General features: G+C 39.6%; 2 protein-coding genes across 3 annotated transcripts; both read left to right on the forward strand.

The window, feature by feature from the left end:
- Window positions 1-6,649: 6,649 nt before the first annotated feature.
- Window positions 6,650-21,207, forward strand: adamts8a (ADAM metallopeptidase with thrombospondin type 1 motif, 8a). Its single transcript, XM_066658366.1, has 9 exons — window positions 6,650-7,327; window positions 10,611-10,850; window positions 11,915-12,047; window positions 13,208-13,375; window positions 15,020-15,318; window positions 17,336-17,522; window positions 17,677-17,849; window positions 18,341-18,516; window positions 18,622-21,207. Exons 1-9 carry the CDS (start codon window positions 6,650-6,652, stop codon window positions 19,355-19,357), a joined length of 2,790 nt encoding a protein of 929 aa, XP_066514463.1. The 3' UTR covers window positions 19,358-21,207.
- Window positions 21,208-22,717: 1,510 nt separating this feature from the next.
- Window positions 22,718-49,160, forward strand: zbtb44 (zinc finger and BTB domain containing 44). Of its 2 annotated transcripts, none has more exons than XM_066659101.1 (6): window positions 22,718-24,897; window positions 28,788-29,886; window positions 31,811-31,895; window positions 33,296-33,447; window positions 34,452-34,752; window positions 43,084-49,160. In XM_066659101.1, exons 2-6 carry the CDS (start codon window positions 28,815-28,817, stop codon window positions 43,460-43,462), a joined length of 1,989 nt encoding a protein of 662 aa, XP_066515198.1. In that variant the 5' UTR covers window positions 22,718-24,897; window positions 28,788-28,814; the 3' UTR covers window positions 43,463-49,160. The 2 variants fall into 2 exon arrangements, with proteins under 2 accessions (XP_066515198.1, XP_066515199.1); XM_066659102.1 differs by having other exon boundaries at window positions 34,452-34,535; window positions 43,084-43,259.
- Window positions 49,161-72,089: the final 22,929 nt, after the last annotated feature.

Raw genomic sequence — 72,089 nt, forward strand, 5'->3', positions numbered from 1 at the left:
CCAAAAAGGGGATCTAACAACTGGAATGATTAGCATTATGCTATTACTCACCATGGGGAGCTTACAGTCTCATGAAAGGAAGCATGCCCTGACATCATCAAAAATGAGGAAAGATAGTAACAAATCTAGAAGTGTTCTGCATGTAGAGAAGTGTTGTATGACACTGAGGTAAGAGCTGTACATTTACACAACATAACCTTAAAAGGCTGAAAGCTGTAAAGAGGGATTATCTGTGCTTCTGCAATAGTTCTCTGGGGTTGTGTGTAGTGTGAGTAGACAGTTCAGCTGAAATAATGTCAGTAGTATTTAAAGTGTTTAGGAAATTTTGATACTTGGAACTCAAATGCATTACATTTATAACAACAAAAAGCCAATGGTAGAGTGATGTCCATTGTGAATCTGCCATTAAGGCAAAAAATATATATTTTTTTTATAAAATTCTAAGGATGTTTCCTCCCCATGTGCTTGATCTTCACACTGTTTGCGAGCTCAAACTGGTCTAATGTGTTTATGAAGAAGAAGAAGAACAAGATTATCCTATATTGAAGCCCTTAGGGAAATTACTTCTCTGCATTGGACCCATCCGTGGTAGTGACACACACTAGTGAACAATTCTTCACAAACACTAGGGGCAGTGGACACACACACAACCAGAGCAGGGGGCTGCCAACCACCTTGGTGCCCGGGGAGCAGTTTGGGGGTTAGGTGTCTTGCTCAAGGGCACTTCAGCCGTGAATTAATTTTCCTTGCCAGTCCCGGAATTGAACCAGCGACCCTCCGGCCTCAAGCTCGCTTCTCTAAGCTGCCCCAGTGTCAAGTAAGGCATCTGGAGTTTTTCGACATTGAATAGATCTCCAAACGCTGAAAAGCACAAACTGTGATGAGGATATTGCTATATTCCTGCTCCACATGTAGATAATATTGACTTAATTTTGCTATTTTTAAAATGTGCTACAAAACTAAACAACTCAATTTACAAATGAGTTTCTGCGATAATTCAAACACAATCACAAGTTAACACAATTGTAGAAGTCCCCTTTAAATAACACAGTATATTCCCAAAAAGCTGTGAAGTAACAATAATTTATATAAATAAAATTACCCACATTAGGTTTGAAGTATAGGGGACACATTTGACACATTTGTAATGGTATGTAAGTGCTGATAAACTATTTTTAAACACTTGGAATGATGAACCAACAAGTTAGAGCTTAGGTTTAGTGGACAATCTTAGATAAACCCAAGCAAATCTCAAGTTTCGGGATGGCTGCTAACACTGAGTTAAGTAGTTTAAGTTTGTGGTGATTTTACCGTACAGGTTACACAATGCGTATTCATATCCGTTAGGGTACACTGCCAGTTACATTAGCCAACACTAGTTAGTACAACACGCAAAATAAGCACTGAAAGTATGTGACAAAAAAAAAACTAGCATCCGATTACCAGATGCTATTAAGTGAGAAATAGATATTATATGGTGAGCACTTGATAGCATCCACTGAACACCAGGAAATATAAAGTGAGCACCAGATACTACAACATGAGCCATAGATATTAATAACATCTTGTGCTCAATTTACAGTATCTGGTGGTAATTTTTCATTATATATATATATATATATATGCACCATGTCCTTTCAGAGGTTCCATACTTGGTTATATTATTTATATTTGGCATGAGGGGAAAGCTATATTTGCATAATTATAATAATAACACAAACATAGAATTCAACAAACTTTTTGTACAAACAATTAAATGTCACAATAAGAGTTTAAACATTGTTTTTACATGGTTTACACACCCTACGAACACAAACAAACATATGTGCTCCTGGATGCACACTCACACACACACGCACACACACCCACACTCTCTGACACACAGTGTTCTCCCTGTCATATGGTGTCACTTGTTTTTCATTAAAACATCCACATGCTCTCAGAGCCAGCTATCCAAATAGTGAGTGTTATCAACACTGGTCAGATGAAGGAAACAGGCTCCTAGTGTTACATAACCCTGTTGCAACATATGTGGACATTTCAACCATATACTAGACCTGGCAGAAATTATGCAGTCACCACATTGGATTATTACCCAGGATTTTTAGCCGATAAAATATCGCAGATATAGCACAAACCAAAGCATGTTTAATAGCTAAGCAGCCTGGCTTCATGAAACAGATCTCTTACATATACAATTAAATTGTTAATTGTTAATTGTTAAAATCAATTGCATTTGTTCTTTTCCCAACAAAGTTGAAAGAAAAAATGGAATCACTCAACTCTGAGGGGAAAACAACATGGATTTACCTTCTAATTAGCATTTTTTAAAACAAAGACTGGCATAAGTCTACAAATACAAATTAGTGGGGCAGTTAAAATGTGATACTTAAAAACTTTAACAAGCTAATTGTTGGAAAACATGGGGCAGCAAGAGGGTTGTCAACTGAAATAATGATGGGACTATAAAAGTCCTTTGTGAAGGAAATCCAACAAAGTGCCAAGATTAAAAAATAAATAAATAAACAAAAACAACACAAAGCTATATGTCCTGAATAAAACGTAGGAGAAAATAAAGGAGAAACAAATGAGCAGAAACAGAAGTCACTGTTTGTGACAAAATTGTCAGAACACATTAATTCACTCATTCATTCGTCTTTTGTAACTTTAACTCTGATAAGGGTCGCAAAAATCATTGGGGTCAAACAAGACACATCCTGGACAAGGTGCCAGTCCATCACAGGGCATCACCTGTGTGTATGTGTGTGTACATATATGTCTAGTCCAGTCCACTGTCTTTTATCCAGGTCCAGGTCATGGGGGTAGCAGTCTGAGTAAAGAAACCCAGACCTCCCTCACCTTAGCCACTCCTTCCAGCGCTTCCAGAGGGATACCGTGGTGTTCCTAAGCCAGTCTAGATGTATACCTCTCTGATTTGTTCTGGGTTCTCAGATCTGGAGGTGCTGATTCTCATCCCCGCCGCTTCACACTTGGCTGCAAACATAGCAAGACATAGCAAAAGCTGGAGGTCCCGGCTTGATGAAGCCAACAGGACCACAAAAAACAGAAATAGAATCCTGAGACCACCAAACCAGACATATATGTCCAAAAGTATTCGGTTACTTTAAGGTCACTTGTTGTGAACATGGGTGTTCAGCTGTGTACGTACATAAACAGTCTCTATATCTCTTGGAGACTGCCTGCCTGCCTGATTGATTGATTGATTAATTGATTGATTGATTTACAAAGTCAGTACTCAGTTCAGAGTCGTGATGGGTCCGGAGCCTACCTGGACTCACTGGGCTCAAGGCAGGAACACACCTTGGAGAGGGCGCCAGCCCTTTGCAGGGTCGCAAAGCCACCTACCAATGTCTGTTTTGGGCTGTGGGAGGAAACCGGAGCGGACACGGGGAGAACATACCAAACTCCTCACAAACAGTCACCCGGAGCGGGAATTGAACCCACAACCTCCAGGTCCCTGGAGCTGTGTGACTTCGACATTAAATGTCGGGCCACCGTGCCGCCCTATGAGTCATATATGTAATAATAATAATAATAATAATAATATATGTGTTATATATGTAATATTAAGATATAAATCACTATACTATGCATATTTTATATTATATATTGCACCATAACATTGTGACCACCTACTTATTTATACACTCAAGCTCCATTCTCTTAACTCCACTGACGATATAGTAGGACTTTGTAGATCTACAGAAAGTTGTCAATTTGTTGCCCTGCGCACTTTATTTTCCCACTTTCACCCCGTTATCCAACGATCAGGGCCCCCACAGAGCAGGTCTGAATTGGGAAGTAGATCATTCTCAGAGCTGCAGTGATACTAACATGATGGTGTGTTATCTTATGCTGTGATGTATGTGTGGATCAGACACAGCAGGGCTGTGCAAACAGCAAACAGCATCCTGGGTGACTCTTGCCACAACAGATGTAACAGATATGTAAACATAGGTAAGGGTTAGTATTTAATCTCCTGAGCTCCTACTACAGTTTCAAAGTGCAATTCACGTTTCCAGCACTGTCCTGAATTAAGAGGAAGAGAGGGTTGTTTCCTGCCCACCTCCAAAAGTTACATAGTGCAGTTTCTGCAATACTCAGCCCAGAATAGCAATGGCAGATGCTCTTTTGTCCACATTACAGGGGAGTGAATAGTCAAAATTATATTGAAGCTGTAATTTAAAAAAATACTACCTAGTTTTGCTTTAAGACTAGATAACGTAACAGTTCTGTGAGGATTTAATTGTATTCTGCCACAATGGAATTAACAAGGTCTTATACAGATGTTACACACCCATCTATCCAACGTTTGGCACTGAGCATGCTGACGTTTAGCTAAATGTTTTGTTAAATTTTATACCTGCCATAAAAATTACTGCTTTGTTTTAGTTTTGAGTTAGGGATTTTAAATTAATATTTTCCATTATGCCACCATTAAAAAGATGAACTTGCCCAAATAAGGACGCAAATAATCGAGTCAGTCAACACAGAAGCTAATGGTGTAATTACACAAGGTGCAGGATGCAGCAGAGATATAAAACCCAAGAGTGCCACCAGGTGGTAACAAATGGTTTTATGAGGCAAAAAAAGTATATCTGATCCCCTTCCCACACAGATAAAATAAACTATTACGTTATGTGTACAGTGTATTTGAATGTAACTGTGTTGCAGAACTCCACAAAGCGGAAACATATAACCGTTTTGAATTTCCCTGCAGATTTATTTAACTACTTTACTTTACACAAAAAGATGAGAAGATGTACTGAAGGCAAAGGAGGAAGGGGCTGTCAAAGTATGCAGAGCAACAGATTAACTACAGTATGTAATTTTAGAACAAATAAGTACACGTATATGGTGATTTGTAGAGATTAAATTGACATATTTGGAGTGTAGAAACGAGGAGGTAATTTTAATGTTTATTTCGTGGCAATAATTTTCCAGGCACAAGCAAAGACGATAAACGGTGGAGTAGCGCCGCTCACTGTATGACATAGGAATTGCAAGAAAATCCTCCGTAATAATTCTGTAAAACTGGTGTGTCCTACTTACAGAGTGACTCCATTGTAATAGAACTAATGCACATCTAATATTTACACTCAGACCAGATCTGGTTTAGTGTATTACCATGCTTCTTATCAGAAGTGGTGTAAACAACCTAACTGTAAATGTAAAGTGGGACAAGGATAGATTACTCCTACCGAAGTTCACTCCTGTTAGGGTCATACATGACTGCTGCTGAGGGTCAAATTCAGTTTTAATTATTGTAGACCACAAAACATAACCTGATACAATAACTATTTATTTGCCGAGGTGAGTTTACAGGGTGTGGCACACAGCTCAAGGGTCCAAGGATCCTGGGTTTGACCCTCATCTTTGGTCACTGTCTGTGAGGGGCCTTATGTGTTTTCTCTGTGTCTGTGTAGATTTCCTCCAGCTGCTGGTTGATGGTTTGCTCCCACAATCCATAAACAGGTGTTAGTAGGTGGATTAGCTGTATGACATTGTCCACGGGCATGAGTGTGTGTGGAATTTTCCACAGATCGTGATAAATGGTTACAGAATATATATGAATGAATGTATGAATGAAGGAACACTGTGGTGAAACAGGTAGTGTCACAGGGTCCTGGGGTTGTAGGTTTGAGCCCAACACTAGTGACTGTGTGTGTGTGGTATTTGGTGTGTTCTCCCTGTGTCTGTGTGGGTTTCTTCCTTGAATTTGCAGCTGGAAAAATAATGTGCAATCATTTTAGCTAGTTGTAGCAGTTAGGATTTCTTATATTTATTGTAGTGTGTTTAGAAGACACTGTCTTCCCTAGGTCTGATTAGCCCACCATGACTCCCTTTGAGTTCTTTGTGTCTCTGTCAAAATGTTAGTGCATACTTTGTCAGTAAAACATTGACTATTTACACGTTTCTTCACTTGGCGAAATCCACCTGCTCCAACTTACTGATGCTGGTTTGCCCAAGCTCCACCTCTAGACCACAGCCATTTCGTGTATCAGCGCCTAATATTTTGCCCAGGCTACAGTGATTATAATAATGACAATTCCGCAGCTAAATAGTGATTGTGCATTCAGAATGTTCCCCTCCCCCAGCAAAGGTATTGGCTAACTCCTCGAACCCCTTGTGAGGATATGAAGTGCTTGCCAACTCCACTGTAGGGCTACTGGACCCAGTCCCGGCCAATCTCAACGCGAGGGGGTGTGGTCGGAGGCGCCTGTGACGTCAGACCCGTGCTGCTCGTGCAGGGAGGCGTATCGGGGTCGTTGGCGTCCTGGTGCACGAGGAGGGGAGTGGACATCATCAAAAATACAAAACCTAGCGCGCACGTTCAAGTGCATTCAAGAGCGTATAAATAGTGGCGCCGAGCACGCTCGCGCTCTCACAGCCCGGTAGCGCACGGGTCACTCAGCTGTTCCTCGCTCGTGCCCCCGCGCCTTCTCACTGTGGGTCCTCAGCAGCTATTTTGAATGGATAACGGACTGTCCATTTCTTACAAAAAATAAAGAAAGAAACCGAACAAACAAACATAAAAGAGTTCAGTTCTAGCGGACATTCAGCGCCTTCACCTGCTGAAGAGTAACGGTTGACTTTGCCTACTGTCGCCTTTTTAAATCATTTCCAGATGGGTTGCCATATATATTTACTCCTAGCCGCGCTCTTGTGGGCTGAAGCGGTGAGGTGTGAGTTTGTAGAGACAGTAGAGACGGTGCCCATAAAATTAACGCCGGGACGCGGCGGTCAGTGGAGGAGCGAACTTATGGAAAGGCAACTCTTTAAAATCCCCGCGTTTGACCAGGTTTTCACGCTCGACCTGAGGCCGGACAGCAGCTTCGTCTCTACGAACTTACACATTCAGCGCGTCAAAGCCAAACTTCTCCCAGCCGCCCTCAACGGCTCCGAAGACACGGAGCGCGTTGCCGACCATGGGTCCGAGAGCGCGGAGTCGTTGAGGGACTGTTTCTACTCGGGCACGGTGAACGGGGACACGGACTCAGTGGTCGCGGTCAGCCTCTGCCACGGCATCCGAGGAACTTTCGTCACGCGCGGGGACGAGTACTTCATCCAGCCGGCTGCCCACGGCGGAACATTCTCTCAGCTGCACGTCGTCAAAAGACGGGTTTTCGCCGCTAGCAGAGAGAGGCGGAGAAGCGAATTTGATCAAGTGACAGACGAAGAACATCTGACTGACGAAGCTGACAGGAGAAGGCGGGAAAAAAGATTCGTGTCGTCCGCGAGGTACATCGAGACGCTGGTGGTGGCGGACTATTCTATGACTCGTTTCTATGGAGACGAGATAAAGGTAGGTGTAAAATGTAGCCTGATACATGGAGGAGGTCCTGCCAACTGCTTAAGAATTCAATTTGAACACGTTAAATAAACCTAATTGCTTTTGTAGGCAGTTTTTCTGAAGCAGCCACCTGTCTTGAAACCTCCACTCTTTTTATGCCAGTAGCTCACACAAAAGTATGGGCTACCTCTGTTTAGCCCAGCTAACACACTCATGTGGGGCCCAGATGGGCAGCCCAGCTGTTTACCAGCATGTTTTGTCCATGAGTTAAATGTTGGCCCCACATACTAATGCCCTCCAGGGTCCATCATGAGATCAGGTAGGTTAAACATACAGTCTATCAGGGCTACAACCTACTTTGAGCCCTTATGGGTTAATTGTCAAGAGTTAGTGGGGTGCCCGATTTTTTTTTTAAATATAGGACACCCACCCGAGTCCTTCTAAAAGCCTATTTACCAAACCACAGAGAGCCCATGCCTATCCTGAACCCATCTAGCTCATGTTCAACCCGTGTGTGCCTCACTAAGATGCGGTGCCTCTGAGGGTCAATTTCAGTGAAGGGGATTAATGCCTACTTAGGATACTTGTATAAATCATCTCAAGTAGGCTACTTTCCGTAAGGTCAAATCAAAAGGGCGAAATGTGTTTTTCTAACTGCCCATCTGTGTTCTATTATGCACAAAATGTTGAAAACTACATGTAGAATTTTATTTACAATAATGGACTATTTTAAATAATATATTTCAGGGACAATTTAAGGCCAAAATTCATTTGAAATATTTTATGCAAGTGACCACAGCATCCCGAATAGAGATTCTCCTTCGAAAGGAAATTCTATTTCAAGAATAGGGAACCCCTGTGTTTAGACTATGGGTTTTGGGGCCACTGTTAAAGGCAACTTTTGTGTGTTTACAGAGGCCTGTGAAACAAAAATATATGGGTTGCATTTGGTCCTTAGTATTTACTAGATTTTATTCTCCTTTCCCTATCTCTCACTAACAAGCAGTGCTCTCCCTTTTGTTGACTGAAAGGGGTTTTTGACAATCGGTGCGTGTGGGCAGCATGAGGTGAATGTGGATCGATCAGCAGTTCCATAATCCCACACCAGCATTCCTAGGTCATGTGTAATTACTCAAGTTGTACTGCCTGCTGTGTTGTTGGGTTGCTCTTGTGTAAGTACAGGGTTAACAGAGAAATGTAATCTAAAGTAGGACCAGGAATAACACACGGCAGACACTTTATCTCTTTTGAAAAAGCATAGTTGGCCATTAGTGGGCATTGGACATAAACATATGCTCCTCATACAGTTTAGCACAGTTAAACTCACTATACCTGTGCCAGCTCAGTTTATGGGGTTTATGCTGGAATGGCTCACAAGCAAACTAAACTGAGAAGATGCTCCATATATTTTGGACATTTTTTTTGTTACATAAACGTTTGCTTACTAAGTGCACGGGATTGTATTTAGAGCTGTCCTCCAAATGAATGAAACCACAGTCAAGCCATCTTGGCTCCTTGAGTACAAAGTCTGTAGCCACAAATATTTACAGCTTTCCATGTTTTGTTGATCGTGATTTCCCATTGGCATGTCCCTCCATAAACAGAGGATGTTGGGAGCTCTTTAAAATGATCCTGTTGATACTTTTCACTGGTGTATAATGAACTGAAGGTGACAGCTGTCTGACCTGTTTGACTGCTTCATTTAATCAGATAGTGAACATGTGTGCTTTTAAACAACTGAATTTCAGGGGAGAACGATGATTCAGGAAACTCTATGTGTCATATGATATTTCCATTATATTAGCTGTTTTTCTTCTTGTCTGAATCGCAGCAGTGCTTCTAAACACTTCAGGCGTGGGCCAAAAAATGGTTACGGAGTTATATGTTTCCAACATAAGCACCCAGCGGAGCATGTTAGCCTCAGAGAAACAGTAAATATCATCATCGGTATCAACCTCTGTAACAGATGAAAAGCATCAACCACACAGACCACTGGTATTTAACAGATGATAGATGGATGGCCTTCTCACAAAACCTGTGGTTTTTAGCTTTCCAAGACATTGTAAATGAAGTTGTACTTCAATTATGTGAGAAATCCGACTCTCTTACAATGTATTTCCTGTGTCTGCAACGTGACACCATGTTAAAACATAAACTTTCTCATTCTAGAAACCTGTGAAGATAAATGCAGTTAAAGGGCAAGAGACAAAGAGTAGGAGAGAGAGATGGATGAAATAAAACTGCTGGCATGAGGGGCTTGAGTTTGAGCACCATCTGGAAGAGACTGGAAGCCAAGAGGAGTTTGTTTTTGAGCTCCTTCCACCCATTTTATTGATGGAAAGAAAAACAAATGTTTAAATATTTGAGTCCCAGAGGCTTATAGATTTGAGTCGCACCGCAACCCTTCCTCCTCCTGTTCTGAGGGGGGATGATCTGGTTTTATGAAAAGAGTAGTTAATCATAATTTAAATGAACTTCTGATCGACCCAATCTTGCCTATATCCATTAAATATCTTTTTTTCTTTTAAATTCTGTTAATTCTTTTTATTATTATTATTATTATTACTGGGATCATACTATGACACATGTAGTCACCGAGCAATTCAAGCAGGCTGTACCAAAGAAAAATGCAGTGCCTGTCGTTTAGACATGTTTTGACTTTAAATAGTGACAGAAAAGAGTTTCAGTTAATACCATCTGTCGGTGTCAACACTTGAAACATAATCACATCACCAAATATGAAAAGTGCATGGCTCTAAAAAAGGAAACTGACAATCTCCCAGCAAAATTAGAGCAAAATATCCCAGCTTTGATACTTACAGCGTATTTACAGTACAAACCTTGTCAGAGAATTATGGCGGCTAAATAATAATAATAAAATAATCACTAATTGAGGTAAAATGTTGAATTAATTGTGATATTGATTTGCGGTCATATCATCCAGCACTAGACGGAAGTCATCTCAAATATGCAACCAGCTTTTTCATGTTGTGCTGGACATTGTCCAGTTGCAGTCCAGGGCGATTCTAAAATGACTAAATCAACTCAATATGACAGCTCTTAAAATACGTTTCCTTGTATTTAAAAGTTGCCCATGATTCATTGTTTTAGGGAAAAAAAACCAATATAGTCTGAAATTTAGAGGCAGCTTTTATCCCCATGGACTAGATTTTGTTTCTAATGTCTTGAGCTACACACATTGTCCAGTGCAAAGACCAGTCACATGCCCCTGAACAGCTGTGCAGATTAATAATTTATAACAAATCTCTTTCTGTGTCCTTTTTGTCTTCTGCAGCACTACCTCCTGACCTTGATGGGCATAGCTGCGCAGCTCTATGCCCATCCCAGCCTGAAGAACGCAGTCAACCTTGTGGTGGTCAAAATGCTGGTGATAGAGGATGAGGAGCTGGGCCCTGAGTTGTCAAGCAATGGAGGAATGGCCCTGCGCAACTTCTGTGCCTGGCAGCAACTCTTCAACCCTACGAGTCAGCGCCATCCTGAGCATTATGATACCGCTATCTTATTCACCAGAGAGGTGAGCCAGGCTACAATCACTCTCTGTTTCAAACTATGTGTTTCATTAAATTCACAGGCTCTCTGCTGAAATTCCCTTTCAGTTCTGGGTTTGGTTTTAACAGTACACACATTGCTTGGATTTGCTGGTTTTTATGATCCAATTCTGTAATTGCAGCAGGACTCAAATTTTGTCAAGTCTTGCTTTAGTTTGGACCTTTCAAATGTCTTGGTAACATGAAGAGTGAGAAACCCCATCCCATTAAAAGAAAGAGGGTCCTCTGATTAATTAAACTGGTGGTAGGAAAACTGCAGGCAACTCTTAGCAACAGCTCCCTGTGCACAAACACAAAAACACATTTATTAGACGCAGTGAACAGATATGACCACCTCATCATTTGATTAATTTGACCTGGCTTTTTGTGTGATGCCTAAGATGATTTAAAACAGGAAATGATTTGGCAGAATTGTGACCACGTGGCTCATAAGGGAGCCCCCTGTCCAGGTGCAAAGACAGCGACTGCAAGACTGCCAAGTACAGAAGGTTAGGGCAGTACATGATCGAAACATGAGGCCCAAGGAGTATTTTGGCAGGCCTTTTTTGAATCGAGTAACACAAAAGAACTCGTGGTGGTCTCGGTCCTGCCGAGGCCGGATGGAGACGCAGGTGGTTTTCTTTAGCGGAGACTGGGGCGTCTCTGTTTGTCTGCGAGAGCCTCCGCGGAACACATCCTCCCTAGTCAGGGTCGGCACATGCTCAAGAAAGCACTCTCAGAGACTCTAGAAGTGTACCATGTGGTCCAGCCATCACACAGTTAAATTTCCTCCCTTGCTCTTTCTAGCACACAATCTGCCATGTATTTGCTTCGTTTTACGATGGAAACACTGACAAATATGTTTTGCTGGCAAGAGCCTACGTAGGGAAAAAAGGTCTGTCTGGAACTAATGGAGCGATGTCTGGATATCAGTGTCTGAAATGTGTCCCCCCTCTCCTCTCTAACCCTTTCCATCCCTTATTCCTCTCCTTCTCTGCTTGCTCCTTCAATCTATCCATACCTCCCTAATCTCTTTCTTTTCCACCTCCAGGATATTTGTGGCCATCAGCATTGTGACACTCTTGGCGTAGCTGATGTGGGCACCATGTGTGACCCCAAAAGGAGCTGTTCAGTCATTGAGGACAACGGCCTCCAAGGGGCCTTCACTGTGTCACATGAGCTCGGTATGGGTCACAGACGCATGTGTGCAAACACACACACACACATACACACAGACCCACATATTTGCATACCACCAGACTCCACTCGATGTTTCTGGCTGACATCTCACCCCCACTGAGTGTCTGGACCACAGTGGATGCCCCAAATTTAGACCAAGTCATTCATTAATGTGTGTCAAACCTTCTCAGCTTCACTTGAACAGTTTCCATGGTCATATTTGCACCATTATGGAATGACTGATACGTAATGACTTAAGGGAATATTTTTATTCCATTAGATCATCTTAATTGTACAGCATTTGGAATTAAGCTCCCACTTAAATGTGTCATAGGAGATTTAGTCACATGAAGTGCGCATTAATATAATAACAATAATCAGCAACAGTGCAGTTTTAGTAGCAGCTGTGCCAAGCTGGTGTGCTTGGATATTTCACCGTTATATGACACGTGTGTGTGTGTGTGTGTGTGTGTGTGTGTGAGTGTGTGTGTGTGTGTGTACATACACTCACTTGTTTCTGCACTCACTGTCCATTCTCTCAGCTCCAGGAGCACTTTGTATTTCTAAAATTACATACTGTAATCCATCTGTTGCAGTGGTGTGGTAGTGAGTGTTTTGCTGCTATGAATTTAACAGACACAGCAGTGCTGCTGGAGTTTTTATACACAGTGTCCACTCACTGTGCTCTCAACTACATTTACGTACATTGTTTGTCCACCTTGTAGATGTAAAGTCAGAGACAGTAGCTCTTTTTGCTGCACAGTTTGTGTTGGTTGTTCTTTAGTCCTTCATCGGTGGACACAGGATGCTGTCGGCTGGGTTTTTTTGGTTGGTGGTTAATTCTCAGTCTATCAGTGACACTGGGGTGTTTAAAAACTCAAGCAGAACTGCTGTGTCTGATCCGCTGCTCACAATGCAACACACACCAAAAACTTTATTTATAGTCTGACCATTTTTTTCTGCTTTCCACACATCACTGTTAAGAACTGTCTGTTCTTTTGTAGCCTGACATGTCCCTCCCTTTGACAGGTGCAATTTATTACGATAAAGAATGTTAATCACTTCACCTGTCAGTGGTTTTAATTTTGTGGCTGATCGTCAAAGAGCAGTTCAGCACACAGTGCCATTGTCACCCTGACACTGGTTTTTCTCTCTCTCTTCTCAGGCCATGTACTTAGCATGCCCCACGACGACTCCAGAAACTGTGAGAATTTGTTTGGGTATATCGATGGGCACCACATGATGGCTCCCTTCTTTGTCCATCTCAACAAAACATTTCCCTGGTCACCATGCAGTGCCCTTTACATTACTGAGTTCTTCGACAATGGACACGGTATGGGTTAAGTATCTCTGGTCATTACAGCATAGATTCAGGCATGTCTTCCTAAAACTCTAAGACAGTTAATCTCCAGTACATGTTTTTCACTGGTCAGTGTGGACATCTTGGCTGGCAGTTGGTTTCTTCTCCATTAACTCATGGTTTTGAGTTTTCATGTGGTTTTGGCTTGAAAGAAGGCCTAATACCCTCAGGAACCAAACCAAAAAGTAATATTATTCAACAGCTTTGGGGGACAGTTGTTCTAAATCATCAAGTGGTCGTTATATTGTTAATAGAAACTTGCCACAGAAGACAGACTGTGCAATTATTAACTTAGAGTGCGGCGAAGAGTAATATGGTCGCCTTAAGTTCAGGTTTATTTTCTTTCACCCTATCATACTTTTTTTTTTTTTGCAAAACACTTCTGCATTTACTCGCTCCCTCACCACTAATAACAGACCTGCAAATCCACACTGTATAATTTTGCTGAGAATGTCAAAACTGACAACCTATGTAAAGCATGCTCTATCATTCTACCTCTCTCTCTTTCTCTTGGGTGGTTTGCTGCCTTAGCCTGGGTGTAATGTTCTCAGGTGAAGGGAACACACAAGGCGTGTCTGAGGTTGTTGTAGGAATCTGTCCAATGTTTCCTATGACTGCTCTCTCTAGTGTCCCTCAGAGGGCTACCTTAAAAAAAAGTGACATTGCAAAAATATCACCACTGAAAAATAGCAGACATATTTTTCGCCAGGGTTTGATTTATCTTGGTCAATATTTCAGTCTACGCTTTCCTGCTTCTGCTCTTCTTCTGAGTCATCCTCAGTGACTAACACATTCCAGCTTTAACAACTGTTTTCCCTCACTCAGACGCTATGCGTTGCCAAGCACATGCTGTGTGTTGCTACAGGTAGACATGAGCACTGATACGAACGTGAGGCTCAGTTATTTTCCGCTGGTGCGAACTCGTAAAACGGTTTTGAGTCTTCAAACTGTAAAAGGATTGCCTCACACTGCTGAAAGTGTTCCGAAGAATACCAAAGGACTGAAGCTGGGCTCTGCCCACATTTTAATGTAGATTTCATCAAATATAGGGAGCTTCCTCCAAATTTCATATTATATGGAAAGAAAAAGGGACATTGAGTCAAGAGGATATTCAGTAGACATTGTAGTTCGCACGTGTTATGGTTTCAAATATTTAAGCTGAAGTGACTTGGACTGGAGCTGGAGTATAATAGGTTGCATAATGGAAATCTCCAGATGGGAGACTATTCTGACTTACGTACATGAGGGTGAAAAGGAGGGAGGGGGTAAATGTTTCTGGCTGGTGAAATCGCTCCACAGTGAAAAGAGTTCCCTCAAGCTACAGATGTGCACACCTGTTTACTCAAAATAAGAGGCTGCTTCAGCAAACTCCAACGTCAGCATTACTGGCATCCATAACAGTTCATGGACAGAAGACAACAACTGTACAGAAAACTAACTGCAATTTAAGGGGCAGGTTTCTTTCAACGTTTGTGGTACATTATGTATACTGAAAACAATAAGAAGCATCTTTATTACATGTGTCTGTTATCCTCAGTATCTGCAGACACATTTTCCAGCTATTAAACATTATGCATTCACTTTCTCAAAGTGCGCATGTACTGTCTTCTCCTTAAGGTGACTGTTTGCTGGACGCTCCTGAGCAGGCCATCCCTTTAAAGTCTGAACCTCCGGGCCACACGTATGGTCTGGACCGACAATGCCAGCAAGCCTTTGGTGAAGAGTTCACCCGCTGCCCCAATGCCCCAGAGGATCAGGCATGTGTACAGTTGTGGTGCCGTGAAGAGGGCAAGCAACAATGCACCACCCGAAACGGAAGTCTTCCTTGGGCTGACGGCACACCCTGCGGGCAAAACAAAACTTGCCGTATAGGCATATGTGTGTCAAGTGCTCTGGAGGAAGTGGGACAAGAGGAGGTACGTGCACATGAGCAATGTGACCAGGCATGCATGATTCACCTCAGTTTGATTTAATGAAACGTTATACCCTGCAGACTGTAAACACGCTTTGCGAGGACAGAAATGCCAGTAAATGTCTCTTGGAGGATTTATGGCCAATTTTGAAAATGCAAATTATATATTTGTTGCAACATGGCTTTGGCTTCTTTGTGTTATCCACTTTCATAGGTCTGTGATCAATAAGAGTAGCTCCCTGTTGGCCCTTTGGTTTAAAAAGAAGTGGTTGTCTAAGTAGCTCCAACCTTTTCCAAATTTCTTTGTCCACTTAAAATCTCTCTTTGCTCCTTTGGACACATTCTTCTCTGCACATTGTTTAGGTGTCTGGATGAGCCTGCTTTACTGTCAGACAGTCCATTTTTTTTCAGCTTTTGAAACCCAACCAGCTCCTCCTCTTGGACCCTGAGCAGGCCCCCCCTCCCAGAGGTGCTTAAAATAATCAATCTGCTTCAAATCCCTCTCCTAAATGCCAGACCGACTGCTTCTCCTGCAGCCAGAGAGAGCGGGAGGGAGAGGAGGAAAAAAGAGGCAACAGTCAGAGAGATATTTGGTGTTCATTTGCAGAGAGTCTTTAAAAAGTGGGATTATTTTTAGATCTTCCATTTAAGAAGCAGTCATATTGTGTTCAGTAAAGTATTCTAAAACAGCAGGATTATATTTGGGACTGGCCTGTTGGAAATGCCAAACTACTATGCCAGAGAACCTGGCTGTGAGCAGGTATCCCTTTGCCAACTCATAAAAGGAGTAAATGAAATGTGGTATTTTTGCACATGCCCCGAGCACTATGCATAGACAGCAGGCAGTGTCTACATGGCCTTTACATGTCTGGTTAGAGCACAGGTCATGAAGTGCCAGCCAGAAGCAGCAGTGCAAACAAACAATGCACATTCATAGGTTAATATATTGTTAAATTAATAACTTAATCAGGGGTGGGTTTATCAAACATTCGTAACTGCAAGTACTTTGTAACTTTGTACCTAAGAACATTCTTAAAATTTGGAAAGTTTCCAGAAACTAACATTGTACCTAAACAAATTCGTAGCTTACTAAGAACTTGTCTGGAAGTTCATGTGCAGTGCTGCCACAAAAATGATAGAGGCCGCTAATATCCTATTAAAAATGTGCTGATTCTATGCATAGCAACAGCGCCTTTGTTTGGATAAAAACACAAATTCAAAACGGATATTTATTTTTGAAAGTGTGATTGTGTTACATATACTACATTCAATAACAACAAAAATCTATTCTACATATTTCTGTTCCTAACATTAGAGATTAGCTGTGTGTATCATTGTGTAGCGGGTAGCATTATAGTCCGAAGGTCCTTACTTCCATTCTGAGCATAAACTCATATGTTTAATTTTACTCCAGTGTTTAAATCATTTCATTCATGTGAAACAAATAATTGAACTTGATTAAAGTACAGGAGATTTTTTTTGTTGATATACACATTTAAATGAAATAAATTCAATCAAATGTTTTTTTTTTCCAGTGTAGTAGTAGCAGTAAATTAATAAATGTGTTCTTTGCTAAGAAATATTGGTTAACTATGTTCCTATTTATAGGCTTGATGTGTGACAATAGGAATAGCAAGTGTAAAGTGATTCATCTTTTTATTTTAATACCAGTAATGTAAATACTTTTTGGTCATAATTTTTTTAAATTATTTGCCTAATGATACTTTTGTGTTATAATCATATGATCATGTAAACCAGCTTTAGTAATGCCACTGCCATTCAAGCGCAAATGTGGAGGCGCAGTCAAAAAGGACTACTTAAAATTTGTTCGTAATTTTGAAGACTCAGAATGCCTTTGGGAAAAACTCCTAAGTTATGTCTTTCTTAAAATTGTATGTAAATTGCTAAGAATAATCATTATTGTGAAACACACCCTAGGTCTTTTGAGAGATTGCACCTGATTGCTTCACAATAGCTTTATACTTTGAAGAAAGATCAGTCTTTTATTGATTGTGTTCCAGCTTCCAGTGGACGGTGGATGGAGTGCTTGGGGCCCCTGGGGCTCATGCTCTCGAAGTTGTGGTGGTGGGGTTGAGTTCTCCCACCGCGAGTGCACAGACCCAGTGCCACAAAATGGAGGATCCTACTGTGTAGGCCAGAGGGTCAAATACCAGTCCTGCAACATCCAGACCTGTCCAGGAGACCATGGTAACACATTATATTTGTGCTTTGGGAGGCACAGGTCACGTTGTTTGTTTTAAATCAAAGTTTACATTTTTCTTGTAGTTATAGCACAAGTGCACAATACATTTTCTATGCTTATTTCTGGAGGTTCACTTGCTAACTGCTTGCTATTTCACAGAAAAGAGCTTCAGAGAGGAACAATGTGAGAAATACAACAGTGACCGTTATTTGGACATGAATGGGAACATAAAGCAGTGGATCCCGAAGTATGCCGGAGTTTCACCCAGGGACCGGTGCAAACTCTTTTGCAGAGCCAAGCACAGCAACGAATTTAAAGTTTTTGAAGCCAAGGTGCTTGACTATTGCAAGTCTTTCCCAGTAATCTGCTATAATCAAGTGTGATGATAATGTGAAATGCATTGTCCACTGTTTCCTCTCTCTGTCTGCCATGGTCTTAAGCTTAACATCTGAACCCCTCATGAGATCATTCTCCTTCCACAGTCCTGATTATAGCTTTGCTCTGCCACTAAATTCTCAAGCATGAAATATTCTCTGTAGTAAATGGAGAAATCTGAGCTCCCTTAACCCTAGGGCCTGACTATTACCTTAAGCTCCTAAATGCACTTTTCTGCAATTGATATTTCTTACACTGTCTAAATGTAGTTGGTTTTACGTCACTGGTCTAATGGTTTTGCTAGTATTTCTTTTTTCATTTGGCCACTGTGAAACCATACCACTTTTAGCTGTAAATGATTTCCAAACCTAGAATCTTCTGGACGATTAAATGACATTATCTCATGTTCCTGTGTGCCAAAAGTCTTTCTTCTTTTTTGCTTGAGCAGGTTGTGGATGGTACAACCTGTGGCCCAGATACCACATCTATCTGTGTGCAAGGTCAGTGCATCAAAGCTGGCTGTGACCAGGTCATAGGCTCGAACCTGAAACTTGACAAATGTGGAGTTTGTGGAGGAGATGGGACAAGCTGCAGAAAAATAAGTGGCTCTCTGAACAAAGCCATGTGAGTGATAAGTAAATAAATATATTAATTTTAAAAAATTAGAATGAATACACAGTATTAGTAAGAACTTCACAACAAGATGCTCATAGATGTCCATTTCCACAGGTTTGGATACAATGACATTGTTACTATCCCTGCTGGAGCTACCAACATTGATGTCAAACAGCGCAGCCACCGGGGAATCAAACACGATGGCAATTACCTGGCAGTGAAGGCTGATGATGGAATGTATATCCTGAATGGGAACTTCTCGGTATCGACATCTGAGCAGGACATTCCAGTGCATGGTGCTGTCCTTCGGTACAGTGGCTCATCCACCACCCTAGAAAGGCTCCTCAGCTTCCAGGAGCTTAGGCAGACCATCACCATCCAGCTCCTTTCCACAGCTGGGGATGCCTCACCACCCAGGGTCAAATACAGCTTCTTCCTGCCCAAGGACGTGCCATTCAGCAAACCTAGCACAGAGAGTGGTGTCTCCCCTCATGTCATCCTGCCTTTCGGGGGAGCCGACTGGGTCCTAGGTGAGTGGTCAGAGTGTTCCAAGAGCTGTGGCGCTGGCTGGTCCAGGAGAAGTGTCGAGTGTCTGGATAGGGCAGGATCACCATCTTACTTCTGTGACGTGGACTTGCGGCCAGCTGACATCCGACCATGTGGAGATCTGCCCTGTCCCGTGTGGCAGATTGGGCCATGGTCGGCTTGCTCACGGACTTGTGGTCCCGGAGAGCGTCACCGAAGTGTGCTCTGCATAGACTACACTGGCAGAGCTGTGGAGCCAGAAAAGTGCAACTCAGATAAGAGGCCAGAGGGTGTTTCAGGGCAGTGTTTTTACCAGGACTGTTAAAACTGAGAATGTCCCCTTTGGCAGACAGCGGGGAAGCCGTAGCAGAGGTGCGTTTCATAGAGTAGTTTGAGGATAAGAGCGGTAGTAGCACCCAACACCACCTGTCCCTTTTTAATAGCATGTGACCATCTTTCAAAAGTAAGCAAGGACAATCTAACACATCTAACACATGGGTGCCTAAATTTTTCGTTAAGCTTAACCAGGGCTTTCGGTTTGAGGTATTATATGTGTGACAGATTAAATCTCAACATTCACATTCTAAAATTCTGCTTTTAAATCATTTAACCACTATTGAAGATTTTATTCTTTCCCCATTGAGATCTACCTCAATTCATAAAAATATATTGTAATGCTTGTTAACCTGCTTTTTTAAACTATCCTATGAGGATCCTTATCTTATCTTGAGAGGGGAGGATGATTTACTCAAAAAACACAAAGGAATATTACCTTTGCACAAACCTGCTGAAGCAATGTTCAAATACAACTGGTGAAATACCTCCACAGTACAGTTCATTTTAACCCAAGTCAGACTGATAATGTCACTGACCACAGTCAAAGTTTAAGAGCTATCTGAGACATGGACACAACAGCTTCAGCTGTTGGTTTGTCAGTCTCTTTTTCCACATCCAACTGCTTTCTTTTGTTTTTTGTTTTTTTTTAAAGCAGATACTCTTCATATGTACTCATATAATCCTGACTTATTTCGCACACTTAATTTATTTGCCAGTTTTATTCTATAGCAGTATGTTTGTAAACTGTAAACAATTGTCATAATTTAATGCTGGTTAATATTACACTTGGAAAAATTCAAATTTTGCATATTTCAACACTGGATCATTTATATTTAATTGCAGTCCTTTATTAACCATACAGGTATGTTTAGTATTAGACAGATATCACACAGGCCAAAATAAGAACTGTTGAATACAATGAGGGCATTTGAGACTTTGGTATCAGCTTTTATTTCCTTTACTTTAATTGAAGTGAATGGCACTGCATGTGTTCCCTCTGTTTTGTTTTGTTTTTTAACTATATCCAAGCTATCGCCATGTTTTTGAACAACAGAATCAATATTTCATGTGAAACTGGCTTTTACTGTGTCTTTTTCATCAACATGTACTGGAAGGTGTTGCCTAGAAGGAATCATATAAACAAGTAATACCATGGATTGCAGGAACAAATAATCTATCATGCGATGTGCAATTTTAGTGCCTATTTAGCTGGTTCGTAGAAGTGAATTTTTCCTGTGAATAACACGTGAGATCTAGGATTATTCTTCTTTAAATCTTTAGTTGTCATCACCTACATAAATCAATGCCAAACTTGTCTCCATTTTGGAATGCCTTGGAATTGTTATGAAAGCAACTGCTCAGTAATATCTAGAATATTGTTAAAAAATAATGAATGAATGAATTAATGTAGACTCAGAGTAGAGCCAATAGGGTGACAGCCTTGTTCAGTTTGCAAAAGAGCACTGAATGTCCTTCAGTATCAGTTAAGAGTCATTTCCACGTTGTGAGATGAAAATAAAGTAAATTAGATGAAGTCAACGAGAGACAAAGAAACCAAACTATTTTGTCTTTTTTTTTTGCTTATTCAAAACCCTGAATCAAAAAGGAAAACTCTAAAACAACAGAAAAAGACCCATGTAAAATATTGTCAGTTTAACGATTTGCATTCCTTTTGAATGAAAACAGAAAAGTTCTGAAATTATGTAGATCTGAAACTGAAGCATTCTATCCCTTCAATGAAGGTCTGTATGATGCTATTGTTATAGCTTCCTGTTAAAGCTATTTATTTTTTTTTCTACTTTGACACCTAATTGTGTTTAATTCTTGTTGCTGTTGTCTGTCCTCTATTACTGTTATAATTTGAAATCATTCATTAAAATATGTCTCGAATTAGTTATGTGGTTTTATTTAGTGCTATGTATTAATAAGTGAACGTTTTGTCAGTAAAACTGTGGTATCAGATTTTTATATAAGAGGCTATGCCTTTGCCTTTATCTGGGATGTCTGGAGGCATGCCACACAGAAGATTTTTTTTTAATGGCATGCAAAATGTCTGGTTGGTAGAAAAAGTATGTACATATTTGTACATTTCACTGTTTAAAGTCTTCAAACACATTTTAATACATGATAGACTTCCTAAGTAATGACAAATAGTTTTTAATTAAAAATTAGTTTATTTTTTCATTCCTTGAACAGAGTCATGGTAGGTCTGAAGCCTACCCAGGGTCATCAGTTGTAAGGCTAGAATTCACCCTGGACATCAATTAGTAACTAAAAATAAATAATCGATATGCCTCTAAATTACATAAACTTAGTGGATAACTATGATCAGCTGATAGTAGACACTATAAGCCTTTATTATTGCCAGCCCTGTTGTATTTAAATATCATTTAAATAGTCACTTTTTAAACAAATCAAAAGTATTTCCCTTGGCAAATAATATGGTATCACTACACTATGGAGCACATTCACCCAGTTTCTTTTACTTTATAATGGATCACATCACTAGCAGATCACAGATATGGCAAAATATCTGACTGAAACATACCTCAAATACATTGATTAAACTATTTGACTTAATGGGAACTTGGCTAACTGAAGGAAAATGGGAAGGATTATACAACTCCATCAGCAAAGGAATCCAACATTAAGAGTAGCTTAGTATCTGTGTCTGTTATTTGTTGTAAGTATAAAAATGGGAAGGTTATTCAAGGAAAACATTAAGGTAGGCAAAGGAAGACTTCAAAGCATTAGGATCGAAAGCGTAACGCAAACAGAAAACAAAATGGGTGGAAACAGTCAATGTCTGTGACAAACATTGTAAGATATCAATTGAAAGAAATGGGATTTACACATTTCAAATATGAACTAAAGCGATTTTCAGTGATGAATCTGAAAAAACTTAAAATATTTCCCCACTGGTTTAGCTCATTTATGATATGTCAGGTAAAGTACCAGGGGAGATGGCAAGCATTACCTCAAAAGAGTATACACTGAAATTTTAGACAGATACTTAACTGGATTATATATGGTTTTGTGGCGAAGAAGTTATATTTTAGAATGGTAATGTATCTCACCGCAAAGAAAACAGCAATAGCAATTTTCTTCAGAAAAGGCACATCTCAGTATCATGGCCAGGAAAGAGTCTAGATCTGAATCCAGTTAGGTCCATGGGTGCCGCATTAGAATTAGACTACACTTATAAGGGTTTGTAAATGGTTTATAATCTGTTTATTATTGGTCAATAATTAGGTTGGAAAAGCAGTAAAATAATTAATAGGTTTTTACAACATAATTAATAATCATTTATTGAATGGATTTTTAAACCATTCATACACTTTCAGCCAGACCTTGTTGCTTTATAAAAACAAAGTGTAGTGTGAGTTTAGTGAGTAAGGCTTTGAGCTTTAACAATGATTTGACTGTGCTTTTCAAAAGCACCTGCTGGAGTAAAAAAAAAAATGTCAGAAAGCATTTAAATCTAGCCTCTCATCAATTTTCTTCAGAAAAGGCACATCTCAGTATCATGGCCAGGAAAGAGTCTAGATCTGAATCCAGTTAGGTCCATGGGTGCCGCATTAGAATTAGACTACACTTATAAGGGTTTGTAAATGGTTTATAATCTGTTTATTATTGGTCAATAATTAGGTTGGAAAAGCAGTAAAATAATTAATAATAATTTATAACACAGAGATAGAAAGTGCAACAGTGACCTGTTTGTTGCCAAATAGTGAACCCACATCCATCTACACTGTTAAACCTCAGATCTCTGGATACTTATCTTACTTTGTCTTCTCCATTAGTCGACATTAACTAATTAAAAAGCTTCAGCACATATTTGTTAATAATTTGAACCCTTATACAACCATGTTTAATCAATTAACCTCGGATAGAACATCTTTTTAGATATTGACGATAATGTGGTTCACCTTAACATATGAAATGACAAAATTCACATTCAAAAGTCTTTACTTATAATTTAACTTGCCATTTTCATTGCCAAGTTCTGACAATTCTTAGACAAAATAGAGGCCAGTTTCCCTTATTTCTTTATTACAAAAAGATTATTAATGAGTTTTAAGGTTTTTACAACATAATTAATAATCATTTATTGAATGGATTTTTAAACTATTCATACACTTTAAGTGTAGTCTTATTTTAAAGTGGTACTGGTCCATGACAAACATCTGTCCTGATCTATCAAGCGCTAATCAGGAAAGTTGGTACAACTTTGTGACTGAGATTGCATTAATGAAGCCTTGTTTTTTCCTCAGTTTGATCTGGAAGATAACATACCATCAGTTCAAATTATTTAAATTAATTAGGGTGTTCAGCAAGTAAACAAAACTGGTACCATATTGGTGATTTATTTATTAGATACAAAGGCAAAAAGCTAAAATACCTCTAGTTGTGGCAATTCCATAATTCACATAAACATCTATGTAATTGCAGGCCTCACTCACCAAATTTAAGGTCAGCATCGTTATCATACATGCTCACCCCAGAGCATGTATGATTTAGGTGATGGGTCATTCTCAGCGCTGCAGTGACACTGACGCTTTGCTGGTGTTTAAGTGTGTGTTGCAGCAGGTAGTGTCGCAGTCACACAGCTCCAGGGACCTGGAGGTTGTGGGTTCATGTCCCGCTCCGGGTAACTGTCTGTGAGGAGTCTGGTGCGTTCTCCCCGTGTCCGTGTGGGTTTCCTCTGTGTTTCCTCCCACAGTCCAAACACACACGTTAGTGGATTGGAGACTCAAAAGTGTTCCTGCCTTGCGCACAATGATTCCAGGTAGGCTCTGGATCCACCACCCAAATCACACCTGCTCTGTGATGGTGCTGCCCTCTGAATAGCAATGAGAAATGAGGATAGTATGCAGAGAAAAAGGTAGAATACAGTAACAACAAAGTGCCCCGGTATGGTCAGCGGAGCTGATAAAATGGACAATAAGTGTACATACAAGGTAGGTGTTCTTAAGCCGGTGATCATTCAATGCAGTTATATGAGAATAGATACATCATGTTTTAAAGAGAGAGAGAGAGATAGAGAGAGTTACATGACGCAGCTAACTACAACTGTTTAATCTAAAATACAATGAAAGAATTTGACAACAGATTAAGTTGTACAACAAAAATCTTCCACTGTGAGATACTTTGTGGTCAGTCAGCCAGAATCAGGGGGAAGATACTGGAGAAAGCGACACCACACGAACGGCATGCTGGGACAGAGCAGCTAACACAAACCTGTAATACATGATACGGCGATTCCCCCCCGGTATTTCGGTAATTGCGGTTCGCTTTACCCAGGGGACATTTAGCCATTTCAACCGGAGCGAGGTGTATACACAGCTAACGGCGGAGGAAAATGAAGTGTCTCTACGAAGAGAGGAAACTCCTCGTTCAAATGCCCCCAACGACATGCTAGCGCTGCCAAAGCTAGCGAGCTCTCGCTAACCCGGACTGGCTGCTAGCTTCATGTGTGCATTGCTTTCCACAAAGCCTCCGAATTTATCCTCCTCCCGAATAAATTTGGTGAGTACAGTCGATGCTAAATTGCTGGATTTTTACCGCTTGGGAGCGCGAGCCCGAACGGAACTCAGTTTTTGGCGCTCGGCGTCACGTAGCAAGCTAACGATAACGAGTTAGCTGCTAGCCAACTAATGTTAGCGAAGCCAGCTAGCCACAAAATAATGTTTGAGACTGCTGTTGTTTCCTCTGCTTTTTCCAAAAGGTCTTACCAACAGTTCAGCGAACTAAATGTTACCATCGATGTAGCTACATATTTGCTGTCGTATATATTACGTTAGGAAGTAATGTTAAATCTTTGCTTTTCATTTCGGTTGCTTCGCCTGCGGCATACCATAATATCACTGTGACAGACCAAATTGTGGCTGCTTAAACTAACTAAACGTGAGGAGTAGCAGATGTGCCGACAGATATTCGCAGCGACTATGCGTTTTTATCTGATAAACGTGAACGCGCGCCATGGAGTTGGTAAACAAAAGCAACTCATGTGGCAGAGCCACGCCCCTTCAACTTTCCCCAAAACAGGCCTGCAATAAACAGTTTATGCCAATAAAGTTAGAGGTGAAGCTACAGTAAGTCTTTACAGACATATGTTAAACATTTGAATGAATTTTCTATCTAAAAGGTTGCCAGCCTTGTTTTAAAGTAACCCCTTGTATTTTTTAGTAACATCTCGCTAAAACACATCAATTTCAACTAAAGAAGGGCTGAGTAAAGAAGTGATCAGCTGGATATCTTAAGCCCAAAGCTGGGGGTTGTCTGCTGTTTTTAAGATCCTTAACTGGATAAACTGAAATTCTGCTTAATGCAATACACACAAATCCCACATTTGTGGAAACAACAAAATATGCTGGACAGAACCTGTGTTCTACCTGCAAGTGGGGTTGCCAGTTCACAAGCTCATATTTTAAAAAGGATCAGTTTGATGCTTTGTCCAGTACCTTTTTATTTTTTGACTGTACAACTAGTTTTCATGACTGGAGGATGCGTGCCACGTATCATTTCATCAGTCTCTTGCAGCATTTGTTGTCAAAATGTGCCGATAGTCATTGTTTGTCTGTATTTTAGGCATCCTACAAAGGTTTAGATTGGTTGATTGTTAATGCAATTTGTAAAGAAGGTGGAGAAAGACGTCTCTACCTCTACTCTCTTGAAAATTTTGATCAAGACCATCACAGTATGTCTCTGAAACACTGGACACTATCTTGGGTGATTCGTACCTAGAGCTGGCCACTTATCATTATATCCAAGCCACGTTCTTTCAGATATGGCAGGGCCTGTGAGACAGATAGAGGCAAATTGGTGTCCCATCTGAATGTTGTGAGACCTTTGCGGTTTCTCAATTTGTTCTGTCAATTTGTTCAGCCAGACCTTGTTGCTTTATAAAAACAAAGTGTAGTGTGAGTTTAGTGAGTAAGGCTTTAAGCTTTAACAATGATTTGCCTGTGCTTTTCAAAAGCACCTGCTAGAGTAAAAAAAAATGTCAGAAAGCATTTAAATCTAGCCTCTCATCAGTAAGTTCATGGTCCAACCAGGCATATCCACTCCATGCAGAGTGCTAAATCAACGTCTTACTGAAGCAGAGGGGCTTCATTCTGTTCCTACGTTATCCAGCCATTCCTCCCCAGCGTCTTATAAAGGTTCTGCCATGAAGGAATGCTACGTGCCTTTCTGCACAGTCTGAAATTTTGAATTCCACAAAGACGTTGGCAAATTGTTCAGCTGTGCTTGACCTCGGCCCTAGCAATGTGAACGAAATTGTAATGGCAAACTTTTAACTGCATGGGTCAAGGACTGGGGATTGTCCTTATTATTTTTTTTTTTTCTTGGAGCTGTGAGAAAGAGGCCTGCTTAGTGCATCCATATCTTTGTCTATGGCTCAATGAAATGTCACCAGGACACCTGTGCAGCATTTTCGAGGCAGATGTTCTAGAAAATCAGTTTGAGCTTTCCAAGTACATAATCTGAAAGAGATTCATTTCATAACAAGCCATTCTAGACAGGTAGTTTATTTATTTGGCTGTCCTAAGGAATCCTGTTTGAGAGTCAGAACAATCAGTGTATTAAAATGTGTATTACGCCTCTTTCCACAAACACTTAAATTCAGTCTGTGCATGTGCTTTGGAGAAAGGATTTTGCATTGTCAGCTTAATCTTGAACATGCTTTTATAAGAAAAGTATATTGATAGTCCTGGGTGATAAAATAAACTCGATTAGTTTCGTGTTGTCTTTTGACTTTGGCCAATGTTCAATATACGCTTGTATTTATTCCCTGTAGGGCGTCTGCTCATGCTCTTACAGTACAAGAATGTGAGTGACATACACAAGACTATAATAAGTTTAATTCAAGTGCTTGTTTGTATGAATTAAATATATATGAATTAAGTATGTTATATATCTCTTTCTCTCTGTGTTTGAGGTTCATTAACCGTAATAGCACCTTCTAGTTGTCCCACTGTTATAAACCAAGCCTTCTAATGGCTTAAGTGCAATACGTTAACATTTCAGAACTCTACATTGTGTATTGTACTGTACACACTGTGGCTGCGACCCTGAAGCAGTTACAGACAATGAATGAATGAATGAATGAATTTATGAATAATCTTCTTAGTTTATCTTGATATTCTTATACATTTTTAAATGCTTTAAAGTGGTAAAGAATATTTGCATTGCACAGGGCACAGCTAACACATTAATTCTTTATGTAAGAGATATGTTAAGAGTTTTTCATTGTCAATATTATTCAAAATTATTGACACTGTTCCTTGAAATCTTTTCTTTATGGTTTTGAATAATTTGCATACTGTATGTATGTATAATATGTTCAGATAATAACATTTAAATTTTGTCTAAAATGAACATTTGATGTATTCTTCTGCATGTCTTACAAGATTTCCCAATTTTATATTGTGATAAATATCAAGATTGCTCAATATAGAAAAATGTATTGTGATTAAAGCTTTTGGCCATATCGCCCAGCTCTACATACAGAGACTTGCCAGTTTATAATGTAGGCTAGCTACACTGGATTTGTGTATTCTGTATGCACCTAATTTGAGGTCTGACTTAACCTGAGCAGGCTGGCACTGCTGATAATGTTACATGTGAAACACATCTGTACTGCTCTGCAAACAGTATATCTTGGTGGGGTTATCTGGCAGAAAACAACATCCAATTCTCTTCTAATCAACTGCACTCAACTGCACTAAAGTTTTCTTTACTATTACTATTTGCAGAAATAAGATAAGCTAACAGTTAACTCGATATTAGGGCTGTGCCATATCGTATAGTGTGCAATAACATCTCATATTTTTTGTAAACAATAATAAAAAAAAATCAATATCATGATAATCGTGATATTCTGACATGTTTATGTAATGATGTCATGCAGTTACACATAATATGGTGTACATTCATTAAGTGAGTCATTTAGGCACAGTGAAAGGTGAGCTGGAAATTTGCTCTTAATTCAAAGATTTTGCTCCAAAAGAGGAGTTACTTTAGTTGTGTGGTGGTGGTTTGGATATAAAATATCAATATTCTATATATATTTTATACAGTGTCAGAATCTTGGTAAGATACTGTTATTTATAAAATAAGCAAATGTTTACTCATTTATTTCTTGTTTCTTCGGAATATTTGAAATTGTTAGATTTGTACTAAAATAAAATGTTATTAATTATAATTTAAATAAGATAATAATTCATTTTAATATTATTTATATCAGTATAACATAAAAGTATTTTTCAGTGTTTTTTTCATATCGCCAAAAATATTGTTAATGCCAAAATACCCTGTAAGATCGTGATATTATTTTAGGGCCATATCGCAGACCCCTACTCAATTTACCACAAGTTTGCAGTGCTTAACTTACATTCTCTCCCTTTTTGTCCCAGTAAATCCTTCCTTCGTCAGCTGTGAGGATGGGAGTAAAGACCTTCACCCACAACTCCCCAAGTCACAGCCAGGAGCTGCTGGACAAGCTAAATGCCCTGCGCGGCGAAGGCCATTTCTGTGATGTCACCATCCGCGTCCAGGGCCAGCTATTCTCTGCCCACAAGGTGGTGCTGGCCTGCTGTAGCGACTTCCTAAGGACCAAGCTATCGGGTAAGCTCTGCGAGGAAGATTCCGGGACTGAAGATGACAAGCTTGTACTGGATCTTCATCATGTGACTGTGGCCGGCTTTGCTCCCCTGCTGGAATATGCCTACACTTCCACGCTTTCCATCAGCACGGAAAATATCATCGATGTGTTGGCTGCTGCCAGCTACATGCAGATGTTTGCGGTGGCCAACACCTGCTCGGAATTCATGAAGTCCAGCATCCTGTGGAACTCTTCTTCATCTGCTGGGGCTACTGGGTCTGCAGTGTCTACTGGGCTCCACCGGTCACAGGAGGCTCCAGAAGGCACTACAGGTTGCAACCTCGCACCCCTCGATGCCCTCTCACCATCTCCGGTGTCTTCTGAATGCAGCGTTGCAGAGCGGGCCATTCCTGTGTGTCGGGAGTCACGCCGTAAGCGCAAAGGTTTCGCAAGCCCACAGCCAGCTTCTTCTTCCTCTCCGCAAGTCCCCAACCCCTCACCTTCCTCATCCTCATTTCCTGAGAGTACTGCACAGACCCTGGAGCCTTCTCTGGCCTTTTCCTGGACGTACCCTTTCGGCATAGATCGTCGCTTCGCTACTGAAAAGGCCAAGCTGCCAGAGGGGCTGCTGGAGTCAGCCAGTGCATCTGGGCAGGACCCAAGTAGTCGGGCTCTGGTGGAGTACCTGTCATGTGAGGGCCCTCGTATTGGTGTGGGTGGGACTGCTGTAGTGGAAGAGGAAGAGGAGGATGTGCAGGTCAAGGTAGAAAGGCTGAGCGACGAAGAGGTACATGAAGAGGCCTCTCAGCCTGTCAGTGCCTCCCACAGTTCCCTGAGTGACCAGCAGACTGTTCCGGGCAGTGAGCACACTCAGGAAGATCTGCTCATCAGTCCACAGTCTTCGTCTATAGGTGTGCTCTCTCAAATAATGATACTAATCAAGAAAACTAACAAGGTTTAATCATCACTCATTAATTGCACATGTTTGTTTAGATTTAACTCCTGTGAGATAGTTAAATAATAGACAGATAAATAATTGTTAATGGGGACATTTATTACAAAAAGCTACTAAGATAAAGTATTTTTCAAAGTCTCTCATTTCTGAATGAGCAGTAGCCCTACTGCTGCATACATTATAAAGTACTGTTTTCTGACAGTGAGAAAACATCTACTTTGCCTGAAAACTGTATAAAAGAAAGTGCAGTCTCAGACTTTTGCACAATACTCTACATGAGCATAGGCCTATCACAGTAATTATCGGTTTAACATACATTATATGGATATACAGCAATCAACCCTAATATTATGATCACCTGCTTGTTTCTGCATTCACAGTCCATTGTCTCAGCTTCACTGAACATATAGTAGCACTTTGTAGTTCTACAATTACACACTGTAGTCCATTTGTTGCTCTGCACACGTTGAGTCTAGTCTAGTCCACTCATACCACCATAACACACAATAACACACCACCGCAACAGTGTCAGTTTCACCGCAGCTGTAAGAGTGATCCACCACCTAAATCATATCTGCTCTGTGGGTGTCCTGATCATTGAAGAACAGGGTTCCCCCTTTCACCCTGTTCTTCAATGACCAGGGCCTAGGAACGTGGTAGGTGTGTCAGTGAGTGGACACATTGTTCAAAAACTCCAGCAGCACTGCTGTGTCTGATCCAGTCATACCAGAACAACACACACTAACACCACCACAACTTCAGTGTCACTGAAGCAATGAGAAGCATCCACCACACAAATCATACCTTTATTTAATATATTTAAAAATGTAATAATATTCCAATTTTCTTATTGATCGTTTTTGTTACATTTTGTTGCCGTTTTAAAGGGTTGTAAATACATTATTATGCTATTATAGTATCATGCAGTGGCATAGGAATTTCTTAAAATGGCCATAATATCAGTCACAAAAAATGGCCTTTGTGACAGTCCAAATGAGCAGGAAACTAATTTGATGAGATATCTGATTTGACATCTACCAAGAATGTATATTTCCTTTAATTCACCACATATTAGCCATAACTCATCTTGTGTATTTAGCTGTGCCTGGTCAGCAGATGAGAAGATCCTTGCTAATGCAGAATGATTTGGTGGAAAATACCTAATTAACCCATATTACGAATTTAATTTAAATTGCTGTTGTTTTCTGTTAAAAAAAACAATAAGTGGTCCAGGCCTGTTTTATAACCAAGACGACCAAGAAAACCTGGCTTTAATTTTGAACACCGAGCAAAGAGCCAGATTGCCATTCAGCTGTGGTTGCTATCATGTACACAGCACAGTGTTTGGTTTGTCTCTGATTGGTAATAAACCAGATAATATCCCCATTTAAAACTTAAGACATTTTTCTTAATAATATTTAAGCTAAAATTAAAAGTTCAGATCCTGTGATTGTAAAAATGGCACTCTTTTAAATTAGGATTTTGACATAAAACATTTAATCTTTCAGCTCTAGCCAGTATTACTCTCGGGTGTGTCTCAAGTGGGGATATCTCAGTCAGGAAAACATGTAAAATCTTATGTTTACTGCCTCTTTGTTACTGAAGTGCTTCTCATCCTCAAGGCCCTCCTGAGCCATGCTGCTGTTAGCCAGAGTAGCAGTTAATCAGTTGTATGTATTAATTTGTTTATATTTCATTAATTTGCATCCATTCATTATTCATTCATTAAATTGTTTTGCATTTCCTGGTACTGTGTCTAATTAAAATGGCCAAAGCACAATGTCTAAATTCTGTTTGAATGACTTGCTGACTATATACCTACTATGGCATTTCTGTGTTATTAATATCTTATAAAAACAAGTGACTATTTGTCCCCTCAGGTTCCATGGATGAGGGGGTGACAGAGGGTCTTCAGTCCATCCAAGGCACTCCCAACACCACTGGCCACATGGAGGAGGATGAAAGGTAGGGGCCTATCCACAAGCATGCATTGTTTTTACAGAGTCTCCTTTTATGATGTCTCAATTTTACGATTTTACTAAAAGGCCCCTCTGAGGCAGGACATTATTTTTCATCTTCACACTCTCCATCTTTCTTCACTTATACTCATTTATAAGTGGTGGAATCTGACGCTGTATTGTCGTGGCTATTAGGACAATGACTCGTTGCCACGCGGCCAGAAGCTAGTTGGCAGTCTCCCTGGAAAGTTCTTGGATCTTAAATTTTGTTGGAATCCAGGAAGAAAAGTGAAGTGTCATGATGCAAAACAAAGGGGGAAGAAGAAGACACAGCTGTCCATCTCTGGAGAGGAGTTTATACTTTTATATGACAACTTGATATGCTTGACTAAACCTGTTATATGTGAGCTTGACGGATCTTTATTAAGCTGTGAAAAAGACCATTTGCGTTAGGAAAACAAGTCAGGAGGAATTGCTAAGTTGGCTGTTCGCAGACATTCAAGCAAATCACTTTGTAGTTTTCCAGTAATGTTCCAAAACGTTTACCACAAGTTGTCAGTTGAACACCACTCGGAATGAAGATATTTAGATTGTTTGAAAAGTGTCGTCATGTATTTTATTTATGCAAGTTATGCAGCTTAAAAAAAAAGGCAGGAAGATGTTGTTTATTTTATTCTGTACCTCAAGAAGTTAAATTAGTAATGTAATTTTAATAATATAACACATTTTTTTATTATTATTTTTGCTCACCTTCTGTACAGTTCAAGATGTTTTAGCTGGTCTCAGGAGAAAGCACATTATTGTTAAAAATATAGAAGCAGGGGTTTGCAAATATCTGAAATTGTTTTTCCGTGCATATACTCTCAGTATAAGTCTGTGACTAGTTTGAAAATAATATTGGTCATTTGGTGTTCTGTGGAAAATACCTTTTATGAAACATTACAGAACAGTATGATAGATTTATGTGACTAGTGTTGTACATGCACCTAATAATTTGTCCAGAGAAATCTGAGCCAGAGTATTAATTTAACACATCCAACCTTTTTCCCTAGGAGTCTTCATTCTGGGTTTTCAAGAATTCCATTTTTGCTCTTTTCCATCTCATTTCTCAACCATGCCCCCACATGCAATTTCCACATCTCACCGTCGCACATACAGTACCTCAGATATTGATTAATCACTGAAAACAGTTTAAAATTAATAGCTATGGAATTTCCCTGAAAATGATCTAACCTTGATTTCACTGATAATTCCATTTCCAGAACCTTGCTGCGGTGTCTGATTTTAATCAACTTTAGACTAAATATATTTAGTGTTTATAATTGGGTGGAAAAATTAGGTAAATGTTAAAGTGTAACTTAAGAAACCAGTGACTATATATCATCCCCCCCATCTCTTCTCCTTTAGGCTGGAAAATGTTCAGTATCCGTATCACCTGTATATCAGCCCGTCAGCACGCCCTGGTCTCAACGGGCCGGAACGACCCTTCCAGTGCCCCACGTGTGGGGTCCGGTTCACTCGAATTCAGAACCTCAAGCAACACATGCTCATCCACTCCGGTGAGGAGACCGTGCATTTATGTAACCAGCATTTCTGTGTTGGGTCATGAACATGGAGCTGTTTGGTTTTACTCTTTACAGGCCTCTTTTCATCACAACACCCTGGCATGAGGAACAGGAGTCAGAGATTGTTTAATTATGTATGCCTCTGAGATGCCACAAGGGGTGAACAATATTACATTGTTTTCATCACCAAATAAATTGTCACATTTATATATATTTTTTATATAGAGTAAGTATTTGCATGTAATTGCAAAAATGTAAATACATTGTTTGGGGCTCATGCAGAAAAATGTTTATGTCCACTGCTCATAGTAAATTATTTACATTCACTAAAATATATAAGAAATTTCTATATCCAGACTAATTATTAGGATGTAGCAAGATAAGCCTAAAATACAGGACTGTATCCCCAGCTATCCTCCTTACCTGCTTCCCTGTGAAATGAATGTAAATACAGCATATTATAAACCCTTATTATTTGCCTGTCAGAATTTCATTGTGTCCTATTTGCAGATTTAAAAAAAAAATTTTTTTAAACACTAGGTCCCATGTTTAGCTATAAAAATATTTACTTTCAGAGTGGACAGTGAGTGGAAACGGGGCTCTAAAAAGTCCAGGTTCACTTCTGTGTCTGATCCACTTATATCAGCAAAACATGCACAAACACCACCACCAGGTCAGTGTCAATGCAGCGCTGAGAATGATCCATCACCCAAATCATACCTGTTCTGTGGGGCTCCTAAGCACTGAAGAACAGAGTGAATGTGGAGTAAAAAGAAGTATGCAAAGAATACAAAACAGATGGACTACACGCTGTAATTGTAAAACTACAGAGTGCTCCTGTGGATGTGCACTGAGTGAATGGACAGTGAGTATAGAAGCAAGGAGGTAGTCTTAATGCCATGGTTGATTGTGTACATTCATAGTATAAAGAACAGTTTTAATAAAAATGTGCCCTCTGGGTTGACTAGTGTGTGACCTCTGACCTGTTTCTCCGGCAGGCATTAAGCCATTCCAGTGTGACCGCTGTGGGAAAAAGTTCACGCGAGCCTACTCCTTAAAGATGCACCGGCTGAAGCATGAAGGTAAACGCTGTTTCCGGTGCCAGATCTGTAGCGCCACATTCACTTCCTTCGGTGAATATAAGCACCATATGAGGGTGTCCCGCCACATCATCCGCAAGCCTCGGATTTACGAGTGCAAAACATGCGGCGCCATGTTTACCAACTCCGGCAATTTAATCGTACACCTGAGGAGTCTGAACCATGAAGCATCAGAGCTAGCAAACTACTTCCAGACCAGGTGAGGAGGAGCTGAACGCAATTAGAAATGACTCTGTGCGAACAGGAACACCAATGCAGGCTTAGCTAGTCACCCAGGTTTCAGAAGGCGGGATATGAAAAGTAAATATACACTCCTGTTCAAAAGTTTGGAAGCCTTTGTCACATACACCTCTTTTAAGTTTATATAATAGCTTATTAAATAATACCAGTCATATTGATTTTAATATTGTAGCCCGGCAGCTGTATGTAGAAGCTTTTTTATTGGATATTCAACAATTTAGGGAACAGCAAGAAAGTAAATTAGTAAATGACATACTGGGATGTTTTATTCACAACAATTGCTTGTCATCCTTGCCTGGCACTTTTGAATATGTGGCAGTTTTATTAATATAAATGTTTTAAGTTTTTATTAATAGGTTTATTTTTAATTCTCAGACTACATAAAGTTTATTTAGGACCTATTGCAGTGTTCTTAAAGTAGTTCTCAGAGACTTCCAGGTGTTCCAGGGATAGAGCAAAAAATCTAGATGTTAGGGGCCATTTTGAGAATCACTGATCTATTCATCTGAAATATTTACGTTCTTTAAATAACCTTAACCCTAATCTACTCCTAGCTTGCAACTGATTGCTTTTACATTATTGGAAAACTTTGTATCCAATCTTTTGAATGTTAGTGTTTACACATACAGTATACTAAAACTGAATCCTGAGTGGTTGATTTCAATTGCCATGTTTTATCCTCTGTGATAAAAGTGGTTCCTGGGCCATAGAAGTACATTCTTCACTAGATATTTGCCTTAAAGTAGTAGTAGTAAATCTACTAGTTGTGTTTGTAGGTTTTGTCCACATTATTATGTTGTTTAGATGTAAACAAAGTCTCAGAGAGATGAGCGTGAAATGGCTTTTTGTATAGAAACACCAACAATGTTAGGAACCAGATGTTACAATAGAGAGGCTTCCATCCTAATATTTTGCAAATGTTATACGCAACGGAGAAATAACAGCTGCAAAAATGCAAAAGTTTTGTTAACATTTATTATAGTTTGGCAAATAGCCTCATATGACGTAGGTTCCTGTCATCAGGGGTGGCAAGGAAATGAGGAAGATGGACAGATTTGAGAGGGTTTTTGCTTTGATCAGAACCATGTTATGGCTGTTTATATCAAAATATTTTTAGAATCAAATTTTTGGGGGAGATTTTGTGTCGATTCTTAATGTTTTGCAAGGGCAATAAATAAATGCCTTTTTGTCTCTGACCTTTGCACAGCGCTCTATATGTGTACAGTAATCTACACATATGTAAAAATAAGAAGCTCTGGTGGTGGTGGTATGAAAACAAAATGTTCCTTAAAGCATGGATAAGAGAGAAGAGGAAGGACAGTCCAGGGGCAGTGATCTGATAGAAGTCAATGTTTGTGCAGTCCGGAGTTCAGCATTTCAACATTTGCAATATTTTGGTGTTTTTGTGAATATTGGAGAAGGGGAATGCTGCCAAACGAAGACTAGTGAGGGGTGTTTTCTTGTAGGAGCAGCCTGTCAATCATTATTTTTTTTGGATCTGCCACTTAAAAACTGCACTTGGCCATCAGTTACATACTTAACATTGGCCAATCGCAAATTTGAGTCGCCAATCCACCTACCAACGTGTGTTTTTGGACTGTGGGAGGAAACCGGAGCACCCAGAGGAAACCCACGCAGACACGGGGCTATCTTATCTGATCTGATACACCAACAATTGCTTCCTGACACTTTCTGTACATTATTTTCTCCAGTTCCAGCCCCTTATATTCACCCATTTACTACATTTCAACTTCCAACTATCTCCAATATCTCTGATCTCATCCATAAATCTAAACCTTCCACTTCTCAACTTGACCCTCTCCCAACACCCCTGGTTAAAACATGTTTATCTTCACTAATGCCTCTGATAACTGCCATTATTCACTCCTCCCTCACTTCTGGATTTGTCCCTTCGTCTTTAAAGTCTGCTGCAGTCACCCCTATTCTTAAGAAACCCGGTCTAGATCCTAACAACTTCAATAACCTTCGTCCCATCTCTAACCTACCTTTTCTTTCAAAAATCCTAGAGAAGACAGTTGCCTCTCAGATTCATTCCCATCTCTCTAATAACCACCTCTATGAACAGTTTCAATCTGGGTTTCGTCCTCATCACAGTACAGAAACAGCTCTCCTCAAAATAACAAATGACCTTCTGACTGCAGCAGACTCGGGTGTTTTATCTATACTCATTCTCCTTGACCTGAGTGCAGCATTTGACACCATCTCCCATTCTATCCTCCTCCATAGACTATCAGCCATCGGTTTTTCCAACACACCACTGGACTGGTTCACCTCATATCTTTCTGACCGCACTCAGTTTATTCAGTTAAAGACATTCACATCCCAGCCATCTCCTCTCACTTCCGGTGTTCCTCAAGGCTCTGTCCTTGGTCCAATTCTCTTCATAATCTATCTTCTCCCCCTTGGTCATATCTTCCGTAAACACAACATCCAGTTTCATTGCTATGCTGACGACACCCAGCTCTACCTTTCTAGCAAACCCACTTCCTCTCTCCCTCCCACCTCCCTATGCAATTGCTTAGAGGAAGCCAAGTCTTGGTTCTCCTCCAATTTTCTCAAACTCAACAGTGATAAAACAGAGGTTCTCCTCATCGGTTCAAAATCCACTCTTGCAAAAGTAAACAGTTTCTCCATCCCCATTGACAATACTTTTGTTTCCCCCTCCCCTCAGGTAAGGAGTCTGGGTGTCGTCCTTGATAGCACTCTGTCTTTCCAAACCCATATAAATAACATCACTCGCTCTGCATACTTCCATCTTCGTCATATCAACCGCCTCCGTCCTTCCCTCACTCCTGACAATACTGCCATCCTGGTCCACTCCCTGGTCACATCCCGTCTGGACTATTGCAATTCTCTTTTATCTGGTCTCCCCTTCAAGACCCTTCATAAGTTGCAATTGGTTCAGAATGCTGCAGCCCGTATTATCTCTAGAACTCCATCCATTGATCACATCACCCCTGTTCTTCAACAGCTCCACTGGCTCCCTGTTAAATCTCGCATTGACTTTAAACTCATATTGCTTACTTTTAAGGCCATCCATCACCTTGCCCCACCATACCTCACAGAGCTCCTCCACATAAACAGACCCTGCCGGACTCTTAGATCCTCCTCATCCATCAGTCTCACTGTCCCTCCAGCCCGTCTGACCACCATGGGGTCTAGAGCTTTTAGCCGCACCGCCCCCCGTCTTTGGAATTCCCTCCCACCGGACATTCGTAATATTGATTGCCTGGACATTTTTAAATCACGCCTCAAGACCCACCTGTTCAGGACAGCATACAGTCTTTAGCCTAGTCCTTTGATTTTTGATTTTATGTACCTCTTTAATTAGCCAGTTTAGCTAACTAGCTTTGTTTATATACCTGTTGTTTTGCTTTGATTTTATTATGTACGGTGACCTTGAGAGTCTTGAAAGGCGCCAAAAATAAAATGTATTATTATTATTATTATTATCTTAAAACATTTAAAGTAATTTATATCCTCTCTTGTTAAGTGTCTTAACCAGAGTCGCTCTGTTAATGTGCGCTATAACAGCATAGCCAGTGGAGTTTAAGAATGTACGTTACAGCACTTTAGTACCAACAAACTTTTTGTTAAGAGAACTTTCATTAAAGCTGAAAATTTTACGTGGCGATTGAGAATTGAATTTTACATGGGCTTCCACGAGCTGGACGATAAGACGAAGGTAGGGATATGAGACACAGAAATACTGTCTTTTTGTTCTTTATTATTTGCAGTAACACGGGCATAGTGAACAAGAAATATTGGGCATGATATGTGAAGGTACCAAAGCCTGCACCAAGCCCAAATCACACAAAAGCTCACAACACAAATAACCCCAACACAACTGCTAAGGAGTTCCCCGGTGAGCCCCAGTCCCTCTCGGGCTGCACTTTCCTTATAAACATTGGCTGATGCACACAATGACAGACAGGTGTTTCAGAGTTTTCATTGGACAGTGCATCTTTATTGTATGATTGGGCGATGCAAGAAATGACTAACAGTATCTCCATCTATCCACTACGCCCATTGTTTCTCCAGGCTGCAGACACACACACACTCTGAATTTCAGGCCTTTTCCATTCAGTTTTTTTAATGCACATATTCATTCGCAAAAACTCAGTGGATGGAAAACCCATTAATGGCTACATTACCATTCAGAATGACCAGCACCCTTGCCCATGCCTTCTGGGCTAAAACTTGACATCTGCTCATCAACCATTTCTTTTGAACATAAGGGCAGTAGTAGCTGGTTGGTCCCTTTTTTGCCGCATGGTCAGCTTCTACAAATTTAAAGAGGAAAAAAAAGGAATGTTTGAATGTTTCTGTGAATTTTGAATTCACAGAAAAACAGGCTCTTTATTTCAAAACTATCATAAAAAAAGTATCATGCAGCATTTTAACACTTTTATTTAATAGCTCCCTGTGAGGTCACTTTTAGAGGCATTAAATATTTCAGATATCTGTTTCCTATTACCACCAGTCTCTACTTTTCTCTAGAATGCCACATTTCACATCAAACTCTTGACCGAAGGACATTGATTATGGCTAAACAACTTATAATTTTTTATTTTAATTTTTTTTAAGTCAGTGTAATGCTTCTTTAAACACCATCCCTCTCTTCATCTTTGATTAATGCTCCTAAGCTATGAGCTTTGTTGACAGATTCAGGCCCCAGTGAAACTGTGCAGGCATTATTGCGTTTTATTTGACTCACTCACAAAACTGTTCGATAGGTTGATAGACATTCTTCCCCTTGGGTGATTTTGGTGTCTCTTATCCTTGGAAACTCATGCTCACACATGTTCCTAATGTGGTTCTTGTCCCAAAACATCACGTAGGCTTTCTATCACTTGATAGCACTCTGCATGTTCTTAGGGAGGCGTCAGCCAAACTTTTTTTTTTTTGTATTTAAATCTGCATTTATTAAAATTGAAGTAATGGAACATTTATAGCCTATATTTCCAGTTTGCGGTTACAAATGATTGTGAAATATGTTCAAGGCATCATTGTGTTGGGAAGAGTTGGATTATGAAGTGAAACCTTATTCCTTTGACAGATATGTACTGGTCTCTAGGGAATGTGGTCTGGAGTGAAGTTTATGGTTAAAAATCAAGCTGCTAATACTTACATGCATATGAGGTGAGGGGAGAAATTGACAGCTATTCTTAACAAATTCTATACATTCTTATGAGCTTAGTGGTAGCCTAACAAAGATTACAGCTGACATCTAATAGTCACTTGGTGTCCAGCCAATATGTTATGCCTGAGGATTCTAGAGAGTCTGAGCCATGAGCCCCACGCACGTAATTTATGTAGTAGTTTTTTCTTCACACTGTCTTTCTTTCTTTCTGTCTGTCTCGCTTTCTCTCTCTCACACACACACGCGCGCTCTTTCTCTTTTTCTGCCCTATCCATGTGCGCTCAGCCCAAATAAACAGCGTCTGAGCTGACCAGGCCTGCAGGAGTGAGGCAATGCTTTGGCACACTCTCAAAAGCACAGAAACGGAGAAAGAAAAAGTAAGAGCTCGCTGGCAGGCAGAAAACGTGGCTGCATTGTGTGTTCTGATGCATGCTGCTCTATTGTGATAACGAGAAGCAGCCGCCGTCTACCCGAACTCTCCTCGGTGAAACCAGGTGTTCCCCAGGCTCAGAGTAAAGCAGAGAATCTGAGAGCCTTATAAACCTTAGGCGAATGTTCCAGTATTTTTCAAACTAATCTCCACTCTGTGGCATCTCTGTCAGATAGTCAGTTAATAATCAACACAGGCAGCCATTGGGGTGCATTTCCCTGTGCGTCTATCATAAGCATATTTGGGTGAAAAGTCTGCTTTGTTTGCTAAGTATAGGGAGACATTACAAAAGTATTTTCTGCAGAAATGGGCCATATTGTGCAGACAGTGATGCGGTGGAAAAACACCAGAGCGTTCTTTTAAATGTGAACTTGCTGAACTTTTGGCTTGGTAATGGCTGATATGTTTTACTGTGCTTACCGAAAGAATAATATTTATGAGCACCTGCTCATTCAGCGTGTTTTCTGAAATTAAGGGTATTACATGTTTTGACTCCCACACAAACACACTTTCTGTGTGATTGTAATTACAAGAAGTAGTGAAGTCAGGTACTAATATTGGAGGATTAGTTCTGGATCACAAAATCCACTCAGGTTCATCACAGATGTATTGGACGGTGTTCATATACTCTAGAGAATGCAGTTTTACTGCTCTAGAGCCTGTAAAAGGGATACTTTATATCTCTCTAGCTGACACTTGGCATTGTGCATGGAAACCATCTCTATAAGCTGCTTCTGAGCATCCTAATTCATTTCAGGCTTTATGCAGACTGTATTGTAAAGGTGTCTACAAACTTTACAAAATTTTAGACAGTGTATTTCCTGCTTTTAGTTTCTTAGAGAAATTAGATTATTTCTAATCCAAAAGTATCAAGTCATTTATGCAACAAAGCAAGTTTCAGTACTGACTCCTTACTCACTGTGTCGTTTTTGAATACAGGCAGTTCCTAGTTCAGCCTAAATACGTAAGCAGGGCCTCTGTTTAGATTCTGATGCTTGTGCCAGAGGACATGAAATTGGATTCAAATTAAAATTTGGACCTGTGTATGGAAGGACTGATTGTGTGTAGAAGTCAGGCAAATGCTTTTATAAAGCAACACGTAAGGATAAATGTCAGTTTAAAAAGTGGATTAATTAAGGAAAATCTAGGACTTTCTTAGGAAGGGTAGTGGAACATGACCCATGTAAACTATTCTGTTTTGCCAGTAAAAACTGTTTGAAGGCTAATTATGGTAACAAAATGTTCATTCTTCTGCTCGCTGGTTTACAGTTGCATAGTTTAAAGCAGTAGTTCTGCTGGTGGTATGTGATAGCAGGAATGTGGTACATGAAGCAGGAAGATGTAGTACGTGACATGATCAAAAAAAAAAAAAAAAAAAAAAAAAAAAAAAAAACTATTACTCAATAGTTCATAGGTGTAAATTACATAATGTTTCACAGTTTTCATAATTATGCAATATATAAACTTATACTTATATAAAAAATATAACCTGGGCTACACATACTCCATAGTTCATTATGTCTGTAAGGGAAGGTCAGGTGCAACATTCCCCCACTTTTTTTCCAGGCAGGGAACACAATCACCCAGTATTTTGCAAAATCCAGATAAGAAAGCTCATGGTTTCAGCTGTGTATACTCTGGATGTAAACAAAGGCTAAAGACACACGTGAGCAATTTGGATGTTATTACAAAAAAAGCAAAATCAATACGACAAAAAAAGCCAAAACCAAGCACAAAGAAATACTTCTGAACGAAAAAAGCAAACCACAGATGCAAAACTGAGAGAATATTGTACACGTGCAGACAAAAAAAGAAGAAAATGCTCAGCTAAAGGGGAAAAAATATGTGGCTATTCTTCGCATCATTAGAGCCCTAAACGTTTCAAGCCTCCCGCCTCCTTCCCCCACTGATACAAGCGCCATGAGCTGCAGTGAGCACCTGCTCCAAGCGCCACACTGTTTTCGCATGTACTTAAAGCATATAACTGATAAATATTAAATTGACCTCTCCTCATTTTATTTCTTTCCAATCATTTTCTTACTATTTCTCAAAAATGTTGTATGTTTTCATAAATGTATAATTGTGTTTTCAATATTCAGTTTAAGGTCTATTTATTTGTTTTCTGTCTGCAATTGTTAGTAATTATAAGTGTTAGTAATTATATTAATTATTCCGGAACGGAGGAAGAACAAAGGGCACACACTAGTTTCTGTGAAAAGAATGTATGTAAATGTAACTTTCAAAGTACATTTTTTACATTGCATACATTTTTCAAAGTACATGTGCTTTAAAGTCCAGTTGTGTTCCCTAAATATACATTACATTCTTTTCTCCAGAAGGAGTGTGAATATTTGTAATATTTCATTATAGAACTGTGTAAAAGAAAAGGAAATAAGTCCTGGAGATGAAAAGAGAGTATGAAATCAAGGGTACAGTTATGTTCCCTTATTAAAGGTTCTGAATATGTACCATTGAGGGTACGACCACAGTGAGAGGTTTTCTGGCAGTGTAGAAGAAAACAAAAAAACAGAAAACCCATTGATTTGTCAAGACCTACCATTCGCCCTCCTGTTTGTAAAGTCCACTGTATAAAGAAGTGTCTAAAAGAGGTAGAAATGTATATTTTAATGTTATTGTTGAATTGTCCACAATTGGCTGTACTTAACCTCTCTTTCTTTCTCTCTCTTCTGCTACAGTGAGTTCCTCCTCCCAGACTACCTGAGCCACATGCAGGAGGAGGAGGAGAGTCTGGCCCACTTTGAAATGACCGAACAGGCCTTTGAAACTGCGGCCAACGCTGCCAATTCTTCCTCCTCCTCCTCAGTCCAAACACCCGTCATCTCCCAAGTCTCTTCCACCATGAACTACGACCCCCACCCCCCAGCACCCCCACCCCACATCCCAGCCTCCAGAGCAGCTCAGGGGAGTGAGGCAGGGGATGAGGGGACACCAGTGGAGCAAACCAACAACGCTGTCGCTGTCACCTCTCTACCTGAGCCCGAGGAAGATGACCGAGAGAAGGAAGTGGAGGGACGAAAGCAGAAGAAAGCACTTGTTTCCATTACAATTGAGTGAGGAATGTTCCTTGTGTGTGTGTGTGTGTGTGTGTGTGTGTGTCGGTGTGTGCGTCTTCGTGTTTGCACACAGTTACAGTTCATGGCTTGAGCCAGGATAATGAAACAAGAAAAATGATAAATGAACACTGGTCTCTACATGTTGAATGCATTCTGGAATTCACTTCTTTTGGACACTTTAACTTTTTAGATGCTTCGTATTCAGTTGTGAATTGTTCTATACAGAAATGTGAATGGTTTTCTTTTCCTTTTCCATTGGTTTTCAAAACAAATTTAAGTTCAGAGTAAACTTGAACGGTTTTAAGACTACACTTCAGTAATTTTATTATTTCATTGGTTTTCCCGGATATATTATTAGATTATATGAATATATATAATATACTACAGTCCTCTACAAGGTAGTGTGAGGAATCAGAGGGTGTAAAATAAAAAAACATGCTGTGAGATGATGAACCACGCCTACTGAGGTGACACCTTAGCCTTATTCAGTTGAACTGGATCATACTGGATGATGAGTGAATGAGCAAGTAGATCCTTTCTGGGGTTTTTCTTGCCTCCTTTCCTGCTCCTTTGACGCAAGGTTTGTTTAGTCTTGCACAGTGGAGCGCCTTAACCGTAGCAAATTGTTCTTCTTGGCCTATGACCCAAAATGAGAGGATCTCTGACAGAAGTTCTTAGAAATGTGAAAAGAAAACCCAAAAAAACTGAGCTACTACTTCATCTGCATTCTTTTGCAGCAGCAGAAGTCCAAGTGGGAGTCCAATATGTTGTGTGACTCAGTCACTACTCTAAGCTTGATTTGGTAAAGCAACCTCAGACTGTTTTTAAGGAATCCTCTGTTAATCCTGTTGCCTTTTTAACAGCAGTGAATTATCAGAATTTGACAATGATCATGAGAGTAGGCCTTGGAGTATTGCATTTGGGGAGCAGAGTAGAAAGGTTAACCCCTTAAACTGCAGACTCAGTATTCAGTTTTTAAGCTTTTCATTCAGTAAATTACAAAAAAGCATGATATAACAGCAGCCGAGATATTGTTTGCTTTTACATCGTTAAAATTTAGCTACACATTTTAGCCCATAATAACTAACTCCACTGCTCCATACTTGGAAGAATACAGCTATATTTTCCCCTCCAGACGAGTATGCCATTGCTATACCCAATAAACACACTGCTACATGCTATTTGCAACAGTAACAGTGAATTTATTTATACATACTGTTTATGAAGTATATGATTTGGCTAGATAATAGGCTAAGAGGGTCTTCTAATAATGTTCAGAGTTTAGCCGCTGTACTTCCAAAATGTCTTGCTATTATCTGGGTGAAGCAAAAGATGAAGAGTGTTGAAAATCCACTACAACAGTTGGAATTGTTTGTAAAATTCAGAAAAGACAAGAATTCATTTGTATGTTTTTTTATTCTTTTGAACCTTTATTTAACTGATGAATGTCCAAAGAAAATATTTCCATACTTATCATGGACCAACATGATGTTAATTTGTAAATATAAATTTATAACCTAATGCCTGCAGTACACAACAACAAATTTGCACCATAGAAAAACAGATCTACACAGCAGGCAGGTAAGTCAAGTACATTGTCTAAAAAGCCATGCCATTGTAATGCATGCAGAAAAATGCCTGGCATCATCTTGCTAAAAAAGTACTTCCCTGGAAAAAATGTAAAAAAGCTTAATTGCAGCATTTGTTGCAGCATACGCTTCCATGTCAATGGTACATTCACACACACATGCAAGTCGCTCATCACATGGGCAGTCATATTGGCTTTACCTGATGGTCATTGTTGTCTTTGGCAGAATACAATGCCCATTTTACATAAAAATATGTTGAAATGCAATCTTTGCATTTTTTGATGGAGCGGAGATCTTTAAATGGCATTGGTTCTCTGAGCAGAGCGTCTTGCATCAAATGGGAAATCTTGTTTACATTTACAAACTACAATCGGTATGTTCAGTGAACACACTGGGAAGGTTTTTTTTTTTGTACTTTGGTCAGTTAAATAGATGTTAAGAGTATAAAAAAACACTTTTTTTAAAAAACATTATGAATTCTTAGTTATTCACTGTATGTGCTTTAAGTTTCAGAAGACTTATTTTAAAACTGCAGCACACAAAAACAATGTTCCAAACCATAGGCTGCACCATCCACAGAATGCTTTTAGAAAGGTCACCTAAATACAGCTTAAATATCCGTTCTAAATTTATAAAATGTTCAAATGTGCTACCAACTGCTTTGTAAATAAGCTTTCAGAATATCTTCTTTCAGCCATATCCCTTCATGCAAGTATCTAACCCAAAGAAATTTCAAGTGAAATCCACCACACAAGCAACTATTGACTATCGAGTTTGCCCATACAAGCTGCATTCCAAAAGCTTTGATTTAGTTCAAGTCAGCTTTCTAAAATGTATAATAATGAATGATTTAAAATGAGTCTTTTTGTAATAAGGGCTATTATTAGCCCATAGGGTAGCCAATAATAATGGCGAAAGTGCTATGCAAATTGTACTACACTTTGTTTAAAAAGGTAAATATATGATATTTATTTAGTTATGTATGTCTGAGAGCATAAAGTGGTCACCAGGTGTGAACTTATATAGCTTATATTCAAGTCGTGTCCAGGTAGTATAAAACAAATGAGTAGATCAGTTTTTAGCTTATGTGATAGGATTTAATTTAAAAAAATGTGTTTTTCCAGGTTAATTATATCAACCTCTGTACTTTCACATGCCAACGTAGTGACCCATTTGGCATAATACAAGCAAAGCACTTTTCTCCGCTGTAGACTAGCTCTTGGAGTGCAGCTAAGTTACACTGTTCGGCACGAGAATGTACGCCACAGCTAGCTTGAAGCTAACACAAAGGTAATTCCTTTTGGGACGCTACTTCAAATTGGCAGTATCATGAGGTTACTTGTGAACGGTTGTAGTCAACACTGCTGTATAATGAATGATATGTGTGGATATGAACATTTATGAAATGAACAACTCAAAGTTTCTTGGTATTTTAATTATTCAATCACAAACATAACCAATAGTAACAGCACTCCTCCTAATACTACATTTACTTACCATTGCAAGCAGATGTGGAAGTATGGAATAGTGAAATATTACTTATAATGTTGCACGTTTTAAACAATAATTTTGATGTTTAAATTAGCTATTTAATCAACAATCCATCTTTAACTTGTCCTACACAATCTGCTGCACTTCATATATAGATTTTAGCATGAAACAAACTGTCAGATATTGTTATCTGTGATGTCTCCTTGTTGACATGTGGTGTTATCAGTTTTGTCAGCTCAATAATTCCGTATGTCCTGCATCCATACTAACTATTAGAAAGTTGTTGGTAACGACTATGAAACTAAGGTGAAGCGGTGTAACAATGAAATTTGGGCCCACTCACAAGCCTTTAGAGTTGAAGGGATTAATTATTTAATCTGCCCCTGCTGTTTTTCCTGCTGTATATATCATGCTGCTAACTTTTGTCAGCTGTGCCTCATGTCCATTTGGAACTGGACCTCAGCTTAATCGTAAAATATTAATTACCCCAAAAACTGTTGTTCTAAGGGGCATGTACTAGAAACAAAGTGATTGGATGTAAGAAACTAAGCAAAACAAACTCTAGAGGTAGTAACTCACTATCAGTTGTAACTTAACTAGGCACTGGGAGTCTTAGAGTAGAATTAGCTTTTTCTGGGTAATGTGATGGCAGTTACTCTCCCCATCACACAGCACATTGCTGGCAATTGGGGTTGTCTTTTTTCCTAAAATATCAGAACATTTTTGTATGTGTTCTCCTTCAAGTGCGTTGACACTAACAGTAGCAACAAATCAATGTGGTGGCCATATATCACTGCTTGGTAGCATCCTGTGATTTGTATAGATTTCACAATTGGGAGGATTTGGCAAGGATTAAAATTGGGGGAGGAATGGGATTTTTTTTAAAAAAAGACATTTCAAACTTAGTTGGTTCACAACCACATTTAGTCCAAACCTATTTGTGTTAATCATTATTTCAAAGCGTTTCTCCATTTTTTTCATTGACGTGTTCAGAAGACTATGGAATTTTTCTCTATACCTTTGTGCCATGCTGGTATGTAACTAACAGTTGTCCAAAGCAGTCTGTAATTCCATAAAAAAATGAGTGTTTAAAAATAAAAATTTGCAGAAGTTATCAAATGTGTATATAACACTTGCTAAATTTGGTCATTCACCAAACACACTGTTTGATTCAAAAGGTGTGATTGTATTTATTTGTATTTTTCTTTTTAATTTCTTTTTTCTCATTGTATTTGACATTGCACAGGGCAATCATTTGGCCAGAAGCTGCTTCATTCCAATGTGATGTGTTCAACTTATCAACTTTTTTTCCCCCCAGTATGTGATATTGTGCAATATCCAACTTTATGAGATGAAACCCTTATTTTTTAGAACTTGGCTGAAGAATGTGAAACATTTTTTTTGTCTTTCTTTCTTTCTTTTTATGCAAAGGAAAATGAACAATATAACTTCAAATCAGCCTGACGAGTGAGTTTTAGCTCATTCAGAATGGAAAACCTTCTGAAGGACCCTGTAAAAACCCCACTCAGTCCCAGCTGAACTCTACACTTGAAAAGTTAGAAAGAATGAAATGCAACGTGGAAAAACAGAACATCAGAAAGAACGGGATACTGGCATGTGATGATCTTTTGGGTCACTGTATGTACTGCACACATCCTGCAAATCTCTCCCTCCTTTTTGACCCGAACTGCTGCGGTCAACTGAAAGCACCACCATCTCATAGTCAGAGAGTCTGTAGTCTTGCTTTTTTTTCCATGACACAATATTGCCTTTGGTCCCAGCCTCGTTTCTGTGCTACCTGCATGTTCTCCCAAGTACAAAAGAAATCCGAGCAAAAATCAATATAGCATGGGTTGAATTTATTTGTTGGATGTTGTTTCAGATGTGTGTGGAGCTGCAGTTTTTATGTACACTTTTCAATCTTCGGTGTCCAGTGTTTCAGCCAAGCGAAAAATTGGTGTTTTGATGGTCATGACGCTTTTTTTCTGATCCTGCATTATTACTATCAGTCACCTTACAGTAAAAAATTTTGTACATTTCTTATACCAATGTGAGTGTGAATTGGTATTTAACTTGAGCCTTGTAGTGTCCGCTTTTGTGACAATGTCTTAATGGTGTTTACTCTGAAGGTTTTTTTTGTTTGTTTGTTTGTTTGTTTGATTTTCAACCGTATTTTAGTTTTATTCGTATCTTGTGCCTTTGTATATTGAATCTGTAGTATATTTTAATGGTTAACAAACATACATTGATGTGAATTCATACCATTTTGTAGACAGAATGCTGGTAGACTTCTAATGTAGCTAGTAACCTAAAATATTTTTGGAAGTGCTCTATGGGTTTAATATGTGTGCTTGTTGTTTATTTTGATAATGACAAATTGTACCTTTATTGTTTTGTATCTTCTCAGTGGTCCTTATTATGCCAATGCAAATTTGCTGAATGATGTTTTGTAAAGAGAACAACAAGTTACAATTGAAAGTAAACGGTTACAGCTTAACACTCCAAACACGGCTTCAGTCTTTTCCTCTGTGTTGCAATCTTCAGGTGTTTTAAATGTAGGGCATTTTTTTAAGATGCCGTCAGAATTTGGCTCATGACTCTAGAGCTGTTAATGAAGGTTTGAAGTTCTAAAATCTTATGAGGACTATATAGATTGATATTTGTGTCAAATATGTTACCAGCGCAAATGTGATATTCGTCCGTCTTAAATGCAGCCTTTCTCAGTATAATCAAGTAAAGCTGTTTGTGGAGCTTAGTTTTCAATGTCACAAATGACTTTGATCTTATAAAGGCCCAGAATACTAAATATGCTTTATGTGATGACATATTATCAACAAAGTGTTACAAAACAGTTTCTGAGCTCACATGTTTGAGATGTTTAAACAGTCATGGTTGTGCAGCTAACCGTTAACTAAAACAGATAAATCATTTTGGTACACTCTCTGAAAAATGTACAGTAGAGGTACATTACTGTGGGGTCAAACAGTGTAAATGTACCAATAAAGATAGAACAAGTCCAGTTGTGTCCCCTAAATGTAGATTACATTCTATTCTCCAGAATGAGAGGTAAATATTGGTAATTTTTTAATATAGAAATGTTTAAAATAAAAGAACGTAATACTAGTCCTGGAGATTAAATTAGGTGTATGAAATCAACACAATTTTAAAATCTACAATTCTAATAGAATAAGGCATAATTATGTTCCCTATTTAAAGGTAGAAATATGCAACCCTGGTACCACCACAGTGACAGTGTATGAAATACTTCTAATAGACTGAAAAATATTTAAGGTGGAACACAAACATCACATAAGTGAAAAGAGAGAGTGCTGCACCAAAGTTAGCTTTTCCAACATTTTAATTAAATCTTGTTATGTGTAAATGTTAGAGCAGTTAGATGAAGGTCAATTATTTTGGATGTAAAGGACTACATTACATAAAATCACCCACTTGTGTTGAAATTGAACAAACGCAGTAACTTAAATTTACTATGAGGGAATGGGCCGAGGTTTGGAAATCAGGAGGCAAAGGTCCATTTACAATTTGCATCGTTGTGTATAGTTGTGAATTTTTACATGAGCTTTGTAGTTTAGAGATGCTATGATTTGTAGTAATTTCTTGGGCATATACAATAAAACATTAATTAATTTGTTCATTCATTCATTGTCGCTAAACGCTTATCGAATTCAGGGTTGCAGTGTGTCAGAGACCTAACCGGAATCATTGGGCACCAGTCCTTACAATAAAACAAAGAACCTTTCACAATTCAACACATTCTTTTAATCATTGTTGTATGATTGTGTGTAAGTACTTAATGTGTACTTAAAGGCCATGTTCATGATTGTGTAAAAAAAAAAAAAAAAAAAAAACCTTTTTCAGGTTTTTCTGAATTCAAATGTTTCTTCACCATTTACTTGCTCTCAGGACGGTGTGTGCTCGAAACCAGTCTAATGCGGTTACGATGTCCTGGTGTCTGTAAATGAGGAGGAAAAAAAAGTCTGTCTTGTATGCTAGGCTTTCTATCTCTCGCTCTCTCTCTGCTCATGGCAGTGAAGGGCATGTGGATTTTTTAAACAACAGAGAGACCTCCAAAAAGCATTAACTAAAATGAGGATATTGCTCTATTCCTGCTCCATAGATGGATAGCATTGAACAGTTTTTGCTGTTTCGATGGAAATATCACCAAATTCAGGAGACAGCTCCTGAAGTCTGAAGTAAACAGACCCAAGGTACTACAAAACTATACACCTCGAGTTCAAATGAGTTTCTGTGGTAATTCAAACAGTGAATAAAGCTTGTATACAAGTTAAACTTTAGCCAGGTACAAACAAGAAAGATATCATTTTACCTTAAAAGATGCATAGCTTCTGAACATAAACAATCCAGAGAATTACAGTTCCCCACAATCATAGACGTTACCTTTAAATGTTAAGGAACTGCTTATATACAGGTTACAGAATTGAACCTGACATTTTTGGCCTGGTATGGAGTCCAATGGAGTGTTTGTATGTGGTTCCACTGGGGTTCATGTCTAAGACTGGTACAAGGGCGTCAGACTGTGAGGGGTCCCAGCATGAAACTACTGACCGCATGCTGCCCAGCTGCACAAACAGATGATGAGAGCAGGAGGAAAAACGAAAGCATATTAGGTTTGCCTTGGCCTTCTAGATAAAGATTAAACGATGTAACAAGTTGGTCGCAGACTCTAAGCACCTGCTTGTGATTTGGTGTCCTGCGAGTCTGCAGAGCTGAGATGGAAGGAAAGAGGAGGGCGGTACACTGCGAAATTGGGTCAACACTGCAAAATGGGTCAGAATCAGATGATGTGTGTCACACTGTATTAAGGAAATTAATGGCTATGACTCACTGACTCATTGTAGCTGATAGATTCTATCATGGGTTAAGATGGAAATTCAGGCTATTTGTTATATAAACTTATACAAACTGAAAGTTCTCATATCTCATATGTGCTTTTACACAACTGAGATAATATATCCTTCACCTTCCAAGAAGAGCAAGCCCATGCAGCCCTGTGACATCCAGAGCAAAACAAACATTTGGACACAAATTTATACACATCCATTCAACAATGTTTTCATGGCTACCAACCGAGATTTCCAGAAAGAACTGCCCCAAACATTAAGGAAAGTTTTACACTAGGTATTGGAGCACTGCTGTGAGGATTTGATTATAATCATGAACATTGCCATTAATTGTATTTTGTAAATAGAAACATATTAAAAATGTGATGCCTATAATAGACTCCAATGTTGTTGGGACAGAGTCACCTTTCCTAATGTGTTACACTGCCTTTCCTTTTAATTACACTCTTTAATCATTTGGATCTCGGTAAAATGTGGCCAGTCAAACACTCTGTGTCTACAAAGACATGTAGCATGAGGCCTGACAATGTCTTGCTGAAATAATCATGAAATTCCCAAAAGAGACGTCACCTTAATGGCAGTGTATATCTCCATTAAAAAAAAAAACAAAATAATGTTTGCCTCCACCCATGCTGTGGTCACTGATGCACTCCCCATTCAAGGAGCGATGTTGCCATTTGCAGCTATCGCTGATAACAGTCTGAATGATCATGCTAGAGTACAGGATTAATTCTGACACACCAATGACATCTGTATGAGAGTTGCTAGTCAAACTACCATTATTGATGAAGTCATGGCTTCTGCTCTATCAGAAAATCCTATGGAAGAATGTACAGTCATCAGCGTATGTTGAAGTTCAAGCACAAGCTACTATTCCAAAGCACAAGAGCCAGTGTACCAAATCTTTATGCTGCGCGCTACCAACCAAATCATACCTGCTGTGTGGTGGTCCTATCCTTTCAACTTTTCCTTTCCACTTTTTACATTTCTAAAGGCACAAGTTTCAGAGTCAGTCAGGTTTAGGTTGAGGAATCGCAGCCTCTCTGTGGGTTGCCTCTCTGGCTGGATAGTGTTTGTGGTGGCTTAGCAATTGGCTAGTTACCAGTTTATTGGGGGTTTTTTTCAGGTGCAGAATGAATTATTGTTTTTTCTGTGGGATGTTGTCTAATAGCCTATGTGCTACTTCGCTGGAACAGGGGCATGTCCCATCACCCATCTGACATCTCCTCTGCTTTCTGCTTCTCTACAGACTCTGCTTACAGTTTGTGGGTTTGCAGGTTCAAAGGGCCAGGCACATGTTATACAGGCCTTTCGTACTATAAGACCACCATAGCTGCTTTAATTGTGTAACATCCCAACCTCAAAAACTGCTGAACATGCCTTTCCACAGGTTATTTGCTACGGTCACTGCCACTTTCAGCAGGACCTCACCACCTTGATTAATTTACTGCGCTTGTTTGTTGACAACAGTCTGGGGCAGCCTAGCAGTCTGCTAGAAACATCTAATAAAAGTTCCAGGACAGGGGCCAATAAAATCATGTCTTCTATCAAACATGGCTCCATTAAACGCAGCAGACTCACAAGCAGATGTACGCAAGTCCCTGTGAGCACTGGATACACTCCATATGTGCTCTGTTTATGTTTTTGGCACACATTTTCTGATTTGTTAAAGCTCTAGATAGGTGTGTGACATGCAACACTTACAAAACGCTCTCCTAGTGAGCAGTTTGGTGCATAATTCATCTTATTGTTCAGTTAGAATTATCTGAAATTTCAGAATGGCATTCCTCATATGACGTGTCTTACAGCAGAATAAAATAAATTATTCCTTACCTCTAAATCTTTCAAATGATACAACCTCCATTAGGCTCTGTAACAGGGAGAATGGAACCTCTGCCGTAGGTACTCCAGGCTCGGAACTGCAGAAACTGAACTATGTAACTTTTGGAAGAGGGTCGTAAAACCAGCCCCTTCCACATTGATTCCAGTACAGTGCTGTAACAATGAATTACACTTGGGGGAGCCCCAGGAGCAAAACCTTAGATATTACCTAGTGTTCCTTTAAGCACCCAAATAGTACAATCCTGCAAATATAGCATGAGGTAAAACATGTGAAGTACGCTCAACAAGCAATGTGCAGTCTGCAAAATACCAAAGAATAAATAAGCTTCACAAGGAGATTATATCCAACCACCTTAGATAATTACAGTGTTTTGTATGCCCATATATGTATGCCCAGTACTGTGTAACAATCTGAAAACAAACATATAATATCAGTTTTATTGGAATTTAACATATTCAACCTTAGCTTTAAGAGAGATTCTCTTTGTTTTTATGGATGTCCATTCCAAATAATTGTTATGTTCGAGTAACTATAACAGTTATTAAACATTTAACCAGTTTTCACTGAACATGTCCTCTGTTCGAGACTATGGCCCCCCTACTGGACTGGCATGATAATGCAACTGTTTTCATTTTCGTCTGGGATATTTTTAAAAACAGAGGGTGGAAAATATTTGTTTTTAAAAATATCCAGATTGATGTGGACAGGCCCTTAGAAGCTCGTCACATTCTCTGTTTCTCACCATCCATTTAATACTACATTCCGACACATTCAGGGATGTTCAGGTCTGGTGTCTGTGTCAATCAGTTTATTGATTTGAGAAAGAACACCAGCGGCTTGATTTGTGAATATTCTTTTGTTGTCAGTAACAGCTACTTGAAAGCTACATCCATTCCATAGCACTGAGTTGTTTTCTCACAAAGGATGAATGGGCAGAACAGATAAAGCAATGCTTGGTTTACTCCTAAGATTAAAACTTCCAGTTCCCTTAAAAATAAATATATAATAAAAATTGATATATAATATAATGATTTAATAGTTTTCCAACCTGGCAGATCTTTAATCTTCACATGGAGTATCTTAAAAAAAATAAATTGGAACAGTTTTGGAAACTCTTGTTTTATGATTGTCCCTTCCTTATTCAAGTGGATTATCTTGTATCTTGATAACTTCTGGAATATACTGACAAAAGTTGATTTTAGTGGTTGTTTTGACTGCAAGTTAATAAATGACAGGTGTTCTCTGACTTTTGCATTGCACAGTCCTTTCCCAGACAGCCTTTCAAATTGTCAAAATGATATTGCTCCCTCTTACGTTAGCGGGTTGTTGTCTTTTAACAGGCAGACCTGTCTTATTTTGTGGAAGTATGTGCCCGTATATATGCACCTGTGTTGGATTAGGCCCTGGGGCAGAGTTACAGTGCTTATGTAATGACAAAAGATACCAGAAAGTCTCAAGTCAACCAGCAAGGCACAGCATAAGGCCTGTTTTGCAAATGTCACTTTAAGATCGGTCCTTTTTTGTCTCCAATTTGTTTATTACCATATATGCAGAAAATGAGTTTAGTCTGGGGCTGTCGTCATGCCAGTGGGAAAGTTCCTGTGAGGGCTTGCACAACAAAAAAGGGGCTGGGGTCAAGTTCTGTTCATCCAAAAAAGACGAAGAGAAGCATCACGGCTTGGTTTCAGTCAATACAAACACTCCTTTGTGGTTGATTGAATGAGGTGCTAAAGCAATGGGGATCTTTGAGTTTGTTCAGCAACAGTCTGATTTCAGGGATTAAAGAGAGAACAATGAAATGAGAGAGGATTAGATGGAAAGACAAGAGCCAGTGACCTCCAAGTATATACAAGGTTTGTTACACTGATGGGGAAAATGCATCTTTTTGACCAAAATACTTCTACATCTGTTCCAGAGGATCTTAAAAGTTATTATTAATAGTTGTTCTTGTGTGTGGCCTCCATCTGTTTCTCGGCAGAAAAACAGCTGCGTTAATGCTCTTGCCATAGGATTGCTCAACACTCACGTGACAAATAAAAAACATTACATATTCAAATGTTTGGACCTTCTAATGAGTGTATTTAGCTCATTTAAAGGAACACTACATAATATTTTCACCTTAAAATTACAGCTTTATAATCATTGTTATGCTTCACTGACCTGCATTATGGAGAACAGAGCCTCTGTCATTGCTTCTTTGGGCTTAGCACTACAGAAACTGCACTATGTAACTTTTGGAGCAGGGCAGGAAATTACCTCTCTCTCCTCCTCCTCCTCCTCCCAACTGATTTCAGTACAGTGCAGTACAGTAGTAAAAAATTAATGAGATAAACTTTATTATTTAAATTAAATTTTTTTATCCATCCATTATCTGTAACCGCTTATCCAATTTTAGGGTCGCGGGGGGTCCAGAGCCTACCTGGAATCATTGGGCGCAAGGCGGGAATACACCCTGGAGGGGACGCCAGTCCTTCACAGGGCAACACAGACACACACACATTCACTCACACCTACGGACACTTTTGAGTCGCCAATCCACCTGCAACGTGTGTTTTTGGACTGTGGGAGGAAACCGGAGCACCCGGAGGAAACCCACGCGGACACGGGGAGAACACACCAACTCCTCACAGACAGTCACCCGGAGCAGGAATCGAACCCACAACCTCCAGGTCCCTGGAGCTGTGTGACACTACCTGCTGCGCCACCGTGCCGCCCTAAATTAAATTAATTAAATTTAATTATTATTATTATTATTATTATTATTATTATTATTATTATTATTATTATTATTATTATTATTATCATCATCATTATATTTAAGTATTAATAAAATATAACCATTATCATAGAAGTCTATATTATAACATTTCCAGATATTGTGACTAGTTTTAGGAAACTAGTTTTTTAATTAGGGAGCAAAATATTTTAACACCTTTTGTTTCGGAATCAATACAACCACAGTCTCAACATTGGGTACTTTATTTAAGTGCTTTAAGTGAGGTTTTCTGGTTATAAAGTCCCTACAGCAGTATGTCTGAAAGCACCTCTAAAGATCTGCCTTGCTTCCTAAACATTACGACGCTGCTCAGCTTCTTATTTTCAGAACCAAGTAAACAAAAAAATAACTAAGCGGATTGGTCATGCTAGGCTTCCACACTCTCTGCTCATGGCAGATAAATAACCAAGAGACCTCCAAAGGTTGAAAGTTGTGAAAAGATATGAGGATATTGCTTTATTCCTGCTTTATAGGTGGGTAATATTGACTTATCAAATTTCAAGTTTCAAATTATTTAGCCACTAAGTAAGTATTATATAAGGCCACAACCTGCGCATTATAGGAGTGAGTTAACTCTAGTCGAAGTCCAAGTTCAAGTTCTGGTCAAGCATTGGCAGATATGAAGGATTAGTGCCCAGGATTATTAAGCATCCTTGTGATAGTGTTTAGCGCACATTGCCAGGAATCACAGGCGGAAAAGCGAATTAAAAATAAGACTGGGCAGGCTGTGGAATCTCAATAACCGAGGACCTCAAGAACTTAGGATACGATACTTTCCAAAGTGACGAGCTGTAGATGAGTCAGATGTTAAGGCAACGGATTACGCAATGAAAGACAACAGAAGATTCCATCAGCGCTCAGCTATTCCTTCCCATCCTGTCAATGTGTTGTTGAAACTGGGTTTGGCCTCTGTGGATACTATGATAGCTCTGGAGTTCTCCACCATCCACAGGCTCGTTTCTACCTGCTCAGCAATAACAAGAGCACCCAGTGTAAACTAAATGTAACATCTGAAATTAAGTGTGATGAAGCACAGTTCTGAAATCTGTCAAACGTTTTTTTGTTGGGTTTTTTTCACCTCATGTCTGATCAGGGCCTGTCCTTCTCAAGCCGGGACGTGGGCCGATACCGTACACTATGACTCATTTGGGCCCGCCGCGTCCAAGAATGTCATAATTCTTGCCACGACAGTGGAATCAGTTTCTTGACATGTGGGCCGGCCGCTACATCCACTCAGTATTTCTGTCATCTGATGTTTGCGGCTGTTGCCATGGATACCGTCCACGTGGCTGCCTTTTTGGACTTGGCCAGGAAAATGTCCTGCGTCTACAGCATGTCATGGAGGGTAAAGGGGATTTAGAGAGGCCCATGACCCAAGAAAGACAAAGAGGCCGCATCTTCTTCCCATCTCTTTTATCTGCTACACAGATGATGTTGAATCTGACTGAGGCTCTCACTAAATCTGCGGAGATAATCCCGTGAGCACTTTGTTTTGAACGGCACAGCATGATGCATTTGTTGCTGTTCAGTTTCTGGAGTTCACTGGACTGAGGTTTGCCAAACTGCAAACTTTGTCTCTCAAAGAAACCATTCTGTATTATTATTATTATTATTATTATTATTATTATTATTACATATCACTTATATTTCTGTATACTGACCCAACATCCCCCAACAAACACATTACACTTATGTTGTAAATAGTTTATACTTGTCCAGAACAAATAATACAACAAATATTGTTATTTCAATAAAACACATCAAATATAAATAATTCAAAATATTATTTTTTCTAAACACACTGGATCTTCTTCAGTTTTACTGGAATTTCAACTTCTTAAAATAAAAATAAAAAATCTATTTTAAATTATTTGGTTTTTACAGAAGACAAAAGAGATTATCATTTTTTTGGCGCTTTTAAAGCATTAGGTTTAATATTCTAAACTTTTGTGGATTTTATTGTTGGCTGAAACACAACCAATTCTTCATATTTTTTTCTAGATTGTGAGCACCACTTCTTTTGCAAGATTACATTTATTTTGCAAGATACTTCACTGTTTCATAGTCAGTTTGTACATTCTCCATGGAAACACACTGCCAAAAGAACAGGTTGCTTTGGAGCAGCTGAAAATGAGCTTAAGGTCACCATGCCCAAGTGTACAGTAGTCAGAGGTGTATAAAGCTTCTCCACACTGAGCTGTTGACCAATGAAATATGTCGGGAGGTGCTGGAGTGGTGTTTCTAATCTGATATCAACACCTGACTTTTAATATTTATGCAGCCATCAAATCCTTAAAGAAATATGTAAGGTAGAACTCACAAGCTGAAGCAAAGAATGGGCAAATTCAATACTGATATCCTAAAGAAAAGAGAAACACTGGCAGAGCAAATGTCTATAATATAATTTATGGCACAGATTGTAATATTTCAGAGTAGTCTTTATGATATTTGAATTATTCATTCATTGTCTGTAACTGCTTATCCAGTTCAGGGTCGCGGTGGGTCCAGAGCCTACCCAGAATCATTGGGTACAAGGCAGGAACACACACAAACACACACAGCTATGGACACTTCTGAGTCGCCCAAGAATCAATCTACCAAGGTGTGTTTTTGGACCATGGGAGGAAACCGGAGCACCCAGAGTAAACCCACGCAGACACGGGGAGAACACACCAAAGTCCTCACAGACAGTCACCTGGAGCAGGAACCCACAACCTCCAGGTCCCTGGAGCTGTGTGACTGCGACACTAACCTGCTGCACCACCTTGCTGCCCATATTTGAATTAGAATCTCTTAATTTGTAAAGGTTTCAGGGTGAGCGTTAACATCAAATACAAGATCGAAAGTCCAGATTTTAGAGCCTCTGTTTAGAAATTCCTATCAATTCCACATGAGTATGGCCCACAAACCCAGCATTGGAATTTGTTTGTGTTGCAGAATAAGCTCAGTATGCTCTAGGCTTATGACTTCATCCCAAAATATTCAAGTGTCAGCTAATAATATCCCCTAAATTAAACTGTTTTATACAATTCGCTTTGCTTGGCACAAGCAACTGTGCAGCACTGTACTCTGCTCTAATTGTAACGGCTGAGTGCACTTTCCATTTTGTTCTGAAGTTCAATATATTAAATCGTAGTGGGACTTTCATATCACTCTTGGCACTATTTTACTGTCTGGACTCTGAGCAGTTATAGGTCTGAAAAATGGCTATTTCATTTTAAAGCTCTTACTCACTCTTATCCGTAATTAATTGTTGGCTTGACAAGTGTTCCCAATCATTTTCACAAAGAAAGGCTTTTTTTTCCCCCTTGGCCACTAATGATCCCCTTTTCTGGTCATAGCCAAGTGTTGTGAAAATAAGTGATACGCTGGATAGCTTATTTTTCTCATCAATGTTCTTCGTCCTCACGTGTATGAGTCCTACATTTTTCCAGCACAGTTTTCCATTCCTTGTTGGAGAATAGAGAGGAAAGCCAAAATGCAAAAGAGATTATTTAAAACATTTCAAAAATAATAGTGATTTTCTGCCAAGTGACTAATTTGGGAGCAGGGCTGGTGTGACTGAAAGTATCAGGAGAATATCAATCCATGGTTTATTTAAAAATAATAGTCTTACTCTTAACAGATTGAACTGCTCCAAATGTTATAGTTCTTTAATAATTTATGTTCACAAGTTGGTAGGCATACTTATATTTAGTGAAGGCCCAGTGGTGTACAAGATTTTGCTGGGTATAAGAAGTGGATAGGTGGATTGACCATGCAAAAGTGTCCCTAGGTGTGAATGTGTGAGTGTGTTGTGCCCTGTGATGGACTCCAGGGTGTGTTCCTGCTTTTGGCCCAGTGTTTCCGAGTAGGCTACAGACCAACTGCAAACTGAAATGGATAAGCAGTTACAGATTAAGGGCACACAGATGTTTAATTATGTAGAAAACCATGAAATAGGATGCTTATAAAACTATATATAACGGGTACTGCAGTTCTCTCTGGTCTGTTTACATTCAGAAGCTCTGCGTCTTTTAAGTTGGAATAGTATATCTGAGGAGAAGAATGTAGCTGAAGTTTATCTAGTCTGTACGTTTATATGAATCTGTTTGAATTACCACAGAAACTCATTTGTAACTTGAGTTGTTTATATTTGTAGCACTTTCAGTCTGTGTAAGTCGGCTTTGTAAACCCATTTGTCCGGTTTCCTGCGAATGAACAGACCGGAGAACTAGGAAATGGTGAGGAAATTTCTTCTGAATTTGAAAAAAGTACTTTTCGATTACAGTCGTGAATGTTTCCTTTAATGTGTTAAGCCAGCAGCAGAATGTGGAGCAGTAGAACTTTGTTCCCTAAACAGATTGAGCACTATGAAATACCTTTCAACTGGAGTTGCATCTGTGGTCCAGAATGAACTGTACATCACTAAAGTCTTGTGGTTGCAACATCTAGTATAAACCCTTCCCAGAAAAGTAAAATCTGTTGCTGCCGTAAAAGGGGATTAACACCCTATTTATATCAGCAGAAATGCTGGACCATCAGGTGTCCAAAAACGTTGACCATATGGTGGTTTATATAGCTCTAGCTTTCATACAGCTTTGGAAACAATACTAAGCATGTATTCACAAAAGTTAAGACACAATGTGAAACAATGTGATATATTTGGACGTGTTCTCCAAGAAAGGGACTGACAGGACTTTGACATGCTTTGAAATAGTAGAACTAGTATCAAAGGCCGAAGCAAAGCATGATACAAAGCTGGATGCACCAGTGGAGATGCATGGATTTCAATGTTTCTTGTGAAAACGTACATTTCTAAAAGTGTCACGACAAGCTTCTTCAAACAGCACCAATCCAATGCTGGCCACAAATAAATATTTAAAACAAACTTGAAACTACTGACAAAACAAGGCCCTTTGGAAGTGGCTATCTAAAGGTTGTAAAGCACATGCACATGCTCACACACACACACACACACACACAGACACACGCAAAAGCAGTCCAGAGCTATCGCTGTACCGCCTCATTCTCGCCAGATTTTTTCACCCTCATATAAACACCCAGACCATCGCACATAAATAAGTCTGTCTGACTCAAACACAGGGGTAACTCTGGGTAACACATGGGCTTTGAGACTATACAGAAGTAGTCATATGTAATGACTACTATAGAGGAAGATGTTTTTATATGGTCATGAGAAGTTTTTTACAAGAGCCACATATTACGCACATTGGGTTTTGTTTTGTCTCTTCAGAATCAGAGTCCTAAACCTGCCCTACTAGAAAACAGAATCCCATGCTGGTCTAAGCTGCTTTATTCATACTGGTTCATACTGATCTGGGGCTGGTTTAGCTGATCACCTGCCATGGCCGTACTGCAGCATACACATCATGTACTGTTTCATTTCTAGCAGGGTGTATTCACTGATTGGACACTACCAGTCAAGCTTTTGAAAATCATATAATATGTTAAATTTACCTGCCTTGTACTTATACATTATTTCTATGAGAGGCCATTTAGGCCAAATTTCAAACTTACATCACACACACACACCATCAAACGCTCTCACACACACACACACACCATCAAACCCTCTCTCTCACACACACACACACACATCATAATCAAACCCTCTCTCTCACACACACACACACACACACATCATCATCAAACCCTCTCTCTCACACACACACACACCATCAAACCCTCTCACACACACACACACACACCATCAAACCCTCTCACACACACCATCAAACGCTCTCTCACACACACACACCATCAAACCCTCTCACACACACACCATCAAACGCTCTCACACACACACACACACCATCAAACCCTCTCACACACACACCATCAAACCCTCTCTCACACACACACACACACACCATCAAACCCTCTCACACACACACACACCATCAAACCCTCACACACACACACACACACACACACCATGAAACCCTCTCTCTCTCACACACACACACACACACACATCATGAAACCCTCTCACACACACACACACCATCAAACCCTCTCACACACACACACACACACCATGAAACCCTCTCACACACACACACACCATCAAACCCTCTCTCTCTCACACACACACACACCATGAAACCCTGTCACACACACACACACACCATCAAACACTCTCACACGCACACACAATCAAACCCTCTCACACACACAGACACACACCATCAAACCCTCACACACACACACCATGAAACCCTCTCACACCCACACACACACACCATGAAACCCTCTCACACACACACACACACACCATCAAACCCTCTCACACACACACACACACACCATGAAATCCTCTCACACCCACACACACACACACCATGAAACCCTCTCACACACACACACCATCAAACCCTCTCTCTCTCACACACACACACACATCATCAAACCCTCTCTCTCACACACACACACCATCAAACCCTCTCACACACACACACCATCAAACCCTCTCTCTCACACACACACACACCATCAAACCCTCTCTCTCTCTCTCTCTCTCTCACACACACACACACACACACACATCATCATCATCATCATCATCAAACCCTCTCACACACACACACACACACACCATCAAACCCTCTCACACACTCTCAAACCCTCTCACACACACTCTCAAACACTCTCAAACACACTATCAAACCCTCTCACATACACATAATCAAACCTTCTCACGCACACCATCAAACCCTCTCACACACACTCTCAAACCCTCTCACACACACTATCAAACCCTCTCACACACACACACAATCAAATCTTCTCATGCACACAATCAACCCCTCTCACACTAGAGAACGAATGAGACTTTGATAGTAAGTGTGTGAGAATCCCAGAGTAACGAGGCTATAGACTTCTTAACAAACATTATAATTTCACCCAATGACATCAACACTATGGCAGACGTGTTGCAACGTCGGCAACAACCAGCAGCCAATGCAATGGTTGATAAGAAGATACTTAGTTTATTTAACCCTGCAGTAGGTATTAAAGGCCATGCCGGAATGAGACAGATGCTGGGAATAAACAGTCAAATGCAAGCACCATGATACCACAGCCAGCAGGTTTTTTTCACCACAGTCACTCTGTCTACACTAGGATTTTCCTGTGACAGTCTAGATTGCAGTTTACAGTAGAACGTACAAGAGCATGTGGCTGAACTAGCTGAAAATCCAAAATAAATGGATTGTAAAACAGAATTCCACCCAATGCACTACGTTTAACAACAAACACAGATCTGACTAAAATAACGTCAAATCATTTTATTGAATTCCTCCTGCACTGCACAATCACTGAACAATTAGTGGATTAGGAACACCTACTTTGTATCTACACTTACTGTCCATTTCATCATCTTCACTGACCATACATGAGCACTTTGTAGTTCTATAATTACAGACAGCAATCCATACATTTCTCCCTGCTTTTCAGTGGTCTAGCAGCCATGCTGTGTCTGATCCACTCATACCAGCGCAACACACACTAACACACCACCACCACGTCAGTGTCACTGCAGCCCTGAGAAGGAACCACTACCCAAATCATACATGCTCCATGGTGGTCCTGTAGAGGTCCTGACCATTGAAGAGTATCTAAACCAGTGATTATTCAATGGTGTGATATAGCAGCAGATGGCAGAGTCGAGTTGGCTTTTGCCGTAAGAACAGCACTTACGATGTGAAACTGCCTTGAAATAATGAAGCATTAATGAGCCCAAATTTACCTTTGTGAGGACTTTGTTCTTTGGGCTTTGTTATTTCTGATTTTTATAGTATTTTCCCTGGAGTGCTTTTGCTGTTCGCAGTGGATGGCTAGTTTTATTGGGGAAGTTCTTGTTCAGACATGTATGATTTGATTACTTCAGTATGACCACGTGTCATTGTGTATTCTACGGTTGCTAGTAAAACAGAAAACAAACAAAGCTTTCTGTGTAGCGTAGCTGAAAGTGGGGTGGGTAGAGATAGAGGTGGATATTACGTATTACGTATTCAGAGATCAATGCATAGTTAATGAAAGCAAAGTGTGGATTTACATCTAAGCCACTTTTATGTTATTAAGATATTATTTTTTTTAACAACTTTAAATATAAATATATAATTTGGATTGCACAGAGATGAGTTTTCAGGGGGTTAATCAATGACCAGACGGGGACGTAAAAATACAAGGCTCAGTTCTATGCCATAGGAGGATTACAGTGTCCTCATTCTAACTTTCCACAGTGCTGAATAATTAGATTATACTTCAGTAATCTGAAATATTAAGCCCATTAGAAGGATGACATATATCATATACCCTGAAGCAGTCATTCATTCTCATAACTGTTGAGCATTAATTGAAAGAAGCCAGTAAGGTACTTGCTTAAAGCAGCCATTTCTTTTCTGGTCTCCTCAGTGAGAGCAGGGACTCTGAATGTGGCGATGGTTTGGGATCCAGCAGCTTTGACGTAAACCGTGCCGGCATCTTCTATTCCTTCCAAGGAAAGTTTGTTGCCATGGCAGCCAAACGCTGCTCTGGGAGAGTTTGTGGAGAGTGTCCCATCATTCTTCACTCACTGCTGGGAAGACCAGACTACATTCCTGACCTGCTCTGTGTCCGGCCAGTGTTCAACAATCAAAGACGTATCTCTCATTCCCTGACCAAGACTGATGAGTCATATACAGTCTTCTTCAAAAGACTAGACACACTTGTTGACTTTCTAAGTTCATAGAAGTTTAAAACACATGTAAATATGGCATTGTTATTCACAATGTCTATTTATAAACATCCATCCAAAATCAAATTTCCGTGAGTGTTCCATAAATTTTCAAAGATGTCTCACGTAAACGATCAGATATTTGTAGAAACATGGAAAATGCTGCTCCCCATTCCTGTACGCTACCAGCAAATTTTGTGGCTGTCCTGTAATAACCATCACTGCTACCACCTCATGCAGGTCGACCCATCTATGTGGCAACAGGCATTTACCAAAGATCATATCCACCCTTCTAAAGATGATGAGGGGGAGAAAATAAAACAGCCTGGCCCAAGGCCCTGGTCCTTCCCATCATAAATAAGAAAAATGTTTGAAGAGGCAGAAAAGACCTCAGCAAAGCCACCAGGATGAGAGAAGATGATGACACTAACATATGTGCGCTTCCTCCCTGGCGTCCGAGATTGACCGCGATGGCTTTCACAGGCCATGCACCGGACCCTAAGCCTCAGTCCACCCACTGGTCGTCTGTCCTTCACATCAACATCAGCCCATTGGTCTTCCCTCAGCGCCATTTCTCAAATTTACACAGGCTCATTCGCCACAGAAAACACCCATATTTTAGCTTTTTAGCTATTTATTATTAAGTGAAAATTGGTTTTGTTTAGAAAGTAATTAATTACATAGTCACAAGCAGCTTTCCAGAGACAAATAAAATGCCATATGAGCTTAAAAAGTAACACCATAACACTAAAAGAGGTGAGAGATAGAGAATATGACATGAAGGCAATAGCTGAGAGAAGTCTGTTACACTGAGGCCCAAATGCGAAATGGTCATATCTACTGTGAATGGATGGTGAAGTTTCTTTTAACTTTTAATTATTGTTCATATTTAGATACTGAATGTAGATGACCATGAAATGCATGTGAAATAAAAATAGTATTAATTTAGCAGTGCAGTTATACACTATATAGCCAAGAGTGCTTCTGAAATCATGGGCACACTGCAGTATTCAGGGGGAAGCCATGGCCTTAAGGTTAGGGAAGAGAGTTTGAAGCTGGAGGGTCATCCGTTAAATTCCCAGAAAAGGCAGAAAACTAAATTCATGACTGAAGTGCCCTCGCAAACTGCTCCCTGGGCACCCAGATGGTTGGCAGCCCACTGCTGCCTAACTCTAACGCTAACCCAGGTGTGTGCGAACAAGTGCTCACTAATGTTCATTCTGTTCACTACCATAGATGGGCTAAATGCAGAGAAGCAATTTCCCTAAGAGGATCAATAAAGGTTCATCTTCTTCTACTTTATTATTTTTGGAAGGCTTACACTAGACAACATCTGTGAGGATTTACTTGCATTCAGCTATGAGAACAATGATGAATGATTGGCTCTGATTTACAATTCTACTCCAGGTCATCCCCAAACTGGCATTACCCCAAACTGGAGATGGAGCACTCCACATTGGAGATGAAGCCCCCTAAAACTGGTGCTCCATCTCACCAAAGAACACATTTCCACTGTTTCACAAACCATTTCTCAGGGCCTTCATTTCACACATTAAAAAGGTAATGTCTGTGTCCACAATGGCTACATTATTTACACTGAATTCACTAATTAGAATTATAATCTAAAACATTTCGAAACATTGTGGCATTCATGTGCTATCTTCATGTGCTAATGAGGGGGTGGGCTGTGGGGAGCAGCCAATGATGCATGACATCTCTTCACACAGTTTACATAGTTCTTGGAGTTGCAGAGGGTTTTGTGTTGATTGTGTAGAACTTAACATTACAAGGGTGTGTTTATTCTAACTAAATCAAGCCATGTCAACTGCGCTTTTGTCAACAAATATACTTCAATTTATAGATTATAATGAACATGATTGGACATATCTTCACAGGAAAGTAGCCTATATGGCAATAGGAGAGCAGAGGAATTATACATCTCATGTTTTTTAGGTTAATGCAGTTCTTCGCATATTAACATGATTAAAAATGTCCTCAAATGATATTGCAAGCTACAGTACTAGGTCCAAGGACCAAATGAGACCCATAACATAAACTAAAAAATTACAAAAACGGACATAAATTTTAATCTTCAGACAGCGGTGGTATATATTTTGATGACTGATATGATCATGGAGACTTGTTAGACTACAGTGTTTCATTACAGTATCCTGCCAGGAGGAGAGACTTACAGAAGACCCAAGCCTACTTTTACTGTAGCCTAAGCATTAGTATCTAGCCATATTGTTGGTTTTGAAATTTCACAGTGTGTTCCCACACTATTAAGCCCACGTTTTCAACTGCATTTAGTCCAAATCCTCTCATGGTTTTTCTCAGATGTTTTGGTTTCAAAAATCCCAGTGAGACTATTCATTATCGTCAGAGCTATCGGTCAAATTCTCTTTGTGGTCCTGGTTTTCGTTGATATGACCCTTATGTTCACTTAAAATATCTAAATTAGCATTTAGAATTGTGGATATTCATTTTAGTTCTTAGTAATAAATTGCATTTAGTTACATCTCCAAGCAAAACAAACCCATATAAAGAAGTGCTTGCTATCATTCTTACAACATCAGAACATCATTATTCTAGGCAACACGTTTGGAACCAATACAGATACAGACTGATGCTAGTATATAGAGCAAATGGCTGGGTCCATAGGTCACATCCTGTCTGGGAGCTCAGCTGCCAAAATAGCTTTTTAAAGAGCAAAAAACTACATGAATACTCCATCCACTAATCTTTTTGACCTCTCAGATGTTGAGAAGTTCCATGGAGCTAACAAAAAATTCAAAACACAGAGAAATGTGTGTTTGGCTTATCTACGCAACAGTAAATGTGACATCTTGGGGATGAGTAAGCACTACAGGGAGGAGATCACACTCACATAACTTGGTTCCTAGTAAGTGTCAGTATGTGGAGGAGTACACATACTGACTCTTTCTCTCTAGATATTAAAGGTATTTTGAAGCTAGCATTGCATAATAGGTTATTTTCCCCTATAATTTCAGAAGGAATACTTCATGAGCAGGTCTTCACAAACACTTTGACTATATTGTGTAGATGTTTATAGACATATTAATGCTCTTAAAAGAAAGCCTTTTTAATTTTACTGTTAAAGTTAATGTTAATGTCAAAGCAGGGCAGCACGTGTTGTCACTTCTACCCAGATTATTTCCTCCCCAGGCCAAAAACATGTGTTTATAGCTGGACTAGCTGTGTAAAACTGTTCACAGGTGTGAATGTGTGTGTGAGTGAGTCACTGGGTGAGTGTTTGTGTGTGTATGATGCCCTGATGGACTTCCACCTGGTCCAGGGGGTGTTCCTGTCTTGTACCCAATGATTCCAGGTATGCAGCCGGCCCACCACGATCCTGTAAAGGATGAAGCATTTAATGAATATGAGTGAATGGGTGTTAATGTTAAATAGAATAATGACAAAGTGGAAACAATTTTTATTGACTAAATTTAAAGAGTCCACATCTGGACACCAATCCTCACCTTCACAGCTAGTAACGTGGAGCAACATGCATCAAGAAAAGCACATGCCAAAATATCAACCATTGCACATGGAAACATACAGAATTTTTTTCATGTTTGGTCTGCCTTGGACATACTGTTCCATGTGTTCCATCAATATCTTGCATTGCAGGGATGGAGAAAAAAGGAAAAGAACACTAACACAAGAGGACCTGGGGGAAAAAAGAGGACAATGACATAGTGTCTCTAAAGCTCAATATTAATATTTTTCTTTCTGAGATAGATTAGACATGTTGACTGGTAATATGTATTTGTCTGGATTTAGAACCCCTCAAACTCCCTTGAGCTCCTTATATAGTCTGGAAGCCACAGCATTCATCAAACAGACCATATTGCATTTTAAGCAAAAAGTATTATAATAAATATAAACAAACAAACAAATAACAACTAAAGAATGACAAGCAAACAAGAAAAAACCCATCTCCAGCTTTCTTTTTTGGAACTTATAGAAAGTATAGAAAACTATTGCTGTTTAAGCAGCTGGGTGACCATAATAATTATGTCAATGAAAACCTATTAAATTTTCTTAACACATTAAATAAGTGACTAGTTATTCTCACATTGTGCTACTCAAATGAAAAGCAGTAACTTGAGCAGCTGGGATTGATGTTAGCGCAGTGGTTAGATTCATGACCCTCCTTATATAGTCTGCAAACTTGGTTGTCCCCATATGAGCACTGTCTGCCATCCATAACTTGAGAGGATTATATTGTCAACACAACGCTTGGAGAAAGATTTACAGACCAAGTTGCCTATTATGAAGACATAGAGAAGGGAAATGCTGCCCCAAAGTGGTTTAGTAGGGGTTTTGCACCCACTGCAGCTAAAAACTAAGTTTTCTGAAATAAAGACATTCTGTAGTTTGAAAATCTGTTTCTCAACCCAATAAGATCCAAAATGGCGCCGACGACAGTGGCAGCATCTCAAGGTAGCTCCGTCTCTTTGTGTTTTTTCTACGTCTTTGTTTACTTTTTTTTATCTATCTATGAAAAAAGTGAGGAAAACGTATTGGGTTTTTGAAAATCACAAAACAACAGCTGAAAGATTTGTGTATTCTATAGAGTATTAGCACCTGCCTTGAGGTAAACACAGGAAACCCCTAGCTGGCCAAGCACTTCTGCTCGAATTCACTAAAACAGAAAATTATTAAACAGTCACGTCATCTGGAATGGTAACTTAAATCTGAGAATAAATTCAGATTGATTTCAAATGTTGGAATCATTCAATCAAACAGGTCTCATGTATTTACAAAGCCCAAAGACAGTAAATAGTTTAAAAAATAAAAATAAACCAGGCTCGGTCTGATTAGATGGGATAGAGAGTCCTCCAAACATTGAACAACAAGAGATGATGATATTGCTTTATTCCTCCTCCATCTGTAATATTGAGTAATGTTTGCTGTTTTTGATTGAGTAATGTTTGCTGTTTTTGATTACGTAATGTGGACCTGGCTCTAAATCTGGTACACCGGTCTGTGCATGAATGTAAACACAGCCTGAAAGTGCTACAAAACTAAACAACTCAAGTTACAACTGTTTTTATGGTAGTTCCAATAATGAAGAAAAACTTAAAATTGAAACTTCAGCCATGTACCTTAAAAGACATAGAGCTTCTGAATATAAACAAACCAGAGAGAACAGCAGTTCCCAAGAGCAGTTGCTTTAAATTCAACATTTATTTAACCAATTCAACAATTACACAGTAATCGTATGCATTCACCCTTTGTAGGTCGGACTGAAAACTTGTAGCTACACACGTTTAATGAGGTTCTTTATTTCACTCTTTAAAAGTAAATTTTCACCTGTAATCGTTTTAAGATGAAGCTTCATAAATCAAGTCTCATTGGGAAAATATTCTTACAAAAACTGCAACAGAATGTGAGGTAAGATCATTGTCTGTGCAATTTCTTGTAAACCAGGGTAGAACAAAAGGTTTGCCTCATCCCATGCCTGTTCTGTAGAACAATGAAGTCATTAGCACCCAGCAGTGCTTATTCTCCTCTTTTATGAATCTCAGATGACGCTGATATTGATGAAGCAGTGGGCATTACAACACCTAGAAACATGGAAGCCTAGGGCACAGGGCAACCAAACACAGGTAAACACAGCATTCCCTGACGTGATAGTGCGTGCTGGGTGGCCTTACAGCAAATGATGGCACTTCAGGATGGCATCACCTCTTTGCTGCACCCAAATGAGATCATATGTAAATACGCCTGAGGTAAGATCAGCTGCTGCAGAGGTGGTTCTAGTTCTGCCCTGAGGTAAACACAGCAGCTGTTAACTTGTGAGGCACTTGTTAGTGTTCCCTCTTAGCAGAAGGTTGCAGAGGTTACAGCACCTGGTTTTTATACATTCTCTTCACAGAAAACAAACTTTTCCATTGGGTGAAAATGTATGTTTGTCTATCAGGTACTGTCTAAGTACCCAAATAATCAAATGTGCCACTGTGTTCCTAACAACTTTGCTCAACAGGAATGCCCCTTTCAATGAATTGGGTTTATTTTATTAGTGGTGGATATAGCCTCGTAATGGATCATTGTGGATAATGTCATCAGACTAAATTTGAATTTAACCTAAACAATCCATCACTATGATTCGTTTGATATGTGTTTAAATATCTTAAAGGGGGCATTCATCATTTTAATAAAAAAAAAAACATTGCTAGCACTCCAGTCTTTTTGCCACTGTGTTTAAGAAGTCAGTCAGTACTCTTGTCAGTAAAAGGGTAAAACCCAAAGGATCTCTATCTGATATGATAGGCTTTCTCTCCTTCTCTTGCTTTGCTGTTTCAGATGACTTAAGATGGAACGGGCATAAAAAATTCAGGAGACTGCTAACTGCATGAAAGTAAACACAAACTGAAAGTGCTACAAAACAACTCAACTCATGAGTTTCTGTGGTAATTCATTCATTCATTATCTGTAACCGCTTATCCAATTTAGGGTCGCGGCAGGTCCAGAGCCTACCTGGAATCATTGGGCACAAGGCAGGAATACACCCTGGAGGGGGCGCCAGTCCTTCACAGGGCAACACAGACACACACACACACACATCTATGGACACTTTCGAGTCGTTCGAGAGTTTTTGGACTGTGGGAGGAAACCAGAGCACCCGGAGGAAACCCACACAGGGAGAACACACCAACTCCTCACAGACAGTCACCCAGAGCGGGAATCGAACCCACAACCTCCAGGCCCCTGGAGCTGTGTGACTGCGACACTATCTGCTGCACCACTGTGCCGCCCACTGTGGTAATTCATAGTACTTCTGAACCTAAACAAACCAGAGAGAACAGCAGTTCTCTGAATGGTCCAAATCACTTTCAATTGATTGTCTAAATAACAGAAGATTAGAACAAGCAAATATTTGCAGCACATGCTGACAGCCCTCACATGAAAGATTTCAAGAATTTAGGGATGCTAAGCTATAAAAAGGAGTATTTTGGGAAAGTCATGAAAGGAGGGAGTTCTGGAACTGCGGTCAAATGACTGGTGTTCTGTGCTTCTAGTTCGACACCACAGCCTCTTCCTTCAGCCTCTTTCCTCCAGTCATTTTTGAGTCATACCTACTACACCTGTAGAAACAACCCTGAAACAGGTATAAGGTGTAGCAAGTTATCAGGCTCATGTTTTATTGACAAAGATAAAAAAAATATATTAAAGATCTTGTGCACTTATAGTGTGAATTAAATTTATTGTTTTTTATGGTTTAGTAATTAAGAAGAATATCAAACATTAACTGGAAATTTCTGTAAACAGCTGATTATTTTTCAAGCCATGTTTATTT

The sequence above is a fragment of the Hoplias malabaricus genome, chromosome 2 (genome assembly GCF_029633855.1).
Source record: "Hoplias malabaricus isolate fHopMal1 chromosome 2, fHopMal1.hap1, whole genome shotgun sequence".
NCBI lineage: Eukaryota > Metazoa > Chordata > Actinopteri > Characiformes > Erythrinidae > Hoplias > Hoplias malabaricus.

Bases quoted from the DNA above. Each gene is read 5' to 3' on its own strand.
- adamts8a (XM_066658366.1), top strand. From the start codon at position 6,650: ATGGGTTGCCATATATATTTACTCCTAGCCGCGCTCTTGTGGGCTGAA. The intron at 15,319-17,335 runs GTACGTGCACAT...ATTGTGTTCCAG, and splicing joins AGGAAGTGGGACAAGAGGAG to CTTCCAGTGGACGGTGGATG. The intron at 17,523-17,676 runs GTAACACATTAT...GCTATTTCACAG, and splicing joins GACCTGTCCAGGAGACCATG to AAAAGAGCTTCAGAGAGGAA.
- zbtb44 (XM_066659101.1), top strand. From the start codon at position 28,815: ATGGGAGTAAAGACCTTCACCCACAACTCCCCAAGTCACAGCCAGGAG. The intron at 29,887-31,810 runs GTGTGCTCTCTC...TTGTCCCCTCAG, and splicing joins TCCACAGTCTTCGTCTATAG to GTTCCATGGATGAGGGGGTG. The intron at 33,448-34,451 runs GTGAGGAGACCG...TTTCTCCGGCAG, and splicing joins ACACATGCTCATCCACTCCG to GCATTAAGCCATTCCAGTGT.